The sequence below is a fragment of the Camarhynchus parvulus genome, chromosome 1, assembly GCF_901933205.1.
Source record: "Camarhynchus parvulus chromosome 1, STF_HiC, whole genome shotgun sequence".
NCBI lineage: Eukaryota > Metazoa > Chordata > Aves > Passeriformes > Thraupidae > Camarhynchus > Camarhynchus parvulus.
Window position 1 is genome coordinate 88,811,916 of NC_044571.1, and position 71,142 is coordinate 88,883,057.

The 71,142-nt window shown below is 43.5% G+C and overlaps 3 protein-coding genes across 3 annotated transcripts; 1 reads left to right on the top strand and 2 right to left on the bottom strand.

The window, feature by feature from the left end:
* Positions 1-278: 278 nt before the first annotated feature.
* LOC115907372 (cystatin-A-like) lies at positions 279-8,122 on the top strand. The gene is made up of 3 exons (XM_030955234.1): positions 279-1,084; positions 5,790-5,891; positions 7,922-8,122. Exons 1-3 carry the CDS (start codon positions 1,019-1,021, stop codon positions 8,048-8,050), a joined length of 297 nt encoding a protein of 98 aa, XP_030811094.1. The 5' UTR covers positions 279-1,018; the 3' UTR covers positions 8,051-8,122.
* A 230-nt stretch (positions 8,123-8,352) lies between these two features.
* On the bottom strand, positions 8,353-13,493 carry LOC115907365 (cystatin-B-like). The gene is made up of 3 exons (XM_030955222.1): positions 13,336-13,493; positions 9,541-9,642; positions 8,353-9,196 (listed from the first exon to the last, which is right to left on the bottom strand). The coding sequence occupies exons 1-3, from the start codon at positions 13,399-13,401 to the stop codon at positions 9,068-9,070; spliced, it is 297 nt and encodes a 98-aa protein (XP_030811082.1). The 5' UTR covers positions 13,402-13,493; the 3' UTR covers positions 8,353-9,067.
* Positions 13,494-18,025: 4,532 nt separating this feature from the next.
* On the bottom strand, positions 18,026-56,318 carry CASR (calcium sensing receptor). Its single transcript, XM_030953808.1, has 6 exons — positions 56,134-56,318; positions 47,573-47,879; positions 44,248-45,126; positions 25,921-26,151; positions 22,325-22,448; positions 18,026-19,476 (listed from the first exon to the last, which is right to left on the bottom strand). Exons 1-6 carry the CDS (start codon positions 56,316-56,318, stop codon positions 18,026-18,028), a joined length of 3,177 nt encoding a protein of 1,058 aa, XP_030809668.1.
* Between the last annotated feature and the right edge of the window lie 14,824 nt (positions 56,319-71,142).

Here is a 71,142-nt window from a genome sequence, read left to right on the forward strand (position 1 = left end):
TGCTGGAGAGGGGGATGGCAGAAATACTGACAGGGACTAATATTTTTCTGTGGTCTTGAAGTGTTAGTTCTCCCTCACCAGGGAGGCTGCTAGCAGTTACTAGCCTTCCCCCAGTAGGATTTGAGCTTTGTACACTCACATTTGTGACTGTGCCATGTGACTGTAACTGCAGAATCAATACTTCTGACTATATGTTCTCATATGATCTGTTTCTCCAGCGTACATTGAAAATGGGACAGCTTTTGTGTTTTTTCATTGTACTTTGTCTTCCAGGAAATTGGCACTGGAGCTAAAAAGTGGATTTTATTGCACATTCAGTTGCTGTTATGATTGCCTGAATGCATCTCTTGGTTTGATGGGAAAGAAGCAGAAATGCCTTATTTGCAGTACTTACCTGAATCTGAAATTGAATTATTTTCTACTTCTGATGCTGGTGTTTACCTTGGCACCTTTCTGGTCAGGCAGAGGAAAGTCAAGTCACTGAGTATAAGATGCCATCTGCTCTGGTTTCCCCACTTAGAAGGATAGTGAGAGAATAAAATTTCAAGTTAAACGGGACCTACGCTAAGGAAAGTGCTGCATCCTTTCTACTGATCAGTAAAGATGTTGAGAAATACTGGGTGTGTCTTCGATCTGTTTCCCAAGAGCTCAGCCTAGTCATCTGCACATGGGTGGGGAGGCAGGAGGTTCCAGCTGCAGCCCAAACTAACTCTCTTTAAGATGAGGGTGATTGGAGGCTGGTGTTTGCTTTTCTTTTGGATGCGAAGACCATAAACACTACTTTAAGTGTTTTTTACATTTATTAATAATATTGCCAGTGCTTTACATTGCTTTTTCCCCCCTTTTCCCCGTTTGTCTCCTCCAGTTCAGTAATGGTAGGCTCCATGTGTTGCAGGTCACATGGTTCCATGACACATGTGTGTGTGTGTATAGGTGAGATGCCTGGGGACTCTGCTCAGACTGTGCTGAACTTCCCTCTTCAGAGCCACTCATCATTTGAGAGAAGTCACCTGCCACCATGATGGCTGGGGGCTTATCTGACACCAAGTCAGCTACTCCAGAAGTTCAGCAGCTTGTTAACCAGGTGAGTTGCACCCTCTCTCTAGATTAAGTTTCTTATGTGCAAAGAGGCCATTCCTGAAGCTTGTGTAAAGCCTGGGAGACTGAGCCAGGTTTTAAACTGAAGACGCTGATGCTGAAAGTGGGAATCCCCTTGACTGGCAGTGTTTTCTCAGCATTTTATGTAGGAAGTGCCTTGGTAAGACTGAAAAAGCCACTTCTGTGTCTCTTTGTCCATGGCCAGGCATGGAACTGGCTCCCTTCAGTTAATGTCTGTGTGAAGTTCCAAGCCCAGCTCTGCTATGCCAGCAGTGAGGTCACTTGTTTGAAATGAGAGGTGGCATATTGGAAGGGAAGAGGTTGTACCTGGTAGAGTTCATTCCTCAGTGAAGGACTGCACAGGACAAACCACATGCTAGTATGCAGAAAAGAATTATATACTGAGGACAAAGCTTTTAAATTGTGTGTTCCCTGCTGGCATTAGGTGTTTTCTGGAGTCACAGCTGTGATACAGGGGCTGTTGGTGGGGCAAGATGAGCTTGGCACAAGGCAGGCCACTAAGTGAGCCCAGTTGCCAGGTGGTTGGCTACAGGCAGTGGTCCTGAACTGGAGCAGCTGTGTGAGCAGCGCCTCTGCAGATCCTCTAATGCCCTGCAGTGCAGCAGCTCTTTTTAAAGAAAGTATAAAATGCATCCTGAGGAATGAAAGGGGTTCCCACCCATCCAATCATCTCCACACTTCTGCCTCTGAAAGACGAGCTCTTGTCCCTTTGGCAATTGCACTCAGGCACTCTTTGAGGAAGCAAAACTAGGAAGTAGCAGGGCTGAATGCATTGGCCAATACTGCAGCACGCTTGCTATACCTGATGTGCAGGGTATCACCTTTGCTGTGCCACCGAGGACAGTTTGCACCTCCATCTTTCCACATCTTCTGCGATCTTGCAACTGAGACCAGGCAGCCCAGTACTCTGAGAGGGCTCTTTTCTATAGTCCACAGGTGGAGGGGATTACTTTAATACTCCGTTTACTGATTAGAAGACACTCCATGTTACAGGAGGTGCCTGATTTAGCAGAGTGATACAAATATGTTGGTAACTTGATACAGGTCTAAGTTACTCTTAGCAAAATGTAGCGACTGCAATCCCGGTTCTCTGAGGATGCCAGGGTGTTCTGCACTCCTGGTGTACAACACCCTCTGTGTCACCACACTGGGCATTCTCAGTGACTAGGAAGGGGGTGTGGGTTGAAGTCACCTCTAGCCAGCAGTTTTCTTCAAAATTCTTTTGTCCAACCATTTAGTTTTTATAATCAGGGTTGGGCAGAGCCATGTGCTTACTCCCCCTGTGCTGGTCTGGCTAACTCAGAGGTGTGTCGCTTTCTCTTACTGAACTCGGGGAGTTACACCACCACATGACCCCTTCCACTGACAGAGTATTTATCAAAAACGCCCTGTGGGTCAGCCTTTGTGTTGAGATAGGTAGCTTATTTGCAAAGGCTGTGATCAGTCACACCCTGCATTATTCTCTGAGTTTCATGGGTGGAACGTCACACTCTGCAGCTCCTCTGAGCCTTCTTCCATGATAGGGCTTTATTGGTCAGTCACAGCTGGGGTCACCAGAGCTGGGGACATGTACATGAGGGAGGGCTGGAGTTTGGGGTAACAGGTTAGTCAGAGATGATTTACTGCAGAGCAGAAAGAGAAATGGATGATTTACAGTTGTTTGGGGGGCACTGAATTACTTGGAAGCAGTAGCACTGTTCCTTCTATTTTGGCAGGAATGTTTGAAGGAGCAGCACTTGCAGAGATCAGAAATTCCTTTTTGGCTGTGGAGGGGAGACCTTAGTAAGGGACTTGTAGCACCTTTGTGTATTTGCCATTTTTGCTTCCTCATGTTTAAGATGGGGCCAGCTGAGGGCTGTGAAATTTAATTAATGAGTCTGTGAAATGCTTTGAGCACCATACCAGATACTGAGCTTCATTTTCAGTGCTGGGCTGTGTTATTTATGGGTCGCCAGAAGTCTTGCAGTGTGTATTGGAGGTGAAACCACAGCACTTGAGTGTCTGTGAGTGAACAGGCACTTGAAAATGTGAATGCTGGTTTCAGGCAGTGCTAATGCTCCCAGAGTACAGGGCGCATACAGAATCTGAAATGTGGATAGTTCAAAGTTTCTGTTTGATCCCAGAAAAGGACTGATTCTAGTTTTAGTTCTTTTGTTCTCAGTAGTTTCAGGAAAATGAAAATAGATTGTTCTTTGCTCTTTATTTTCTGCAAGGTGAAGTTTCTGCTCTGTGCTGAGAGCAGGAGAGAGAACGTTTCCTGATCCTTTCCCCCTTTGCAGAGAGTTTGGTATAGCTCTCTAAGGAAAATATTCTTATGGAAATCTTATGTTGGGGAAATCCTGCTATCCTTCCAGCGTAAGTGTCACCCTTTCATGAAGCAATTCTGGGGGCTTGAATGCTCTGGTGAGCAGAGAAGCAATTCCTGTGATTTCAGTGAAGCTGTGAAGAGTGTTTGCAGAACTTGGGATGCTCAAGGTCTGTCTGCTCATGGGATTACATAATTATTTACTTATACCTGTGCCTTGACTCTAGCCATCATTAGTGAGCTAAGCAATGTTAATTATTTGGTCTCCCTGTTTTACAGCTGTTGCCCAAAATTGAGGAATGTTTTGGGTTTAGGATGCTGTTAGATAACAGCTTAGGAATGTTAATTTTTTCACCCAAGGATTAAGGAGCTGTTTGCCTTCTTGATTTTACTGAAGGTTCAGTCTGTAAATAACAAATGGGGAGTATAGTGGCCAGAGGAGAGAGAGCAAAACTGGAGAGAAGGAGCTTTGTTTTGTTTTGTTCCAAGGGAGGAATATCATGCACCAAAAGTTGCCACTTAAGAGCAGTCTAGGAGGCGCCTGGCCCAGTCAGCTGGAAGGTTGTTGGGAATTAAAATTTCCCTGGTTTGCCAGAGTTAGCAGCTCCTCAGCTGAAAGTATAGTTGTCTGTTCCTGGGGATAGAAACCCCGTGGAAGGTACTCAGCAGAAGAGCAGGGTCAGAGATCATCAGGAAGCTGAACAGGATGATAATTTCTGGCTCTTTGGAAACGATCTGGATGTTCCTTGGATACTTTCTGTGACCTTCCTGCTAGGAAGGAATGTCATGGGAGTGGCAGCTAGCTGTAGATGCTTATACTGGGAAAGTTAATTAATTCAGTGGGTTCCTGTGAAACAGGTGGGTGGTGAGAAGTGCTGAGGTGCTGCTGGCCCGGCCCAGGGCAGCCTGAGCAGGCTGGCACTGACACTGACACTGCTCCTCTGCCCAAACTCAGTAATGCATTCGGTCATCAGCGTGGCTGTCATGTGCAGAGGGGCACTGTGTCACCCAGCCTTTGAGAGATTGTTTCTGATTTCTGTGTGGTGGTCATGCAGCCATCATGAAATAGGAGAGTTTTTATTACTTGGAGAAGTGAGGAAGGGCAACAGCAAAACCACTGCCTTGTACTTCTGGAGGGAAGACTTTGGCCTGTCTGGCAGACTGGTTGAAAGAGTCCCTTGGGAGGCAGTCCTGAAGGGCAGAGAGATCCAGGAAGGCTGGGCATTCTTCAAGAAAGAAATCCTAAAGGTGCAAGAGCAGGGTGTCCCCATGTGCCAAAAGACAAGCTGGTGGGGAAGAAGACTGGCTGAAAAGAGGGTTTTGGCTGGAATCCAGGGTAAAAAATAGAGTTTATAAGCTTTGGGGAGAAGATGGGGCAGGCAATTCAGGAGGATTACAAAGGTCTTGTGAGGTTATGCAGAAAGTCAGAAGCCCTGTTAGAACTTAACTCTGGTCACTGCCAAAGGCAATGCCAAAAAGTGTTCTTATGAATAGATAAGCAACAGAAAGAGGGCTAAGGAAGAGAATCTCCATAATTTGCTGGATGTTGAGGAAATCACTGCCACCAAAAAATACAGAAAAGGATGAGGTACTTAAAGCCATTTTAATCTCAATCATTAACAGTCAGACCAGTTTTCCTACCAGCTCCCTGAGCTGTAAGACAGAGACAAGGAACACACTGAAGCTCCCACAATCCAGCAGGAAACAGTGACCTGCTTCTCCACTTAAATATGTGTAAATCTATGGGGCTGGATGGAATCCACTGGAGGGTACAGAGGGAGCTCATGGAAGAGCTCTCCAAGCCACTGTCCATGATTTACCAGTGGTCCTGGTGAACCTGGGAGGTCTCACACAACTGGAGTTTGGCTAATTTGATGCCCCTCTAAAAGAACATCTACAAGAATGGTAGGAAAGAGGATCCAGGGAACTACACACCTGTCAGGCTGACTCAGTGCTAGGGAAGGTCAAGGAACAGCTCATCGTGAGTGCCATCACACATCATGTGCAGGACAACCAGGGATTCAAGCCCAGCCAGGATGGGTTCATGCAAGGCAGGTTTTGCTTGACCAACCTGATCTCTTTCCATGACTTGCCTAGTGGATGAGGGAAAGGCTGTGGATGTTGTCTCCCTGGACCTCAGCAAAGCCTCTGACTCCAGTTCCTGCAGGATTCTACTGAAGAAGCCTGGACAGGCGCTGATTAATATCTTTACTGATGATTTGGATGAGGGGCTTGAGGGCACCCTCAGTCACTTTGTGGAGTTTCATTAAGGGAGTATGTGTGGAAGGATGAAAATTGGAGTGGTATATGTGAAAGAAATCTCTAAGTATCAACCTGCCAATCATTTTTCCCTTTCTTTTTACAGGTGAAGCCACAGTTTGAAAGCCGGGCAGGCATGAACTGTGATGTCTTTAGAGCCACAGCATATAAGACTCAAGTGGTTGCTGGGACAATCTACTTTATTAAGGTTTGTATATATTGTAGGAGGGAGTGTTTTGGAATTAAATTATACAGGTGACTTGCAGAGTGGCTTACAGCTAGAAAGAGAGGCAAACATCATAGAGAACTCTCTGATGTGAGCAACAGAAGTGGGGACTACCTCCAAATGCTTATAAAATTCCTCTGTTTGGCACTACTGTAAGCAGAAATATAAATATTATAAAACATGCCCTATGCTTATTCAGATGTGACTGGTAAGCTTCTTGGGATCATCCCCCTCAAGGACTATAGATTGCCTTCCCAATTCAAATTATTTCAACAAGTCATAACTGGTCTCCTGTTTCCTTTCAAGGCAACATAGTATCTGATCCTTCATTTGTGTTTGCTGGGATAAAATTGAAGTCAGCTTGAGGAACCGATGGAGAGATAGAGTAAATTTTGTAATGCACACATGTCTGCTGACTAGTTTTGCATGCAGGCAGGTGTGTTGATGTTTTGGGTTTTGATGTGTCAAGTGCTGCAGAGGTACACAGCCCGCCTGCTGGTTCTTTCTGTATTTTCAAAACCACCCCTGCTGCTGCAGAGGAAAAATGGGTAATGCTTAATTTGGAGCCCTGTGATAGCACCATTCCTCCACTACTGGAAGCCCTGCCCGATGGATGTGAGCAGATTTCTGTGAAGTAGCACAGCAGAAATGTCTGGGTGTATTTTTCATCTGAAGGCCAGCAAGCACTGCTGAGCAGTAGGCTGGCCTTGTGAAGCAGAGCTGGCATGGCCTGGGACTGCTGAAACCCCACGTGTGTGTGGGCAAGTACCTGATAGGGTATACCAGTATTCCAAGGGAACTGGAATAATTCTTTTATTAGAGGAATTGGCCTGTAATGTGTTTGGGAGAGAGTAATTCTGCAGAGAGATACTTTGAGCATTAGCTCCACACTTCTCATAGTTAGCTGATCCCAGGAAGGACAGATGCTGCCAAACCTTCTTTCCCAGGTGCTTCCTTAAATGAACTCTTAACTCAGAAACAAAGATTGATGTATTACTGAACTTGGAAGAAATCCATTTGTAACACTGGACATGGATGATTTGTCTCTTCTTTCCCAATTTTACCAGGGATGGAAAACATCACAGATGGAATACATCCTCATTTTGGCATTAACTGGAACAAATTCTGTCACAAAATTAATTCTTTTATATTTCTGAATCTTCCACCTCACTGACATTTTACCAGCAGACTTACATCTGAGATGCAATCCAGACCAAGCATAGTGCCCCACTGCAGCCACCAGAAAGCATGTAAAAACCTCTTGGAGCCTAAGGCATTAAAGTTTCCATCTCCCTCACCAAGGGAGAGGTTAGCACCTGTTGTGCTTGGCCCTTTAAGAATGAAATTTTACAGCTTCCTGCCAAGTCTTTGTTTGAGGACTTTCTAGGGGGGAAGGTGAATTTCTCTGGAAGAGTATTTATTCCAGGCATTCCCATGCGCTCCCAAAAGCACCAGGATATGTCAGGTTCCCTGTTCAGGCACTGATGTGGTTGGAGTAGCTCTGCAGACCAGGGATCCTGGCTTTCAGGTTGTCATTGCTTCTCAGGACCACGTGCTGGTCTTCCTGTATTAGATCCTTCTGTACCCTTTGGGACCTGACATGGTGTCTGCACTGTGTCCCACCCCCAAGTCATGGAGGTTTACTCATTGTCTCTTGTCTCCTACAAGTGTGTCAGGAAGCTGTGAGCAAATGTGCTGGCATCCTGGTGATTGAAACACTATCAAAACCTTTCTCCTGTTGCATCTTCTGGTGCTTCCACACCCAAGCAGTTTTGCTCATTTTCCCTTCACCTGAGGTTGAGGGTTTTAAATGTAGTGTTCTACAGGTGTAGACAGTTTCTGCCACCACTTACTACCCAGACTTGGATAAGAGCTGTTGAAGTAAAAATGAAGGTACATCTAAAATTAGGATCCTGAGCAAAGATGTTCTTTCAAGAATGTAAAGAACAGCCTTTTGTTTGAATACGCTTTAAGCCCATGATCCTCACTTCCCCGCTCTTTTTGGTTGCCAGGTCCAAGTTTCCGATGCCGAATATGTCCACTTAAAGGTGTTTCAGAGTCTTCCTTATGAGAACCTAGGTCCCAGCCTTGTCAGTTTTCAGACCGGCAAAACCAGAGATGACCCTCTGACCTACTTCTAAGACTTGATGTGCTGCAGTGCCTCACCTCTGCAAATCCTATGGGGATTCTGCCTGTGACAGTAAATAAAATAAGTTTGGAAAGCTATTGTCTATACTTTCCTTTTGCTGCTGATATACCTGCAGAGGTCTTTCTTGTTATCTTTCATATCTGTCACAAGACTAAAATAAAGTATTTTTAATTAAGATATAAAATAAACATAAGGTTATCTGGAATATAAAAACCAGTTAAGGAAAAAAAGCTGAACAAGATAATAATCAATAGTGAAAACCAGTGAAGAAAACACTAACGCACCAGTCAAATATGCCATCTCAAGTCAAAAGAAATGTTTATTGTTATAAATGCAGAAATGCTTGTCGAGCTCAAGTTCCTTTCCATAGGACCTCAAGGACTTTTCCATAGGACCGAGAACACAAGCAAGCTGGTTTGGTATTTTAAACTCACACACCCTCTACGGGACATTACATGCTACTGCTGCAAGAGGATGAGCATAATTACCAAGGGAATGTTTGTTTCAAACTACTGTAAGCCTCTTTCTCTTCCTTGCAAAATTGCTTCAGCTCAAGTCACTCATAAGGTCATTGCCCATAAAATACAAAGTACAATTTAAATCTCCACATATATTCACAGTTGCAAAACAGCACAGAAAAGACTGAGGCTTTCCTCTTGTTCCTTGCTGCAAATATATGAGTGCTGGGGTCATTCCCCTTCTGATTTCCAGACCAAGGAAGTTGACAAACAGGACTTAGCCACAGTATTCTTGTTAAGTTGCACTAAAGCCTAAGTTAAGTTGCAATAAAAGTAGGGTTTACATTAGTGCAGGTAATAGGAGAGCTCTGTGCCTCTCAGGTTTGGAGATTGCACAGGAAGGGAATGGCATAAAAAAAATTGATTTTTTTACACCATGATGTTAAAAAAAAGCCACTTTTTTCTGCCTTTGTTGGTGCAGGAATCAACATTTTGCAGCCTGTAGAAAATGCACATAAGAACCAGCCAGGGAAACATGGCAGAAAAGGTTGCTAGAAATAAGCCAGTTCATCGTGCTTTGTCTTGCTGCCCTGGTAACTGTGGAGGCTCAGCTGCTCATTCTCGTGGGGGAGGCTCTTGAACACCCTCAGGTGCATGAACTCCTCATTCCCAACATGGACCTGCAAAGCACGAAACCCGGTGAGATCCCCGCAGGGGGAGCCTGCAGCAGGAGGGGTGGCAGAGGCTGGGCTGATTTGAGGATGGAGCAGAGACAGGCAGTAAGAAAAACCATTGGTTTGTTTTAAACTAGACTAGGAGCCGTGACTTTCCAGAAATACCACGTAATTTCCCATGAAAATGAAGATAGGGAGAGGGCTAGGAGGTGGATATTTGTTTTTTTTTAATGCACAATTCTTATTAAGGTCAAATTGTAAGCATTCTCCTCTAGTTAAGAAAGGAAAAAACCCCACCATTCCAAAGATTATACACATTAATATAAAATAAACAACCCAGTGTCCTCTACCTTGATGAAGTAGTTTGTTCCAGCAACCAGCTGAGTTTTAAACTCCACTGCAGTGAAGACATCAAAGGTTTTCCCTTCTTTTTCTTCTATCTGAGCTTTTACCTTAAGGAAACAATAGGTTCTTTAGGAATGATGCAAGATTCAAGTATTTAGGACTTCAGGCTCACAGTTCACTGCTGCTGAATTCCCCAACACAGAGTTCCTGCTTTTCCAATACATTAAAAGATCAAAATGAATCATGTTAAGTTTTGTGTGAGAGCAGGACCAGGAATCTAGGGATGTGGCAAAGCTGAGTTGGAGGTGGGAGTCAGTCACTACAGGCTGACACCAAGTCTGGAAAACACTTGGCAGTTCTTTCAGGATGTCTGCTGGAATCTGTGTTTTCAAACTGCAAAACAGTGCTCAAGAAGTCAAAATAACCTGTCCAGTACCCAAGAGGGAGCCATGAGCTCCTGAGATGCAGCTCTTCTCTCCTGCACTGGGCACTGTAGCACATTGTGGCTGTATGGAAACTTCTTGGTCAGGAAAGCAGAAAATTTTAGCCTTTGTTTTGCAGTACAAGATGAGTTAGTCTTGGAGTTCTTGCTTGCAAAGTCCTTGCCTGCTCCAGGCTGCACCTCCTGCACTGCATCATTGCAAAGGCCTCCCTTCACTCCCGAGGCAGTAGTACCAGCAATGAGTAGATCCTCCAGCTATATGGTGTACTTCTCCTTCTTCCTAAATTCAAGGAAAATAGATAACATCTGCACTCCTGCCTAAATCCCATAGGCTTCCTTGGGGAAAAACAAATGCCAACTTGCCACTGGTCAGGTGCTGTAGGTGAAGCAGGAATAGAACCATTCCTGCAACAGGGTGTGTTATCCCACCTCTCCAACTCCCAGAACTCTGGTGCCTTTTCAGTGACCATTCTGTCCCTGCGAGCTGTGTCCATGCTTTTTACCGTCTCTCAGAGGCCATACCTCTACGCTTCCTCCAGGTTATGATCAGTATGTCACAAGCAAGATAATGATGTTTGGACACTCTCCTGTTTGTTTTTTGCCATATGGAAATCCAAGCTGCATTCTGAGATGCACTGAAGGGCACAGCCCCAGAAAACATCATGATTCAGTCCTGCCTCCTCCCCTTCTCCTGAGCCAGAGGTTGGAACAAGTGGCTTCAGTTTTCACCACACTTTTACAAATTTTAAGCAGCAGGGCAGACATAAGTCTCCCCCTGACCCTGTCCTGTGCTCTTTTAGCAATCCTAGGCACTGGGCAGCTTTGGTTTCTGAGCTCACTGAATCACCCCAGCTCAGCACATTTTGTATTTCCACCAGTGAGCTGAACACTGGGCTCTGGGTGCAGAAAGCTCAGAGTCCTGCATCTGCAAGCCTGTCAGGGTGTTTGTGGCAGTGAGTCACCACAGCATGTGACAAACCAGCACCCTGAGTCAGTGCGGAGAGGGAGATCCCAGACAGAAATACTCTCCCAAAGACCTGGTTCTTGATCTCAGTCTGGATTTGGGAGTCCTGGAGGACAGGAGCCAGCACTGTGTCCTGCTGGTACCAAAGTTAATGGCATACTGGGCTGCATCAGCAGGAGCCTAGCCAGAAGACAGGAGAGTGATTATTGCCCTTTACTTGGCCTTTTTTAGAAAATGTGGAATCCTGTGCCCAGTTCTGGGCGCCCAGTGCAAGCCAGACACCAATAAACTGTAGTGAGCCCAGTGAAAGGCGACCAGGGCACTCCTTGAGCACACCAGGATGGCTGGACCACTTGTGCTGTGAGGAGAGGAAGAAAATGAGCTTGCTCAGCCCAGAGAAGAGAAGAAGGCTTTGAAGAAAGCTTTCCAGTACCTACAGGAAGCCAGGGTCTTTCCAGGGATGAAACTTTCCAGATGCCAGAAGAATGAGACACAATGGTCATAAACTGAAACTGGAGGCTCAGACTGGATATAAAGAGAAACATTTCCCCTGAGGACATTCCTGCAGTACAGCAGGAGTGTTCAGAGAAGCTGTGCAGTTTCCATCCTTGGAAGTTTTCAAGACCTGACAGAAAAAATCTCTGAGCAGCCTGAGGATGGTGACCCTGTGGCTCAGGCAGGAGGTGCAGTCCCTTCCCACCCAAACCATCCATAATTCACTCACAGGGCTGGAAATGATCATGCTCTGAAGGCTCTCCACTGCCCTGCGAGGCCTGTTTGCCCTGCACTCCCAGAGCAGTTAACTAAAAAGCCAATGGTTCAGAATCACCCTGGATAAGCTCTGCCACAGTTACCAGTGAGGAGCCAAAGCTGAACAGGCCTAGGTGGAAATCTTTGCCGTGAGGAGGCTGTTCCTATGGGATTCCTAAGCCAGACACTGCCAAAGGAAGCCTTCCTGCCCCGTGTGACACTACACCTGCTGTGGGTCACAAAAGTGAACAACATTCGGCCATCACAAGGATTCTTACGAAACCGCAAAATGAAGGCAAGAACTGGAATAGCAGGAACAGCGAATATGTTTATGGCAAGCAAACTGGCAGGCTGTAATAAATCTCCACAAAGATCTGACTTTAAGCAAACAAAACTATTTGAGAAGGCTACCTTGATTTAACGAAACTAATGTTTTCTCCAGTAGTGTCCACATGAGTGCATGAGCAAGTTTCAAGTTTTGGTTTTCCCACCTGTATTTAATTTAAGGAAGTAATTTAAACTGGCAGTCAAAACTCTAAAGTATTTAGGTGATTTAAATGAAAACATGAGATTTTTGGTTAAATCTGGTCACTTATGAATCCAGCAGGGTTTTGGTTTTGGATTACCAAACCACTGCAGTGTGCCACAGAACAGAAAGTCAGGATTTCAAACCTAGTTTTAAGCCATGTTAATTGTATATCTGCATTATCTTTAACATGACATGGCCTTTTCAGGTCAAAGCAATAATTATAACTCTCAGCAATTCTCAGTCATGTGCTCATTACTGCAAACTCAGGCCGGTGCTTAGGAGATGTACATCTCTCCCTTTTCCTAAAACACAGAACCCTCAGACTGTACGAGCTAAATGTTAATTTCAGTGGCTGCTGTGCTTTTGGGTGCTCTGTATGTGTTTGGGAACTCCTCCCGCCTGGGGAAGAGGCCCAGGCAATGACAAAGAGTGTCAGATGCTGGAGCGCATCTTTCATCTTTGCTCTCCAGCCTACCACATCCTAGCCGACAAAGCCAAAAAGCAGAAGGAAATTGAGTTTCCATGAAAAAAAGAAGAACATGTGCTTTGGAAGAACTTAGTTGCACAACAGCATTTTTAGAGTAAAAGCATGTGCTCCAACAACATGAGCAGTAATTTAAGATACTGTAAGTAGCATCAGGATTTGGAGCTAGTTGTGGTTGGAGCTGAATTCTGTGTTGGGGAAAAGCAGAAGCCTTCTTGCTTATTCCACGTTTCACCCCCTCAAAAAAACAAACACCCCCCCCCCCCCTTCCCAGGCAAACAACAAAGAACCAAAACCCCACACGTATGCACAAGATTCAGATTCTGTAAGAAGCACGGGAATTCGTTCCCCGAGCTCAAGGCAATGTCTCTCTCGGGTTTCCCCGCGCACCCAGCGCTGCCCACGATCCCTCTGGAGTCAACAGGGCCACGCCAGGCGGGCACAGGGAAGGAGAGCTCCAGGAGCCGGCGACTGCTCCATGCATTCCCCATTCCTCCCACCTTTTACACCGGGGGCGGGGTCTCGGCTCAGCCCCGCAGAGCCACGGCCGAGCCCCCGCTGGGCTCCGCACAGGCCCCGCACTGGCCCTTCCCCGCCGGCGGGACCCTCCCGGGCGCGCCCGGCCCCTCACCTGCTCCGCGATCCGCTGCGTCTCCTCGGTGGCGGCCCGGGCCGCCGTCGCACCCCCGCACAACATGGCGGCACCGCTCCGCTCCGGGCCGCTCCTGCCCGCGGCACGGCCGGGGCGGTGTCGAGGGCGGCGCCGGGCCCGGGGCTGGAGCCCGCGGGCGGGGGCTCGGCGGCCGAGGCGGCTGCGGCGGGCGGGAGCGGCCGGGCCTGGCTCCGGCTCCGCCCAGCCGGGGGTGCGGTCAGCGCGGCCCAGCGGGACCAGCGAGGGCATCGCGGCCCGATTGAAGACCGAACCAGCCCGAAGCGACCTTTGCAGTGAAAGCTGCGGGGAGAATTTATTCTGCGCCCTGGACAGAAGGGCTGCGGCCCGGCCGCTCCTCAGCTCCGCAGGAGGACAGGGCTGCCCTCAGCCGCTGTTTTCCCTTCCCCTGTGCCACCTCTCCCAGCAGTGGCGTGTTCCCTCAGCCTCAGGATAAGGTCCATCTCCAGGCTCCTGTCGGAACGCAGGAATTTCCTCTGGCTGCCCTGGAGTACTCGAGCCCCTGCCCAGGGGGCTCAGAGACCTTGGCACAGAGCCCAAAACCCCTGTGCCTTTGATTTAGCCCTTGAAAAAAACAATTACCAACCTTATATGTAGAATTACAAGCCACGAAAGTTTAAGTAGAATGACAGTGAATTTATCACAGGGTGAAAAATAGATTTTTGGAGTTTTTAGAATGGGGGTTCAGGGGGTAAGATGGAGGAATCTGGGCGTGTCCAGCCTTTCTCCTTCTTCTTGGCCTCCATCTTCTGCTGTGATGTTGGCACTTTTAGATTGATTTAGAGTAGAAGCTCACTGTCTAACATAGGTGATAGGTATTGGAAAGTTATTGTAAATAGTGTACACGTAGTTTTTAGTATAAAAAGATAACACCACCTCTGAGGTGGGTAAAGTGCCTCTGACTGTCTTGCTGAGCGGACCTTGGCAGGTCAGGAGAAAGAATTTTATAGATAAGATACAATAAACAACCTTGAGACCGAGAAATGAAGAGCTCCAACTCCTTCTTCAACTGCTGGGCTGGGAAAAGAGACTTTCTCATGTATCTCGGGGTCACTCTGACCAGCTAGAATCCCAAGAGGCTCCCTCATTCACCACGTTCACCATTCCCTCTCCCAGGCTGATTTTGCCGCTCCTCAGCCAGCAAACTGAGGGTGGTGGTGAATTATCCAGGCTCTGGGAAATCCCTGCGAAGACTTCAGTCTGAATGTTCAGGTCTCTACCTAAATTTCCCCACAATTTAAACATCCAGACTCTTGCAAAACCAACAACAAACACCTACCTTCCTCCTCCCGCTTTGCAGGACCCATTGGTAAAGTTGGTCGATATAAACCTAAATTTAACCACAGCAGGTATTGCAAACTGAATAGAGCTCATGGACTGACAAGGAGGACACGGTGACCAGCATGAAATATAATGGGGGAATTTTCTTTCCTCTGGTATCATCTATAAATAAATTCTTTCCTGGGGCTTTGGGTAGGCAGAGTCCTGCCAGGTTTGTCAGGAGACTGGGGATGAAGAGTTGGGCTCTTCACTGGGCTGCTTCCCAAGTTTTCCAGTGGAAATCCCACCAGAGAGCTGACACGCTGTTATTGCTTCACTACTGGACAGTTCAGGAAACCCCACACAGAGGCAAGCTTTCCAGTGGATTTTTGAGTCATGGTGGGTGGGATGAGGCATTCACAGGGGCATCTTCTGGTAGGAAATGTCAGTGGAGGTTCTCAGGCTCGTGCTTTCGACAGAAGAATGTTCCCCAGTGTGGCTTCATCAGTGTTGTCATCTGTGATACACTGACAGGCTTTTGCACAGGTGCCTGACCAAGCCTTCTCCTCTCTTGGACTTGATAGAATGAGAACGTATCCCCCTCTCCATGCATGGGAAAAGGGGTTTGGTTACAAAGCACCTTCCCAAATGGGTCTTTTTTTAGTAAATTTCCCTTGTGTCCAGTGTGTGTCACTGCTGGAGCTGGAGGCTTAGGGCTCCATGTATGAGAGCAGGGAGGGTGGAAGGGGCTTCCCCAGCAAATGCAGCACAGTTGGCCATGCTAAAAAATTATTACAGCTCTTCGAGACTTATTGTGTGCCAGGGTATAAATTACTTTTAAGTAAATGTAAAGAATGGAAAACACCCAAGGAATGAAAAGCACCCAAATGTCAATATCATCTACTGTATACATAGCTAGTAAATATTGCTCTCCAGACAAGGCAGCTGATGGTGACTTTCTGTTTCTTATATTGCCTGTGTTCTTACACAGTCTTTGGTTTGTAAATTGTGTTGTTTTCATTTCACACATTGAACTCTTACACGTTCCAGTGCTGTCAGCTTCACTTCAGGGGCTGCTGAGCTGGGTTTGCTCCAGTAGGAAGGATTCACTTAGCACTAAAACCACTCAGCTATTGGAATTTTTGGAAGTGTAGCCCATAACCAAAATGCCTTTTTTAGGCCTCTCTGCCATCCTTGTCCGTGCAGTGAGACTCAGGAGCCCCCGGGGCTCAATTCCGTACCCTTAACTGAGCCCACAGGCCACAGTCAGCAGCCTGGGGAAGGGACCTAGGTTTCAGGAGCAGTGAGCAGCTCTTGGCTGGGTCCAGGGGTAGAATGTGGCTTCCAAAATTTGGGCTAGAAGGATTTGTGTTTTCAAACTCACTTTTTTTTTTCCCTCCCCCAATCATCTGAGCCAGAATTGTAATCAAATATTGTCATTTGCAAGCCTTACAGTTATAGTTGGGTTGGTTCTTATGTGGTGTAGTTAAAATTTGAGCCCACTCCAAGGGGGATGCAACAGATCAACAAAAGGGTTAAAACAACTTGTCTGAATAGCCTTCTTCTTAGAGTTCTGGACTTCCACTTTGCTCCTGAAAGTCAAAACTCCTCTTCCTTGTCAACAAGTGGAGGTGGCAAAACAAAGGTTTTATACAGTAATGTCACCTGTAAGTTTTATTTGCCTGCCCTGGCAGAAGAACAACCAAGCAAAAACAGTAACAAGAGAATTATGGTGTTTCCCCCAATGCATTCGAACACAGTCCTTTTGTCTCTGCTCACATTGAGCTGCAGGCCCAACCGACCTTTCTAGAAGAGGTCTAGACTACCTTCATGCCTAATGAGAGAGGGCACTGACATCTTCCTGACAGATGCCTGTTCTTCCATGGGGAATCTGGGAAGAGGGAATTAAATTATGCAATGTAACCCTTGCTCTTCCTGCCAGGCTGTCCAGGGGTGTTTTTTCTCTCATCAGGCTGCAACAAATCTCTCTGCTAATGACTCTTTTCAACTTTTCCAGCATGAATCCAAAAGAACGAGGCATGCCTTGAAAAATGAGGGGCACTTATGTCTGCTTTAGGAAGAGTGGGACAATACTAATCAAATTCTGCTATGCTCTCTGCTGACATCCTTAGTGTTTTTCTTTAGGTACAGTCCATTCTTGTGGTAGGTGCCCTCTCTTCAAAATGGGAAATGAGCTAGTAGGTGGCTTTTAGGAGCAAAACTGTATCCAGTTCACCCATTTGTCCCTGTATGTGTCCAAGAACCTAGGCCTGAATGTCTTTCTCACCCAGACATCTACCAGCACACACACGTTAGATATACACCTGCTTGGGTGATCCTATTACCGCAGCTGGGGGCTCCCCCTCCATCCCTAACTCCTCCATTTCTCCTTGTTCCATCTGCTGTGTCAGGCCCACCAGTACCGCCAGGACTGTCGCAATGCTCCGTGTAGGTGTGAGGCAGGTTAATACGGCAAAGCACAACGCTGACTATGGTGTGAAGGGTTAGCCATGTATGCCTTGTGGGATAGTACAGCAGCAACACTTGGTTAAGCATACAACTACTAGCGACATAATCAATCAGGGATACATCTCATTGTGCTTTTGCAGCGTTCTCTGCGAGGGATTTACAAGCTGTTCTCCCCCTCCACCAAAGCAGGCAGGCTGGAGGTAAAGCTATTCCAGCTGGAGGAAACCAGTAGGAACCTAAGTAGCTTGGTCTAGTGCAATGGAGTCTACGGAGAGTATTGTCCAGTATTTCCTGTTGGGCAGAAAGGAGAGACTGGGACATTACTAAATATAAATTAGCAGGGCGCTCTGTCACATTAAATACTTTACATGTTCACACCCTTGGCTGTACACAGTATGCAGGATGTTGGGGGCTTTTTTATTTCCCCATGACTGTGCTTTCCTGAAGTGAAACCGTGTACCTTGCTTTTGTAGAGCTGAGAGTCCTGATGCACATGGTTACAGATCACATATACTGGATAAAGAGGGAATATCATACATAGTGGGAAAGAGGAATATTATACATAAATGTAAAAGCAGGGTATAGTGGAATTGCCTAGTGCCTCCCATAGTCAGCTGAGTTGCAGTCTGGCAGGAAAAGCTTATGGAGGCAAGGCAGCATGCAGACTTCTGCTTAAGCCCCACCAGAGGCGATCTTCACTTGTCCTTCTGAGATGTCCTGGTTTCAATAAAGCAAATGCAAATTCAATCCCAGGCTCCCCAGACACAGTCCTTCCTCTGGAGGCACATGTGCTACCCTGCTGATGCATTAAGGTGTGGTGGGGCGTGTCACAGCAGTGTGTCTTTGTTGCCTTTCCCGTTTAGAAGCAAGAGGTGAGCAAGTTCCTCTTGGGGGCTGGTGTACTTTTCGCAATCTTCTTTCGTTAGGAATGTACCGTGTTCTCTGTGACAGAGCCACCTCCAGTGCCTATAAAATTTCGGGAGTTAACCGATGGCAGGGAAGGCTCCACTTCAGGGCTTGGTCCCTCTTCTTTGTTGTCTCCCACCACCGACTCCTGCGAGCTGGTCTCCGGGCTGGAAGCTGCCTGGAAGCCGGGCTCAGCCCCGAGGGGCTCATTGATCTGCAGGGGAAGCAGGGCCCGGTGCCGCATCAGGCTGTCGTCGCTGTTCTGGGCCTCCAGCGAGTTCCGGCGCTTGGCATTCCTGTTGGCCATGGCGTTCTTCTGCGGCTCCTCGAAGCTCAGCGACAGCGTCACCGTTCCGCTCCCAAAACTGACTTTCTGCTTGCACCCGCGCTGCTGCTGGCGCTGCCGCTCGGCACAGGCCGGCAGAGGAAAAGGGTCCTCGTGGTTGCTCTTGCTGCTGATGGAGGAGGAAGGGGTGGAGCCGGTGGAGCCCCCCAGGCTGTTGGAGCGCTTGCGGGATACGTTGCTCCGTCTCAGTGTGGCCCTGGCAGCCACTTTGAAAGCGTGGGCAGCTGTGCTGCAGCGCACCTCCTCAATTGTGTTGCGGGAGGGCTTGAAGAGGATGATGTAGACTTTATTGAAGAAGATGCAGGCCAGAAGCCCAAAGCTGGCAGCCAGTATTGCAATCACCTCCACAGCAGACACGAACTTGCCGTACGTGCTGGCGTAAGCAGGGATGAAGGAGATCCACACGATGAAGAATATCAGCATGCTGAAGGTGATGAACTTGGCTTCATTAAAATTCTCAGGCAGCTTTCGAGACTTGAAGGCGAAGAAGAAACAGATGGCTGCCAGTAGGCAGGTGTAGCCAATGAGGAAGCCGAGGGCCATCAGGGAGCCTTCGTGGCAGGTGATGAAAATGATCTCATCCTCCAGTTCATGGTTTCGGTAACTGGATGGCGGGGCCGTGTAGAGCCAAATCACACAGATGACAATCTGCACAAATGTGCACAAGAAGACCAGGAGGAACTGAAGGTTGAGGCCCCACCACTTTCGGTGGAGACTCGTGGGGATCTTTGCCTCGAAGACAAGAAGGACACGGTTGGTTTTCACCAGGATGCAGGAGATGCAGAGGACAAAGCTGATGCCAAAAGCTGGCTGCCGCAGACGGCAAGTCCAATTCTGGGGCTCACCAATGAAGAACAATGAGCTGGAGAAGCAGCATAGCAAGGAAAAGAGGAGGAGGTAGGATAGCTCCCGGTTTGTGGCCTTGACGATGGGTGTGTTGCGAAATTTGGTGAAGACTCCCAGAACAAAAGAAGTCAGGAAAATTCCAAGCACAGCAAAGAGAGTCAGAGCAATCCCAAAGGGCTCAGTCCAGGCCAGAAACTCTATCTGCTTGGGGATGCATGATGTGTGGTTCTCGTTGGACCAGTAATCCTCAGGGCACTTGTCACAGGCACTTGCATCTGAAAAAGAAGTGATAAGGAGAGGGAAGGCTTGTCAGAATGAGAGGCTGAAGTGTGGAATGACATATATGGCAGCTACACATCAGCCTTGATCTTAAACACACGGAGTGTTCCGCTCCTGTAAGCAGATCCCCAGAGTCATATATTGATGTCTCGGAGTTTCTTACTCTGAAGCAACCAGCCTCCCAGGGGCTATATAGGAAAGCACAAAGCATGCTTGGTTCTGGCTTAAAAGAAGTCCTGCCTCTGCATTCATTTTTTTTGTAATACATTTCTTGGCAAAACTTTGCAAACTTCGATTGCTATCAGCTTTTACACAGGCTCTGGTTTTCCTTCTTCCTTGTTCCTTCACTTTTATCTTCTACTTCTGTCTTCATACCTCTCACACTTTTATCATCATTTGAATATCCTGCCTTTTTCTATTACAGAGAAAATTAAAAACGTGCTTGCCTCCTTAAATGCTTTGAGAGCCTATTTCATATTCCATGGAGGCAAGTCTTACTGTCTAAATTGCTCTTCCCTGAAGGCAGACAATGCCCTTGACTTGCAGCACATTCTCATTTCACGTTGGAATGCCAGGGAAAGATGTGTCTTAATAGTATCACTCTCCCTACACCCAGCAAATGTCCCACTAATACTTGCAAAGGGAAAATTGGTGCCTCCATCTCCTTCATGAAAGTAGTTGGGCCTGCTGTGATAGCAGGGCCATGCCAATGGCTTGCACGATCAAAAAGCAAGGACCTGTTGTTTCTGCTCTTCTTCTTTGACTCAAATAGGTCTCGTGCTCTAGCAGGGAGGGTCACAACTCTTTTGATGGCAGTAGAAAGGGGTTGCAAGCAGAGAGCTGGAGATCTCAACTTACCTCTGCTTTTGGGATCCCAGCAGGATAGCAAGGGGCTGCAGAGAGTCCACAAACTCCTTTAACAGCAAGCACCCTCTGAGTTTTGCACCTGAGCACACAGACTCTGACCACAGCTTCCAGAGCAGATATTGATGTTAATGAGAAAGTCAGGAATGCCCAGCTAATGAGGCCAAAAGTTTTCAAGCTCTCTTGTTCTCGAGTTGTGGTTGGAGAGACCATCCATGACCTCATATGACACTGCTTTCCTAAGGACTTTTGCCTCACCTAAGGTGTTTATTTGAAAATCTGGCACTAGATGCAAAAGCTCAGTCAGAAGCTGTCATCACCATGTCATTTCATTAACATCCATTCAGCCAATAATTCTAATTTTTCTTGTGCCTTTTACCTGGAAGTTCATTACAAGCTGCAAACTGCAGACAAAGCAAAGTTAATTTTGTGTAGCAGGGAATCCAGCAGCCTCTGCTAGAGACAACTATTTAGCATTGCACCCTAAAGACACGTTTTCACTGATGTCTTGTGGTGACTTAGAGACCATGCTGCCACTGAAGGGAGTCAACCAAGTCTCCCTCCTCCTGCAAGGCTGCTCATTATTCCCCCCCCCCCACTCCTTTGTGTTGTTAACGCTTGAGGGCATGAAGCTTCTCATTCTAGTTGGAAACTCAACCTCCCAAGAGCTTGTTTTCAGGAAGACCAAAGACCTGATCCAATTCGCTCCATGGTTGCCCAAGTGCCAGCACTGCTCCCAAACAAAGTGGGAGAGCAAACAGCTGGGAAAGGACAGATTGTTTCCTCTGGTAGCATCATTGTCTCAGCTGGATGGAACTGGTTGTAAAGCTGCTCTCTATGCCTATAAAACTGGCAAGCACAGGAAATAAAGACTGTTACTGTGAGCTGAAATTGCAGCAGGAAACTGTAGAGTAAGAAGACAATTGCCACCTCAGCCCCATAAATTCCACTTCCACACCAGAGCTAGCTCCCAAAATTATGTGAAAAACACCAGAAGATCCCTATTACACATGACCAGAATTGCTGTTATTCAATCTGAAAATCCTGCTTCCAAGCATCCTGTAGTACTGTATTGTCATGCTAAAAAAGTATCATTCCTGTCTGATAGGACACAAATTAGATTCTCCCAAAGAACACTTGTTCAGTTTTGCAAGGAGTTTACTGAATTGTTCCTCTCTTGTGAGGTCTGCAGTGTTTGCTGGGACAAGTGCACCAGAGAGGGTGTGAGGAGGTCCCAAGTGCCTGACAGTGTAGAGAGGAGTGATATCCTGAAATAATTTACTTGCCTTCATTACCCTGGGGATGCCTAAAACTGAGGGAGCACTAGTGGTGTTGGAAATTCAAAATTTTTCAACCATTTCTAGACCTGAGTTTACCTTTTCTGTCTCTTCCAGAACCTGAGTAGCTTAATCCAAGCTCCCAATGAAGCAAAAACATGTCCATGGGTGCTCAGTAGGATCCACAGATTCTGATCTTTTGTAGTGCCAGTGATCAAGAGAACCTGTAGCTTGTGAGTCCATTAAGGGAAATATTTCTCTCTGCTTGTGAAATCTGGGATGTAATGGATTTTATTTCTTTGTAAAGTATGAAATAAAACCCTGACAGTTTGAGAAAAACATGGGAGCAGACAGATAACTACAAAATTAGGATGGGGAATCTCTCCTTCCTCCAGGTTTTTGGAGGAAGAAAAGTTACAGTGCAATAGAGTTTGTTTGTGGCTGCCTGAGAGGCTTTCTATATGTCAGTTGTTTTTCAGGTCTCTGCCTTAATTTTCCTGATGCAGAGCAGAAGGGACAAGCAGGCTTAGCAGTAGACAGGACCTGAGTACCAGAGGACTCAACTCCTGTAAGCTTTTCAGAAGTCTCTCAGACTTTCTGTGAGGCCCCCTGGCAAGGCAGGCAGCAGCCCAGCCCTGCAGGGAAGTGATTTCAGAACAACTGTGGGTGATGATCAGGCCCGGAGCAGCTGTGTGGGCGTTACCTGTCTCGTCACTGTACTCCCCGTCGGGGCAGTCCACGCACTCGAAGCAGCAGGTGGGCTCTCCCTCAATGATGCCCTTCCTTGTGCCCGGCAGGCAGTCCCTGCTGCAGTTGGAGAAAGGCACCTGCAAGAAAAGAGGCCAAGCAGGTTAGTGGTGTCAGTGCCTTACTGTGGTGAGACCTTGGCTTCCACCAAGGGAATTATTGCTTGGTTGGCATGCTGGATGAAGAGCCTCAAATGCTCACCTCTTCCGCCCACAGAACAGACACATTTTGCACAATAGTCCTTCCCTAACCCAGTGCAGTGACATTTCTCTGAAGGAACACATCAAGGGATAGTAAGGAAGATCAGCAGATCTTTGCAATCTCTACCATATTGTGGGCATTGCAAACTGGAATGTGACCATGACACACATACCCCAAAACAGTCATTAGATGGTTAGAAGAAAAGACAATCAATCCCTACTGGCAGAAATTTGAGTCAGCCTTGGAGATGATGGGCCTTGACATCTGATCCCCAATCCAATATATTGCATAATGTCTGCTAAAAATATGTGGGAATTATTTAAAAAAAAACTTTTCTGAAACTCACTTCTTCTTTAAGAACACTGAATATCTAACGATGCAAATCAGTAGTGCTTTACAGATCCAAAGGTTTCCAGACCTCTGCTGCTGTAAATGATGTCACCCGCTGGCTGTGCCTTTCTGCTGTGCCTGAGCCCACCTGAGCATTGTTGTGTCCCAGCAGCAAGTGGTTGCATGGACACATTCAGTACATGCACTGCATGCCTGAAGTACACTGACACAAAGACTTCAGCATGATGAATGGAAGCCTGGGCCTTTGTCTCACAGTCATGACCTGAGGCTGAGCTCACCTCTTTCCAACTAAATTAAAGAAAGAGAGTTGACATAGAACATGACTTTCTCAGCTCAGGAGAGTTAAACCTACAATTTCCACTGCTAGCAAAGTACCATGATCTTTACACAGTCAATGGCTGTTCTGTTTGGAAGCCTCCATTCACCTTTTGGGAAGTTTGGTGCTAGTTTACCCTAATGCTGCCAACCTGCTGATCTCCAGGAACCTCCTGCATTGATGCATTTGTGCAATGAGTCCTAGCTATGGTTTGGAAGTTGCCTATGTGCAGGTATCAACCTTAGCCACAGGGGAAGCAAAGCCCTCAGTAATGACAACTGCTATGCAGAGATGACCACTCTGTGGCTCAGGTGAGGGCAGTCTCTGTTGCCTATTACTGCTTCCTGAAGTGCAGCTGCAGCACAGTTTGGGAATGCAGTTCCTAAGCTGTTCATCAGGATTATATCATTGATGGGACAGACACATGCACAGGGCAACTCCCTGCAGCTCCCAGCTTGAAGCACTCTGCTGTTAGTGCCTACTGCTATAAACACAGTGCTCCTATTCCTTGAGACAGTCTTTGGGCAGGCAGTGCATCCATCAAGAGAACTTCATCAGTCTAGGCTGTCTTTCCCTAGGCTGCCACCAGTAATTTTGAACAGGGCTGAATCAAAGGCCTGGCTGAAGTTACACGCTGCTTCCCCATTATCTACAAAGTTGATTGAGCTTCCAAGGAGAAAAATTAAATTGCTTTGGCATGATTTTATCTTGACAAATACATGTTGGCTTGTTCTTATCAGTTTATTATCCTTTAAGTGTTTATAAACGGTTTAATTTTTTTTATCAAGTCTTTTAGGTTACTGAAGCTCAACTCAATTGTGTATAATTCCCTTGGTTATCTTATAACTGCTTTAAAACCAGGTATTGAGATTGCTCTCTGATCCTTTGAGACATCATGCATCCTCCACATTTCTGGAAGATGAATTGCTAGTACTTTTGTGATTGCTTTGGCTGAATTCTTAAGTATTCTGTGGGGAATTTCATCAGGTTCTGCCAAAATGAATCTATCTATCTTACCTACTCTTTAACTCATTCTTTTGCAAGTTTGTCCAATGCTCAAGTTCCTGAATGTTAAAATTACCTACATTTAAACTTTTGTTGGGGATAACAAGAGGCACAGTGAGTGAAGTACTGGCTACTCTTTTTGAACAGAGCCTTTTATCTGAAAGAAATTGGAAGTATATAAACTGAAAAAAAAAGAAAGGCTGCAGCAGACACAGAGATTGCAAACCCCTCCACTGCACAAAATTTACATACCCTGGCACCACCACACTCACCAACATCCTGTCACATTTTTAACAGTTTAGGACAGAGAATGAAGTAAAACATTGCACTGCCAGAGAAATTTAGACCAAGAGAACACAATCACTCAGTTTAAGTAAAAACCAATAAATCCTAACTGTTGGAAAAAGTGCAAGATGCATTTGCAACAATCTGAAGGAGGGATTATAATATCAGGGTTTTAAAAGTTCCACTTGTAGTTTGTGCTTAGACACTCCAGGAGGATTTAGAAAAGCTCTGAGGCCAGTATTTCTGTGGTAGTATGCTCTGTTCAATTCATGCCTCTTTCAGAGTGCTCTGGACTTGAACCAGAAGTGCAGCTGGAGTAAAGGAAAGGCTGAACTCATGCTGTAACTGTTCTGGGCAAGTAGCTAAGGCAGGAGCATTTCCTGATCTGCCAGCCAATGTGAATAATCACCTGGAAGTGAATTCCCTCTTTCATTAATCAGGTGCTGGCTTAACACATTGAAACATCCCAGCAGGGCCTGGCAGTGACATTTCTGAGCTAATACTCTACTCCCTGTGTCAATTCCCAGACCACAAACCATATGCCCACTCAGTATTCCCTCGGAGTCAGAGTTTCTGCCTAGCTGGCTGCTGCCAGCTATGCCAGCAGTTCATTTGGCTCTGGTCTGGAGATGTCTGCACCATGTTCCCATCATGTGGGTCGGACACAGCCTGGCTGCTAGTGACAATAATTATGCTGAAAATATTAAACATATGCAAGACAATGGAGAGGGACTTAGGCCTGACAGAAGTCAATTGATACCTCTTGAGATCACTACTTTTGAGGCTGCAGAACATCCTCAAGAAGAATACAAATAAAAGGCAGCAGGTGCTGGCATCTTCCACTATTTGAGCACCATGTCCAAGTTAACCCAGGCAGATTGACAGGGCTTTTTCTGTTGGTTTGCAAGGCAAGGATGTGAGGAAGGCTCTGGTACATGGTGGGTGAAGCCAGCAGAAAGAGTTGTAAATATAACTAAGCAAGAAGAGGCACTTCTTGATACAGTGATAATGGGAGTGAAAGAGATGGCTCTTTTCAGCAATGAAACTACTGAGGTCAGGAAATATTGATTCAGTCAACAACCAGACTTGGGTAATGAATTTTTCATTCCTTCGAAACACCGCTATAAAATTCTACTCTATCTGCTTGGGCCAGGAAAAAAGGATATAATTTAAAACACTACTACCCAGGGTAAACAAATGTACAGAAGGGGAGGAGACATTGTCTGTTATTTCAGTGTATAAGAAGGGTAAGAAAGACTATGGCAGAGACTGTGTATACAGTAAAAGGTGAATGGATCCATATCATGGAGCCATAATAGGAGGAGTGTGCAGGGCTAGTCCAAATTTCAGCTTGTGGATCTGGAAAACATTGCTGTGAGGATTTAAGCACTTACCTCCTTAGAGAATCCACCCCACAGGATCTTGTTTTCATTGATAAAAAGCCTCTCCCCTTTCTTGGCATAAACGTTGTAGTGCCCAACCTCTTCAAAGACGACAGAGCCATCCTCCGGAGAGAGATGCCAATTGATTATTGAGTAATTTCCTACCAGGTCCCCAAACTCATCAAAATCCACCTGCTCCCCCATGTTATTGGTGAAATTTAAGTGTCGTAGATGCTTGAGAACCTAGAGAGAGACAGAGAGACACTGTGAATGCCTGTGTGTTACAACGCTACAACAGCACACATCTGCTACAGGGACAGACCTGGGAAGAATCACTTTACTACAAACCTTAATCTCTTCAAATCTTTTAGTTGCAGCAGTAGGAGGTTTTCTATCTCATGAACACACAGAGCCTGTACAAACCGTGTAGACAACACAAGGTATCGTGGCCCTCTGGGTGGTTGGCAACCCATCTGTAACACTTACTGATACCCCATCATCCATTTAGCATTCCTCTTTGGTCCTCTGAGTCACCTCTGCAAGCCCAGAGCTCTTTGTTAGGGCCAGGGAAGTGGCAGCAGCCTCTCATGTGTTTCAGTCACCCATGCATTGCTCTCACCCTGCTCTTGCAACCACTGCAAGAATGCTCTCAGTTGGTATCTCTAGTCTCTGAATGATCGATCTCTCAGAAACAAGAGTGCTTGAGAAACAACTCAGACTTGACTCTGGATTGAAAAACCCAAGCCCAATGCACTTTGGTAAGAAAACACCAACAGATCAAGCTTATTTGCTGTATGACAGACCTGGAGAATTCCTATAACTTTTTTTGGCTGGCTTCTGTCTCATAGTCACATAATTGAAAGTAATCACATTCTGCCTGTTCCCAGGAGTTCTTCACTGTAATTTTCACCTCATGCCTTTAAGTGTTATATAGAATCATAAAATCATAAAGGCTGAAAATACCTCCAAGATCATCAAGTCCAACTATTAATCCAGCACTGCTCAATTCACCACCAAACCATGTCCCCAGGTGCCATCTCCACACATTTTTTGAACCTTTCCAAGGATGGTGATTTCCCCACTTTCCTTGACAGCCTATTCCAATGCCTGACCACCCTTTCAGTGAAGAAATTTTTCCTAATGTTCAATCTAAGCCTTCACGGGCACAACTTAAGGCCATTTCCTCTCATCATGTCACTTGTTACCTGTGAGAAAAGACCAACCTCCTCCTTGCCACAACCACCTTTTAGGGAGTTACAGAGAGTCCTAAGGTCCCCCTAAGCCTTCTTTTCTCCAGCTAAACAGGCCCTTCCTTCCCTCAGCTGTTCCTCATCAGACTTGTTTTCCAGACCCTTCACCTGCTCTGCTACCCTTCTGTGGATGCGCTCCAGCACCTCAATGTCTGTCTTGTAGGGAAGGGCCCAGAACTGGACACAGCACTGGAGGTGTGGCCTCACCAGAGCTGTATATGGGAGACAATCCCTGCCCTGGTCCTGCTGGCCACATCATTGCTGATAGTGCCAGGATGCCACTGGCCTTCTTGAACACCTGGACACAGCTGGCTCCTGTTCAGCTGGCTCTCAACCACTGTGCTGCATGTCCCTAATCCCAGGGACAACTGTAGTTGTAAAGTTCATGATCTAGACAGCCTGACAAGTAGACCTAAGAAACTGCAGCCTGAAAGAAATGAAAGAATGAAAGAAAGCCTGTCCTGTGATACAGGACTGTGATACAATTCAGCCATATCATATTTCTGTTCAAAAAATAATTGCTGGTTTAGGCACTTCTCAGATTTCTCCCCAAGCTCATCTATAGAAAGATAAGGTGACTCTGAGGGTTCCTGGCTGTCAGCTGCCCCTAGACCCCAGCAGCACAGTTGCTGCTGTGCCTCTATTTCCTGTGACAGCTTGTAAGCCCGGTCTCTCTCCCTCTCTCTCCCCCTAACCCCCGTGAGTGCCCAAACATACAAATCTGGATGGCAAAATGTAAGAGAAGCCAAAACTAAATCAATTTGTCTGGGCAGGCAGAGTCCTCTTCACCCCACAGACAGAACAGACAATATTGTTTTGATGAATCCTTCTCACCTGGAAACACAGGGACAGGGGAACAGAATCACTTCATTAATACCTGTCAGTTGTGCTAAATTGTCTCATTTTTTGCTGTTTCCTTTTGGGATCCTCCTAGCTCAAGCTAAAATCCCCAGAGCCACAGATACCCTCCTCCCACTGCCTGTTTCAATGCCAGCCTGAGAGAGTCTGGAAAAATCACTGTAGTACTACAAAGGATGTGACCAACAATACCTTCTCAGCTTGTGTGGTGTTGATGGAAGGATATCAAAATATTGCCACAGTATTCAGTCTTTGAGTAATGGGTGAGACAGAGCAGGCAGGATTTTTTCTGTCTTTCTCATCCCTGTTGCCCCTCCTCTGGAGACCAGCTCACCCATAAGGTATGAAGCTGGAATTATCTCACCAAAGAACCAGGACCTGTCCCTGGAAGATCTCACCCTCTGATGGACACAGCAACAGAAGGTGCTCTGTGCTGGCACTTTGCTGTGGAGAGCTGGGTATTGCCTGCTGGGTAAGGAAATAGGAGCCTGCTCCCCTCTCATTCCCCTCATTCCTGAGGGGTACCCAGGAGCGTGCTACGTGCCCAGCTCCATTGGGGGACAGTGAGGACAGAGCAGAAGCAGCTCTGAGGTCAGACAGGGTCTGCAGATCCCCAGTGATCTGTTGTACTGCCTCACCTCACTCTGGCCTCATCTGCACAGGGGCTTCAGTCTTGGTCTGGTTGGTACCAGAAACTCTGTCTGTCAGCAGTGCAGGTTCTCAGCAGGCAGCTCACATTCCTCTGCAGGCTCTGGCACCTACCACAGGGTGACAGCTGCAGCTTTGATGTCCAGATCAGGTTTGCCCTTATGCTGAGCCTAATGCCGTGTTTCTCCTCACTCCAACTCAGTATGACACTCCTGCAGCACTACTGCATCCTTCTGAAGGACACCAGGATATCCTGAGTATCACTGCTGGCTTGACTGTTACCTGCACAGACAGGAGACCTTGCCCTTGCTTTGACTGCAGTTGCTATACACACTAGGAGACAATCTTGCAAGAGCCATATTGAAGATTCTTCAGTTCAAGTCCTGCCTCTCCTGGTCAGCTGCAGCAGCAGGAGGCTCACTGGCCTTAGGTTCAGCAAGATGAATGGTGGAGAAACTTCTGGATTCCCTGAATGCAGTTTTTTGTTTGGTTAATTTCATAACATTCATATCAATTAGTCTGTCCCTTGGCCTTCCCTCCTGTCATTAGGTTTCTTAAAAATAATACATACCCCTGGCTTTTAGTGGGGTTTTGTAGGATTAGTTTGATAGGATCTTTCCCTTGGTCACACACACCACACCTGAGGATTCAGGTTAAAAATGATTTCATGTATGACTTGATATGTCTGTCTGACTGTTAATTCATATAGAAGTGCTGATCTGCAAATTATGTTGTCTTTCCCCAGGCAGATTGTACCAGCTTCAGCTCTGCAAGTGTAGCTAGTGGGTACAAATATGTATGAGTTCATGCACTAAAGGCACATGACCTGATTAAAATTCCAAATGCAAAGGCAACAGGAACCACAGAAATAACAAAGCCTGAGCTTTTTTTTTTCCAGAAAACAACAAAGCTTTTCTTCAAATCTAAATTTCTGAGGGGCAGCTTGTAAAATGAACCAGCAGAACATGTTCCTTTTTTAGAGAGCAAGAAAGTCCCAGGATCATATCTCTGTATCTCACAAGTTCTGCTCTCTACAGGGTGAAAATACAGTTTAAACAGACAAGGAATATATAAGCACTAACCTCTGAAAGAGGAAGTTGTAGACTCTGAATAACCCCAGAACTATTATATATTCACCAGTCTATCAACAATTAGCTAAAGGTTTTACAGTTAAAAATGTGTCACTGTGTTTTGTAACTAAAGATAGAAACATACATAACCAGGACTGAATCCATAAAGACCTAAAAGACCCTGCTTCAGCCAGGCCAACAGCATGTGTCAGGGTTAGGTGTACCATATCCTGGAACCAAGAGTTTATGAAAGAAGTGTTGACCTTGTGGCTTGGATACACTGTCAGCAGCTGGTGGAAGCCTGTGGGGAGAGCATTGTGCAAACTGCTATCTTCAGATATTTCTTTCTGTAATTTTCCCTTCTTTTATTTTCTCTCTGTCACAGATTTCACGTTGAATTGCAGTGCCTTTTAATTAAAACACCTATTATCGGAAAGGACTTGCAAGCTGCCCTCTAGTTCACCCTGCCATTATTCCTGGTAAGGCCATTCTCAGCCATGCAGCATCCCATACTTTATCCAGCCTAGATATTCTGGGTCACGTGGTTTCCACCTTAATGGGAGGATCATAGAGCTGTAACATAAATACAGTTGTTATTAGACCAGGCTGGCAGCTCACCTGCCCAGGACCTGTTTCGGACTGTGGCCAAGAGCAAATACCCACAACAGGAGCACAGGGGCTGTGGCACTTCCCCTGAACACTCTCACCCATTTTGCAGCTCAGTGACTTCCTGGGCCAGAGGTTTTGTACCTGATAACCTTTGGGTGGATTTTTCTTCCACGATGTTGCACGTTTGTGTTTTGCACCTGTGTGATCTTTTCACACCCACAGCCTCCTACAGCACAGAGACCTAGATTTTGTGAGACAAGCACATCTTCATCCCTTTTTGGAACAGAGCAGCTACAAATCTCTTTTGATTTTTATGCTTAAATTGGTAAATAACTGATTTGCTGGCCATCTTTTCCATGCCTCTCAGGACTTTACAATCAGGACTTTACAATCACTTCTCTTCAGACACCTCTTTCTCAGGCTGCTGAGCCCTACATGGTGTTGCTACATCTTGTACAGAAGCTGTTTCACTGACCCTTCTCCAAGCATTCCCAGTCTTCTTCGTCAGTTCTGAGTCCTGCACATGATACTGCAGAGAGAGGCACCAAAGGGTTGAGGAAGTGGCCCCAGGACACCCTGTTACCTCTGTGTCCCTTTTCCAGTGCGACTTCCAGTTCTTAAACGCGGATTTGCTTTTTTGACTCCTATTCAGATAAACCTAAGGAGTCCACCATAGACTTGATCAACTTCATTTGTGATGTCAGGTCTCATAATTGATTTTTATTCTCTGCTGACTATCTTTCAACCAACACACACATAAGTTCTGAAATTGCTGACAGACTACCAGAAGATGCCTTCAAGAAGCCTGAGCATGCATACACTATGAATAGAAGTTCCCTTATCCATACACATCCCACCCAAAGCCTTCAAAGCACTTCAGGATGTTTGTGAGGTAGGGCTTCTCTTTAGAGAAGTCATGGTCACTCTTCCTCAGTGTATTCTGTTTTTCCTTCCTAAATTTTTGAACCCCAATTTCTAATAATGGGCTCAAGCAGGCTCTGCTAGTTCCTTGGATCTCCACCAGAACCCTTTCAGAAAATTAATATCTCATCTGTCAGCTTTCTAGACCTCAAGGCCTAGGATTTTTCAAGTGAGGAGATGGGTACTGCAGCCAGCTCTTCTGCTGCTTCATCTGTGAGCTCTGGCATATCCCTTGGGTGAATATTGTTCACTTGCCCTGAAGTATCAAGGTTCATTTTGCTCTTGTGTTCCATAGTTTCTTCTATAGTCAGTTCAATTAGACAGATCCTCTAAAAGTCCTCATAAATAACTAAACCTTCTTAAGTTTGTCCATGAGAAGCACACTTTTCTTCTGTCATGGCCTTACCTTGTCTTTTGCAGTGATAATCTATGGCTCAACAAACAATCCTACTTCTGAAATGTTTAAAGTATGATTTATGAGCTTTTACCCCATTTCAGGATATTGCTTATTCATTTTTCTGGCCTGCCTTATTTTATTTGTACATTTAATCTGCCAGAGTTTATGAATCCTCCTATTTTACTCACTGAACATAACTCAGTTATTTGAAGGATGCTGTCTCACTTTTAACAAACACCACCACCTAACACCTTTGTTTTGCTTTGCCAGCTTCCTTTCTCCCCCTTTTCTTGATCTGCAGAATACACTCACTTTCTGTCACTAGTACTGAGGCTGGTGCCAGGCAAAAACATCCATTCTAAATTTTGGATGCTGTCAAATAGCAGAGAATCTTGTGTGTGCATGCATGTCCAAAGCTGAAATTTGAGCTGTCCTCTGAAGCACAAGCCACAGACTAGTTGAACATTTTGATAGCAGCTGGACTAAACAATAGTGGCATGTCCTAAACACACCAATTAGTAACAAGATAGGAGACAGATCCACCAGTTAGGAAGTTGATTGCAACAAAAACCTGGGCCTCAGGGCTAGAAACAAGAAAGTGAAGATCATATTTGGATGAAAAGCACTGGATGTAGGGCAAGATCCTGCAGATGAAGGATATGTGTGGAAACAAATGTTAGGGGATGCTCAGTTACCTTGGCCAGTAATGCTTGAGAAAGGTAACTGAGAGGAGCTGCACAGCATAAAGTGAGAATTTCCACCTTGACAGACCTCCACCATGTCTCTGCTAGGAAGGGAAGGTGAGACCAGGTGATGTAACACTGTGGGGAAAGCAAGAGTGTGTGAGATATCAAGCAGTTAGAAGTTGTAGTCTTGTTAATTTTTAAATAAATATAAATAAACATGAGTATTCAGGTGTGCTATCAGCTGTCTTTTACTCTGTCTCAACTGTGACAGGTCCTTAACTAGTCTCCATGTACTGTCAAAGGTTTAATATCCTTGGCTTCTTTCTGCAGTTTCTTTCTGATTGTTTCCTCCCTAGGTCAAGTGGTCCTGCAACGGAAGAGAACCTGGGCACACTGTAGGTCTGTCCCCATATAAAAGACAGACAATTACCCCTCCTAACACACGGTTGGAAGCAGTCCTGTCTTGACAATTAACCTACATTTTCCCATACTTAAATTTTAATTTCTGTCTACATATCTCTCTTCAGGCCTATAAAACAGTTCTGGACTGATAAGTACCAAATGTTTTTCTCTTTTGTTTGGTAGAGTGCCCGTGCTGAGGGCAGCCAACAATACCACATCATGGCTCAGTGTGAATGAAGATGAAAAGTTGGCAACTGTCCTCAAGATGGCGAGCCCTGACTTTCCCTTTGCATTGCAGAAGGCCCAATCTCCTTTCTTGTTTCGGATCTCTCATCAATTACATGGAAAAGATGCCTTCAAAATGCTGTAACAGGTGTAAGGCCTTGGGAGATCAGCTGTTGCATTAGGCCATGGGTAATGGGACACAGGACCTGGGTTTTGCCAGTGGTCAAGTATCATGAGGAAATATGCCCAGGCCAGTTCTGAAAGAGCCACTCATAAAATACTTTAAGAGAAATGTTGTTTGAAGCAATAGTTTTTTGGTGTTTTTTTTCTTTCTTCCTTTCACTTTCAACTACCTATGTGTCAATCTTCATTTACAGGCTAGCAAAACTCAAGTTTTTCTTTCTGTATCAAATCCTTAATTCCTGCTGCATTCTCTAATTTGGAATATGTTGTTATGCCCTTTTTTCAGGTAGGGCCAACCCCTGGGCTCTCTGAAAGGCAGTGCTGTCATCACAAAATCAACAAGTTCTGACACACAGGAAGCGAGCAGGCAGGAAGGAGCTGGTCCTGGCCCCCTGTGTCAGTAATACCTGTTTCCAGAAGCCTGAGGCAGGGCAAGATGAATTTCACCCTTCTGTCCAAAGCATTCTTCTTGTCAGCAGGAGCTGAACTTTGCTTCCCCTCTATAACCTCTCCTCCCTCTCTGCTGCCCTTTGTACACCAAGAGGGACAGCATCAGTAGTAGTGCTGATGTTGTTTTTCAGACCAAGATTTGGTATTTACTGGTGGCTGTAGATGCCTCGATTCCATTGCAAACCTGAGTCTGAAATGCTCCTGAAAGACTTGTCTGATGATTCACAGAGGTTCCCAAAGGAATCAAGAAATGATCTTGGAACATTTTGGCATTGCATGGTTGCTTTTCCAGACTGATTTAATCATCAGTTAGGAGACTGTAGGACACAGTAAGGATGGGACCAGGATATTTTGTTCCCCCAAGGTCCTCCCCAAGGGCCAACTCCCTATGCACACTTACAGTTCTAAATGCAATTGTCCATAGAACACAAGTCCTGAACCTATACTGTGTAATGCTTAGCTGATAGTAAACAGCACCTCACACAGGTGTGCTCTGGTAAAGAATAATGATTTCACCCAGTGTGACTAAAGATTTACACAGGGAAACGTGAAATCCTGTCAAATGAAATTCAGTACAAACATAATTTTTAAAGTCAAACTCAAAAGTGTGACCTTCAAGTGACAGTTCTTTTTTTAACTGTAATTAAATTTTTTTTAGTGAGAAAAAGGGGAAACAATTAATTTTGAGTCTGTCAAAATGCTGGTTTGGATAGTGATGTTTCCATTAACTGCAATTAGTGAATTTGACTAGCTTGAGAGTAGAAAAGGGATGACAAAATACTTTTTTACCTCTAACATTTTCCCTTTTTCTGTTTCAAATTAAGATCTAGCTGTATGATGGTACTCCAACATATTTGTACGGCTCAAAGCATGAAAGTGCAGTATTACTTCCCTAAATTCAAAAAAATCCTTCCTACAAGCGCCTTCAGGAGTTAGGGCATCTGGAGTAGCCTCAATCCCAGTTCAGTGCCATCCCAAACAGACTTAATCTGATCTACTGACTGCAGGAGGTTTCTTCTGGGGAAGAAATGGCTGAAGTAACAGAACCTCTCCCCTCCTTAATTTCTGTGAGCATTAAGTCTTTTCCTAGGAATCAGGACAAAAATTATGGCAGCAAAATCAAAAAGAATGTCTGTGGAAAACCCCTAAATGCAGGATATAATGCTATATAAAATCAAGGAGACTTCTGACTAGTGTTTACTCTGGTGTTGTACAAGCATAGGACAGTGATGATGGAACTCCACAGAATGGAAAAAATCCATGGACAAGCTAGAGGAAAGGAGTGCCTGACTGTACCCTATGCATGGTAAACCCACTTTCAGTTCAAAATTTTGCCTGTGTTCATTAAAATAAAAGCTCATTAATTAGAGAGTGATGATATGTTGCCATCCTCATCATACAAAGAGAGCTCAAACAGCAGTATTTATTATGGTGGCTCTAAAAGCACTAATCCAACATGGAACATCCAAATAAGGCTGAAAAAGACAGGTGTTGTAAGAAAAGAACAGAAAGCAGAACATAAAAAATCCTGGAGAACAAGGAAGAAAAAAAATCACCAGGAAATGTATAAGAAGTTCCTTGAACATATTAAAATTGAAAGGTGTTGTGTATGCCAGATCCTCATGACATAAAGTAAGCTGTAAGAGACAGTAAAGAGGATGGAATGCTAAAGAGAGAGCTGAGGAGGGGCAGGAAAGCTAAATGAATGATGTGTTAGTACCCTTGCTATCAGAAAAAATCACAGACATTCTTATCTCAAGGGCACTTGTTTTGGAGGCATAATGTGACATTAACTGAGGTAGAAAGTCCTTAAAGAGAGATTAGAGGGCAGCCTGAGCAATTTAAATTGGATTTAAAAGGCTGACAGAACCAGGCAGTTCATCACAGCAGTCCACGAGCAATAAAGAGAGCACTAATACAGTAGGTTTATGATACACACATAAAAATGCCACTGGCCTTGAATGACAAAGTCAATATGCTATCTAATGTTATTCCACAGCAACCCCAATCCACCTGCAAGTGTAATGCATTCCCAGCACTGTGCCCAAAGTTCTGCTCAGTGTCAGCCTCTGGTGGGCTGCAACGCTTGCCAAGAAATGACAACTCTGTAAAAGGCAGAGGGAGGTCCTCTGAAGCCAAAGGCTGTTTAGCCTGACATGAATCACAGGAAAAACAATGGAAAACAAGAGTTTAGGGTTGAGGAACAATTAATACAAAACTGTAGGAATGAAACATAATTGCTGCCACCTAGTAACATTTGAAGAATACAGATCTTCCTAAATTCAAGTTGGATTGACAGACATACCCCTTCAGAAGTGAAATAACTGAGCTTTATACTTCATGTAACATGGATCAGGAATTGCCCAACAGATATCAACAGAGGCAGATCATCAGTTCGTGGGGAATTCCTCCAGCCTCAGTAAACCGATTTTGGATCAGTACCATATTTTCAAGGATGTCCAGAGAGAAATCAAAAGCCCAAGCCTAGTAGATTTTATAACAGAGGTGAAGCATAGAGTTTCCTAAGACAAGGACCAGTTTTAGTGCCTGTAACTGGGCTTGATGGGTCAGCTTATGTGGTGTTCTCACCAGCAATCAAGTGACATACACATACAAAAGTGTAGCTCACTATTTCCCAATATGCTCATCAGTACCCTGGCAGCAGCTACAAACCACTGCTGGCAAAATTTGCTGAAAATTCATGGATTAATGTAATGGTAAATAATATTAAAGAAAAAACATTTCCCCTCAGATTGCTTTCAAATATCTGTGTTTAATACAGGGAAATTCAGGCTTGTGCATCAAGGCATGAGGAATTGACACCAGGCACAGAAAGGGTACCACCTGCTGCAAAGGATTATCGGCAACTAAATGTGACCTTTCCATTGTGTCATGGAAGGCTCAGGTACCTTGTGCTCCTACAAATGAGGAGTATGCAAATGTGGGTTTTTTTCACTGTCTGGCTGTGCTGAGTCTGTTGAAGGAATACTGAATACATGCCAAAAAGAGGGATGAGTGAATGGACAAGGTACAGAACTAAAGCAGAAAACACACCTTATGACTAAAAGATCACTCTGTTTAAATTATCAGGGTAAGACTGAGGAATAATTTGATCAATGTGCATAAATATTATACGGAGAAAAATGATGCATACTTTATCTGGACTTTTAAATCTAATAAAGCAAGCCCAAGTAAGGACCAATGAAACTAAAGGTCAGTAAATCCCAACAGGAAATCAGAGATGATCTGTGACAAGAGACGTGGCCTGCCATGGATCATACTAATTAAAAAAAAGGTCTAGCAGTCAGCATGTCTTTGGGGAAAATAAATCTTGTTAAACACAAGTTTGGCTGTCAAACACAGCCTTTCAGAAATGAAATACCTAGGTTTTACATTTGATGTGAAGCAGCCTTTTTCTGGATCAAGATTACTTACTTTCCTGAACATGTCATAAATTTACATAATTAATTATACAAAGGATTTCAAACTGCATGATCATTTGGAAAGTGACTCCGTTTAAACATGTTTTAGGTTTCTGATGAGGTTTTGTGGAGAGAGATGGTCTCTGGACAAAAAAAGGCAATTGTACAGCTACAATTGAAATCTAATAATCAGTGCTGCTAGATGGCATTTTGTGCTATGTGCTTCTGTCCTTAACAGCCATGGCATAAAAAAAAATCAGAGCCACTTAGTCTAGACTTGATGCCACTATTGCTTTGGTTTTCACTTGCAGTAAATACAATATAGAGAAATCTATCTGGTACAATAGCCCAGGTTGCTGTGTACTAAGGGTGAAATATCTATTGGCAGGAGTCCTGACTGAGTAAAGGATGCTTTAATGCTCCTGGAACATCACCATACTGCACAATAACTGTTATGGTGAAGTACCTAACAGATTAAGATAGGGCTCTTTTTATTAATTTAGGTTTAATATTAAATAATATGTAAAAAATTGTCCTATTATTAAAGCTACTCATAGACCCAAAGGCTCAAGTGCTCAGTGTTTTCAAGTAGTATAATTCGTATATGTTGACTTGTGTAAACAAAGTCTGATTGAAATGTGTTTTTCTGGGAGGTGTTTAATGCCATCCCTGCCCAGCTGTGCAGAGAACAACTGTGTAGATGTGTCCCTTTACAGCCCTTTGCTGCCACTTTCTTCAAACAGCCCTTTATGGATCAGTCTCTTCAAAGCCCCAGTGAGGTCTGAAACTGCATCCTGCACAAAGCATTGCTCATACTGCTCTGAAGAACTGTGCTGCTCCCTAGGCCAGGAGAAAGTCATAGCTTTCAACTGTAAATCCTTTCCTGTTTGGATCTATAGGACGAATTCTTTCAATGCTTGGGTAAGCTCTTTGTTAGAATGAGAACCAACAGATTCTGCACTCTAGGTGTCATTTCTTTTAACAGAACCATGGTAATTAATGAAACCTGAGTTCAATGCTTATTTATAATCTATTCAAGAAGAACTATCCATGGAGATAAAAAAAAAAAGATCCCCAAAGTTTCCTATAGACACAGTGAGTTAACTGAACTCATGGAAGTGTTTCAGACATTCAGAGTGGGCAAGCACAGTCATGCGTCCCATCAATGGTCAGCTAGTGTTCCAGGGGATTCAGTTACTGTGTCTGGGCACATGTTCCACTTGGCTACTGGCTTAAATGTGTTTTTTCCATTTCCTTTATCAATGTAAGTCTTGGCCAACAAAGAAATCTCATGTCAAGACTTTGATTTCTTCAGTCTTTCATGTCATTCTTACTACAGACACTGGTAAAAGTCCTTTTAGAGAAAAGTATTGCTTCTGATCCTGTTGTAAGATCACTCTTATAATTCTACAAGGCAAAAGGGTCACTATAAAAAGTAATTTGTTCTCATTCCTCCTAATTTCTGTGTGGAGCAACACCAGTCCTTCATAGTGCATAAAAGTTCACTTTGGGGATAACTAACTGTGACTGGTTAGTAAAGCATTTGTGAAGATAGCTGACTACCCAGAAATAAATGAAATAATAACCTATGCTATGGTTATAATGACTTTGAAGTTAGCTTCAACCCCATCTTGAGGTAAATGGAGATTTTTTATATATCCACCTGTTTCCTCATCCCACTTTGTGAGTGCCTTTAGGAAGCTCTCAAGGTGCTCTTTGTCACCAGCTCCATTTGTGAGTAGTATCAGGAAAGGTCAGTCTTGGAAGAAATTTTACATCCTTTTGTGCAACAAAGACATGCTGTGTCTTTGTAACAGATACTGGTGTCTGAGGTCTTGGTAATTCAAGGGATAATTGTTATCTGAAGCTGTTACAGAGAGACATTGTATGAGCATTTCATGGAGCCTTCCCTAAAATTCCCACCATACACTGAAAAACTGACATTTCTCCAACTGACAGAAGTACTTATTAAATGAGCTTCATAAATATAAAGAAGTTCTTTTCAAATACAGCTTTTGTTGTAAAGCAGCACATAAATGACTGTATTAAAGGTGACTTTTATGAAAAATTCAATATGCTTGGGAGCAGACAAGAATAATGTGGGTTTGGTTATCAGGCAGTGCGTACTACCCCAATTTGGAAGAATCTTAGCCATTCTTTACTTAGTAATTAACAACCATAACTCCTTTGTTGTATTTGCTGCATCCAGTTCATTCACCCTTCTTCTAGCAGCCTTGTCAGGGCAGTCATTTCCCAGCACATTTTCTACTGGCAAGTCCAGTAAAGTCTTTCTCCTTTTAGCTGTAGAGACATCTAAATAATACTCCATCTGTTGTCTGCTTAGTTGATGCTCTCAGCTGATGGGAAGTTGTTATCTTCAAACTGATGAATAAGCAATTGTCTGTTATTGGCCTGGTGGGGAAATAGCTGTGTTTGCTCTGTTGACCCCCATATTTCTGTGTGTGGCTCAAGTAGTGTCCCTCTCAATCCTGCCTCCCACAACAAAGGCACACCTCTTGCCTTCTGTTCACAACAAATAAATCTCCAGTGCATTTGTAATGCAGAGTAGGCAAGGTTTTGCAGTTGCCTCACATTCAACAGCTTCCTCTGTTTTCTTTGTGATTCCCCCCAAATGACTAATTTTCCCACCAGCCATAGCTAATAGCTGTTCTGATACTGTTTAATTCTGTATACCACAAAGCAGCTGGTTTTGAATTGTTCAGATGGGCCTCTAGTTTAATAGACACAAAAATTGATTAGATAAGCCATTAGGCTCAAAGGTCTATGTCATCTAAGGCATTATTTACTTCTTTAAAGCCTTCCACAATCAATTTCCAGCCAGGAAGACACACCTAAATGTAAAGCTGGAGAAGGTGCCAGTCCATTTTTACCTCTTCACAATGAGCATCACCAGCAGTGAAGAAGGAACCCTTGGCTGGGAGGTGCACAAGTGTAACAAAAGAATTTAGATGTTGCTAGGTGAAGCCAATTTGTATTTATTTTGTGGAACAGCATATGGCAACTTTTCACTGAGTCTGAGGTCAGTCAGATTTCCAGGCATAGAATAATACACACAAGCATGTCTCTAACCTGTGAATCATTAGCACAAAACATTTTTCATCCCTTGCACTGTGCTTTGCCTTGGTGCCTAAGAGAGCTCTTGCTTTTCACTCATGCCAAAGTTCAAAGCCTCCAGTGTAACAGCAACCTGCAAATTGTCTGGGAGTTAACCCAAAGAAGCTCTGCTCAGTGACCCTGTGGCTGCACATCTTTGCCTTCTCACATCCTTGGGAGCCTGTCTTCCCCATTTAATCACAATGCTTTTACTGCAAGACAAAGAGAGATCGAGCAGCTGCTCATCAAGAATCCAAATGACTGGGCCGAAACTGAGTGACCTCAGTCCAAAGAAAAGATAGGTCTTTAATCTTCTCACACAAAAATAATATGAAGCAGGAAATATTTGCTCTGATGGACAGATTCCTCATTAGTTTTCTTCCTAATTTTTTGCAGGACCACAGGGTGCTTGTAGCGAGAGAGAGAGACACCAGAGAGGCTCCTGTAAATGCTCAGAGAGGAACTGAAAAAAGAACAGATGGACTTTTTCCTAGAAGTGACGGCAGAAATAGCCTCATGAGCTATTTGACTAAGAAAATGAAGGAACTTGAGGGACTTGAGAAATCTTATCAGGGAAGACACTAAGAAAAAAGGGCTTCAAAACCAGATCATTAAAGCAGTTATGGAGAAACAGGCCAAAAAAGCAGGTAATTTTGACAAAGAAGCAGCATCAGTACAGCAGTTCTCAGTCTGTATCCCACCCCCTGCCATAACTTCCCACTTCCATTCTGTAGCTTATGGGAGAGCCTGTTTTTGGGGTAGGCAAGTCCACAAACCAGAGCAACACACAGAATTAGCTCTACTTGATAGCTCTCATAAAAAGTCACAACCTCCCCAGCAGAAGAGAGTGGTCTTCTGGCAGCCAGAGGTATTGGAAACCTTTATGAGGATTTTTTCTGTTCTACTATTTGCACTTAGTGCTTTTCACAAAATTTTACCTTGCCCTGAAGTGACAGAATTTATACATTTTGTTGAGGATTGCCCTGCACCTTTTTGTTACTTGAACAAAACAGTACCAAAACAAGTAATTGATCTGGTCTTGTTCAATATTGTGCAGGACACAACAATGGCACATGCAGACAATACTGTCTGCCCTTTGCAGCAGGTATCTTGCAAAGGTGCGCACCTCGATTATCTTCTGCCTTACAGCAGTGTAGATTCTTAAAACAAGACAGCTCAGATTGCTCAGAATAAGGGCAGCAGAGGCATCCTAATAAAATCTGTGATTTTCTGCAGAGTTCTGAAGTGCCAGCTGCCCCATTTTCAGATACAGGATTCTGAATTCCCTGGCCAGCTCTGCATGTGGAGTGAGCGGCACGGTTTCATCTGGGCACAGCCTGGAAGCTGTCCTGCCTGCTCACCAGCTCTGCCTGCATCTCTGCATCTCTGCACATGCTGGACAGCCAGACAGCTTGGGCTGGCCAGTCCCATCTCCACTGGGAATGCCCATAGCCAGCTGCAGAGGCACTGGTAAAACAAAAGGAAGAAACACTGGGTTTATGGACAGGATCTGTCACAGATCACTGACCCAGGTGGAGAAAATGAGCAAACGGTTTCTTAAACAAGTAGCTATAAATAAGTAAACGTGAAAGTTGATAGTATTTGATATTTCACCTTAGGACACAAAAATCCTGCTCTCCCCATGCTGAAACACACCTAGACGCTTCTTAAACTGCAGATGGTAAATTCTTAATAGGAGAACCTCACACAGTTTAACCAGCTCACAGTGATTTGTGCTAGGCTGTCCATTTCAAATGAACTGATCACTGAGGTAAAAATCTTGGGTTTATATATGGACCCACACAAACACCCTCCACAAATGATACAGAACACATCCCCCAGAAGATTTGTGTTATAAGTACATAAAATTTGCAATTAGCAAACAACAGTAAAAACTCATATGTGTTAAAAGGATAACGCCATTGAAAGGCAACAAAATTAAATGGTTCATAATTAAATTGTAAAATGTATCATTTTTGCTCCCCAGCCACCAACCCTGCTGGCAAGGGCTGCTCTGGACAGGAGCTCAGGCTAATGGAGGCACAGGTTCCGCAGGTTCACCTTATCTGTACCACACAGCACCTGGCCAGTAATTGCACACACCGTGGGCAGCTGCCCTCCAGTCACAGGTATGGGGGCCTCCGAACAGTGTCCTTGCCCTCTTGGGTCACTTCCCATCAAGAAAAGCCTGACCTGATGGTGAGAAAGGGAGCAGGCAGTGAACACTGGCAGAAGTACCACTGCAAATGAGATTGACTTTAGTAGAAAGATTTTTTTTCTGTGTGGTTCTCAGAAAATTACTCTGGAAATGCTGGAGGCTGCATGTTTGTGAGGTGAACTCATTACTCCCAGGGCTGAGGAAAGCTTCCTGAAGGTAATGAGCTGCAATGCCTGGTATGAAGTAGGTATGCACACAAATTTGGCATTTACCTGCTATTCATGTGATTTTGAAACAAAGTGAAAAAAATGCACAAGTAGGCTTCATATGATGGTGGTGGTTATAAGTGTAGCCCGTTCCTTTGTAGTGCTCCCTGCTCCTGCCCACTGGGGTTATTCTCTACATACTCCTAGCTGATTCCCTCTTCTCAGGCAGGTATGTACACCCAGATGCCTAGATCAGCAGGATGCTTTACATTTTGATGTGTATATCCTTCAGCACCCACCCTTCAGCAACACAGAAGTGAGAGTTCATTCTTCTCAAGCATGGAATCTTCAACAAACACATTCTTTTACTTAGCAATGGCATGAATATCCAGCTTTACTTTCCAAGCTGACAAGGCATAAAGGAATGAATTAAACTACATTTATTCTGGATCATTTTTACTGACAACAGTGAAAGCTACATCTGTCTGCGACTTGCCCATTTCTGCCAGTATTTTCCTAAAAAGCAGAATAGCTTTGAAAGACAGAAACTTTAGAGACAGCCATCAATTGCAGGATTCCTCTAAATCAGGGTCAAACCTTGCACTCATCAGCTCTGAGTAAAGTGGTTTGATAAACCTGTTCAGGCACCTAGAGCAGTGCAAGTTTCCCATAAATGCCAAGACAAAGCCTTTTACTTTGATCTGACCAATGGTTTTGAGTTAACAGAGACTAGACAGGAACCAAACTGCAGTTCCCATATGTGAGTGTGACCTGATATCTGCAATTTGTGGCAAGGGCAGCCTTTGTTTTCGTTAGACTGTCGCAAAGAGAGGAAAACACCAATGAAAATGGGGAGGTGATCCTCCATTTATTCACCTGTGCTGTTCTGATTTCAGGCATGTTTGGGCTCAAGTGTTTTGTGACAATCAGAATGAAGCAGACAGAATTTGCTATATATTTGACATATCATCATCAGTCCATGCTAATTGTGTTAAGAATGCAGTAGATATTAAAACCACAAAGTGATTACCACATTGGGTACCATGATCAAACACATAGTAAGGTAGAGAGTATTCATAAAGGATCAGAAGACAAAATGCAATCCATGTGCCAGTGGGCAGAATGCATTGAATGAATGGGTAAATGGGACTAAGTTATTAATATAATTTCATCAGTTCACAAATACCACGGCCAAATCAAAGCAGCTATCTATTTTCTGCCCAAGAGCCACTCATTATTTTCCTTCATTACTCAATCTTCTTTGGTTTGATCCTATATAAGCTGAAAACTGTGAGGAAAAAAATCCAGCCTGTATGGAAAATTGCTGTGGGATTGCAAAAGATTTAAAGCTTGCCAAAGAAAATGAACTCTAAAAACTGTTTTCCTTGTTTATGTGTTCTCCCCAGGCCCTCTTGTTTATGTAAGGCTCAATATATGATCAAGTTACCTTGCGTCAGCCAGGCTGTGGTAATTGTCTGTGTGTGCACTTTTGGCCCGCAGCAAATGCAAGAAAATGTAACCTCGTTTAAGCCCCTTTCACTGCAGGCCTAGCCCAACTTACCTTACATTCCCTGTGGGTGGGAGCATGCACCTACCTCAGACACAGTCACACACTGCATCCCTGGAGCCTTATGCTCTGTCTGAGACCCAGGATTAGGAGAGGCACCCTAAAGGGCATTTGGGACAGCTTGTCTTTCCTTCTGCAGGTATATTGCACAGGCACACGAACAAAGGGCTTACCTGCCATGCCTCCACCTTCTTTATGTCTGCACAGGACCCGTTGGTGAAGAGTCCCTTCCCAGGGGTACAGGTATAAATATCCTGCAAGGCATGGGCGATGGAATACACTGCCAAGTACACGTTATAGGATATCCGCAAATGTGTGTAGTCCATGTATGGTGTCTCTACGCTGGTGATGTTCTCATCCCCTGTGCACGGAGGTCGGAATGCAGATGTTCCATTTCCAGCTCCCAGACCCTCTTCGTGGCCCTTGTGGAAGGAAGTTGAAGCAGGAGAAGTTTTGGATCCATCAGGGAGATAGCAGTTAAATGTCTCCTCCCAAAACTCCTTGGCAAAGCCGTTGTTGGTGGACTTGGGATGCACCTTCTGCAGGAACTCACGAAAGCCTGGGATCTGTCCTGCCTTCAGCGCAAACCCGATGGTGCTGCCGATGACACGGAAGAACTCCGGCATGGCTATTAGGGAAGAGCTGGCCCAGGCCTCGCTTGCCAGCCAGATCTTGCCAGTGATGTTTCTCCTGACAATCTCTTTGATGAGAGGCTCCAGATCTGGGCCACTGGAAAAAACAACAATCACTCTTGCTGTGGAGTTCTGGATGACCTCTACCACCTGCTGGATCTCCTCTTCATCTGAGTACTGGGATATGAGCTCGCTAAAATCAATGCAGATATCTCTCTCCTCCGCCTCTTCCCGAAACTTTTCAATCCCTGGCCGGCCATAGTCATCATCAGCTGCGATTGTTCCCACCCAGTTCCAGCGAAAGTACTCAATGATGTCTGCCATGGCTGTGGCCTGGTGCTCATCATTGGGGATTGTGCGCAGGAAGGACTTGAACTGGTTCTTATTGCTCAGGAGACGACTGGATGAGGCATAGCTGACCTGTCAGAGCACAGCAAACAAGCAAAACGCACCATAAAGTGAAATGCCTGAAATAAACTGCCTCCATTTGCCTAGCATCACTGTCAGCCTGGGAAGCACATTTTCTTAGCCTGTGTTTGCAGATGATCCTCTCTGAGGGCTCTTCTAGCTGTGCCTGTCCTACAGAGGCACTCATACAGGAGCAGCTGCTCAGACCTGAGAGGCTGGAGCCAGCTTGTGCCCACCTGCAAGGTCAACGATCTGAGGGAGAGAGAATTGGACACTAGACTGGAGGAGTAGCAAAGATTTCTGTCAAATCCAGAAATAAAAAGAATGTGCCATCTAGATAAACGAGGGCAATGCACTGAATTAAGACAAAACACAGGATTTCTCTGTCCTGAACCAGGCATGAGGCAGAAGGATGGTATTGCCATTCCAAAGCTACTCTGTCTTTCTCTCCTTGCCTTTGACATCCATCCCCATCCTTAAATGGGCTCCTTTTGCCTTTTATACACAATCCCTGTCAGCTGACATAAGAAGAATGTGATGTATATAAGCTTCCTTGATCATGCAAAGTGTTATGGTAATGCTACTTTAGCAGTGTTTCCTGATTGCTGGCCAGAATCAGCAAAGAAGCCAGTCCATGTTTCATAAGCCACCATGTTTTATGGTTAAAACTGGATTTTATTTCCTCTTCTAAAGCTATCAAGAAATACTTTATTTTCCTAATCAGAACAAGTGCCACATGCTCTTAAGATAGAATTTGAATTATCTGCAAGTAGGAAGAAAACCTTAAACCCCAGATTATAACTGTTTAAAGATCTGGAGAACTTCTAAAACACATTTTAAGATTGGTATCTGAATTCTTTGGGACTGACTCTCATTTGAAAAAGTCTTCTATAAACAGTTCATTTTGTACAAAGTGGAAATTTACAGAAAACCTTATCTTCTCCTTAAAGTCTGTTATTTAATGTTTCTGCAAGAAGAAAGAAAAGGAGGTTTCACAGTGCAGTTTCAAAGGCTACAGAAGTAAATCCTCCTTTCACAGAACAGAACTCTCCCCTGGACAGGCTCTTGCCCAGGGCTACTCTCACCCTCATCAACCTTTTTTCCAGGAGGTACAGGCAATGTGTCCCACTGCCACGTGTGCTGTAAGGGGACACTGACCTGAGGTACTGAGAAACAGAACAGAACTTGTAACATTTTCAGTGTCTACGTCAACAGAATGAGTAATGAGCCATATATTAATTGTAAAACACACCTCCAACTCTACTGAAATGCAGGGCCTAATAAGCCTGGATTTGCTAATGGCCTTGCTATAAATGGCTGTGACAATTCTACCCAACATCTGCCAGTCTAAAAGCCTGCTTTCAGCTGTCATGCTTCAACCACCCGGCTGAGACTTCGTTCCAGAACTGAACCTCCTGACATCTACCCTTTTCTGCAGCCTCTAGATAAGGGTACTACCTCATGGGACAAATGTCATTCTCTGTTTACAGAGAAAGTCTGAGAACTGCAAACATCTCTTATGTTCAGTTGAACTCACCAACCCTTCTCAGCTGCCCCTGTTCACCTGGTTATGGGATGTGTAAATCAACAATGCCCCATAAGATGTCATCAGGGTGTTTATTACACACCAACTTCCAATGCCACTCTGGGCAATACCCAGATAGCACAGCTTAAACCATTCCTGCCCTGCTCAGAGACCAAACGTCCAGTTTTTCAGACTCCTGCAAAGGAGTCAGACTGATAAGACTCAACAGACAAAATATATTACTGTGCACAGGGCAATCAAGAATCCTTCCTTCTTCATTCGTGGTGCAGATGGGAATTGCAGCCCTGGCTGAAGCAAAGATACATTTCTCAGGACAGACTGAGAGCACATTCTGACACAATCTTGTTATAAAGGCTCTTGTGAGCTATGGCGCCTCTATTAATTTTGGAAGAGGGATTGCAAGTGTTAGGCTATACAAGGTAACAAGTAAATGGATGAGGCCAAGCACTTTTTCCAAAGCTGACTTTAGTGTAGAAAAGTAAAATCAAGAGCAACAATATTAAGCCAGCCCTGTACTTTACTTAACATCTTGGCAGAGCAACAAGCCTCTTAAACAAAAGGCTGGGGCCATGGATGCTGGCAGTGGCTCCAGAAGAGTCAGAATGCTTACAGTTACTGTTGCATTCACAAACTAAACTGCTCTGAAGGACTCCAGTCCTCCTAAGCTAGGCTGGTGTTGGCCAAATGTTGGTATGGCTGCTCAGTAGCCTTTATATTTGGGGACTGCAAAGTGCTAGCAAGACACATTTCTATCATAACAATGACACCCACCCTCCTCCCGCCCCCCATTTTATTGTTTTTCTCCTATAAATTCTATTGAAAATGGCAAAGATTAAGCAATCTCTGCTTAACCTCTGCAGAGTAGAGGAGCAGGCCACTTCTGTAACCTAAGCAAGAGAGGTGGAAACATACCTGAGGTATGTAAAAGAGTCCCAGCAGATTGGCCACAGCAGTGGAGATGCCAGAGCCAGTTGCTCCCACGACTGCAATGGTGGAAGGGATATGTTCTGAGCAGTTACAGAATTCATCCAGGTTCAAGGAGTCTATCTTGTTCTGGGCCACAAAACTCAGTGTGGCCTCCAGGGCTTTCGAGACTGTATTGCAAGTGTCAAATATCCTGTATCCCAGGGTCATGTTGGGAAGGAGAGTTGGGCTACTGTTTATTTCTTCTATGGCAAAGATCATAGCCTGGAGCCAGCGGAAGCCTCGGAAATTATACCTGGGGGAGCAAAAATAAAAACAAAATAGAGTGAGAAGGAGGAAAAAAGAGCAGAGGCGACCAGGAATGAGGCAAAGACAGAGAAAAATTCCAGATACAAAAAGCAAAAGCAACTTATGTGATTTCTTGCACTCTACTAAATTTGGAAAGTTTTGCTTTTGTATCTACTACAGAAGAGGTGTGGTTTTGCTACAAGGTTTAGTTCTGGCTCTCAACTTTTCAGTTTGGAAGCTCACTCCAGAGGTAAACTTTTCTAAGTTCCCTAAAACCTGGGAAAGTTAAAAGACAGCATGTGTGGAGTGATGACTCTGGCCTGTCCCTTGTGCTCAGGACCCTCAACCTGATCTCACGACCCCTGAGGAAATGGATGTTGCGATCCTCTGACTGAAAGCTACACCTACCAGGTTTGCTTCCAGGCTCCTCTGACATGTTTCTGAATGCAGATGGCAGTGTCTGCTAAGCCTGTACTGATGCTGCCTGGGACTTAGGCTCGGGGATACTCCCGGAGTGTGTCAGCTCCTCCTGGCTTTGGGCAGGCAGAGCAGGCTGAGCCACAGCACTGGCATGCTGCTGGATGCAGAGGTGTCTGGGAGCTCTGCTCAGGGAAACTTGGCCTCACATGGCACCCTTCAGTTTGTCAGAGAGAGCACGTCAGACTGTTCGTACCAGAGATCAGAGACAGGCTATAAATATAGGTCCTAGTGCAAACTGTTAACTTGTTAATTAGATACTTCAGTGCCTTTGCTCAAGGAGTAACTTTTCTCATTATTATGGCTCTCTCACACAATTTGCTTTAGACACAATCTCAGAAGATGCCCTCAGAGCTGGTCTGAGAATCTGAAACTGTTTTTTGAAGCCTCCTCTCTTCTCTAAGATGGAGAAGCTGAGTTTTCTGATTATCTTGCATGTAGCTAAGTCAGAGCTGCAGATTGGTGGCAACTGTCCTGCGAGAGCTGGGAGTCCCTGTTTATGGCATCAGTAGCCTGGCAGTGGAAGAAGCTGAAACACAATGATTGCTTATGCACGAAGGAGAGAAACTTCTTGCGTGGAAAGCAGCAGCAAGAAAGTACCTTTGATACATATTATTCTGAAGTTTTACTGTGTTTGCCCTGTAAAGTTGCCCTGGCTACCAGCTGTGTGCCTGTGAGGCTGTTTTAGGGCAATGCAGCTGGAATGGCAGAATCTTTCATCAGCTGACGCCTGCCCTTCCTGGGAGTGCCCTGTGAGTCAGGATAGCAGCTAGTTTGCAGTTTTGTGCTAAGGTGCAGGTGAAAACAGGGAAGAGTCAATGCTGTTATGCTTGAGATACACCGGAAAAGTGACGGGCCCCAGAACTGGAAAAGCCTGGGGAACAGCCTGGCCAAGAATAGATCCTATATGAAATGGTAAATTGTAGGTTTCACATGAGTTATATTTTGAAGTACTTAGACAAATGTTTCTATTACTAAGGTAAAGATTCCTAAAAATAAGCTTAATGAAATCACAACCTTTCAATCTCTGAGGTATATGACCTAAACATTTTTAATGGCTGGATTAAATTAATTGCTTCCAAAGTTGATGTTAGCTATGTCTGACTTTTTCAAAGCTGAATGAACAAAGCCACATTACTTCCATTCCAGGAGTTTTATCTGATTCATCTGGGGTCAGAATTTCTAATGATATCACATCTAAGGTTTATCTTTAAGTCTTAAAAACTTCATTTATTCAACTTGACTTCACCTCTCCAGACATCTTTGGCCAAATTCCAAATGAGGTTCAGCTCTGAGGTTATGCCTCAAAGCCCAGACAGCAGAATTTCAGTACAGATCTCTTCAGGTCAAAAAGTTTGAGTCCTAGTTATAACTTATTACCAAAGGGACAGTTAGCTTTATTAAGATTAGTCTTTAGAAGCATGGGAGTGTGGGTTACTGATAGAAGTAATTTGGTCATTTAGAATATTTTTTGCTCTAGTTCCAAGCCATTAAGGAATGAGATGCAACAAGAGAGCTCTGGAATAAAAGGGCAAGGCTCAGAGGGATTGAGCCAGTGAGTGCTGTGTACAGGAAGAGACGTGTTGGGCACACCATGTTGCTTCACGTGGTCAGTAATGCACACTGGGATAAATGGAAACAAGCAAAGGTTTTGTGACACCTCTTTTTCAAAAGCTGCATGTGTTTACAGATATTTTTAATATGTGTAGGATTTGAAGCAAGGAGCCGTATTCAGGCTCCTCATGTAAAAGAGAAAAATCGGATCGCATCTTCTATATTTAAAGAGAAGGCTACTGAGAACCTGGGAAGTTCAAAGTACCACTACACTACTGGGAAAAGCTTCACACATTTGAGTGAAGCAAAATTAAATAGCAAATTTAAAGCCTGCTCGCTTTAAATTATACAGGCGAAGTATGACAGAAAATTATTTTACTTGCTTGAAGGAATTTGGCTTTATTTTTTAAAATGCCACAAGGTGGTATCTTCTGATGGTATCTTTGAAAGCAGTGAACTGGATCATCTTACCCTTCACTTCAAAGAAATATTTGGCATTTAATTCAGTAAATACAGACTAAGGCCCACGATACACAGTTGATTTTATTTTCCTTTTTGACATATGCTCCTGATTAGTGTATATTTACAGTATAAGGCCTCTAGTTCAGGTACTTGCATTTGGAATGACTTTATTTTTGGAGGGAAATGAGAGTAGGGCTGTTTTCTGGAAGCTAGAATCCAAAATATCTTTGAAATACTTTCAATAATTTATCTTAAACTAACCTAGGCAAGAGACCTGCTGTTCTCTTCACTTGCACCTCTGCTGACAGCAGCATCAGCAGCTCAGGAGGAGAGGATCAGATGGGATGAAGACAGCACTCTTCAGTCTGTCTTCTCTAACACCTGATAGATCTTCAGACAAGCTGTCATTTTGTCACCTGAGACAGCGTTGTATTGGTGCCATAACACAGATATGGTCAGACAAAGGCAGCGCTGCCAAACTGCTCTAAATAAAGCAAGATCCTTCCAATTTCTGTGAATGGATATTTTGTAGACAATTTCTCTCCCACTGCACTGTAAGATCCCAGCAAGGGGCTGCAGATAGGTTCCTCTTTGCTTGGTGTGTACATGAGGGATTGCTAAGAGCAGCCTTTGAACCCGGCAGTAGGTCCCACTGATGCAGCTGACCTCCTGTGCCGTGCCGCTGCTGTGATTAATATCATCAGTCACTGGAATGCTCTGCCAACCATGCAGCAATTTGACTGGTAATTTCCATGAAGAAACTGTGCAGTATTTACTATCAAAAGCAAGGTTTAATTAGATTTCCAGAATATCTAAATAGCTGCTGGTATTTTCTTGATGGAAAAGAAGCAGCCTCCAAAGCTCATTTTCTGCCATATCACTTTACAGGTATGTTCACATAGTATTGCATTTTGTGAGATGTGGTGCTATGAAAAGTGGCCATTAAGCTCTAAATGAGAATTTAATGTAAATAATTCAGAGCTCACAGGTGTAGAGGGGGATTTTTATTTACACTCCATCCTCATATTTTCCCCTCTGATACTTGTTCTCCCACCTCTCACAGTATTCAACCCACTGATCTTTCACTTCCCAAGGAGAACCACAAACTGGGAGAGAGAAATTGGAAAAAATACCTTGCTGTGACTGTCACCTCTGCAGAGGACAGCTGTGCAGCAGACCAGTTTGCTAGAAACTAAACACATCTGTCAAATGGTGCTCAGGGTGGCTTAGATGTCCCAGCCAACCTTTCCAAGCAAGGCAATGCAAATGAAGGGGCACAAGCTGTCTGCATGGTTTAAGCTCCCCATAGCTCCATCCCCTGTTTGTTTGTGTGGTTTGGTTTTAACAGCTCTTACTGTCTGGATCCAGCAGGGAATTGGTCCTGATCCTTGCTAGTCTCCATAAAGAAATAATTCACAGCCTCATGTGTATTCATGACCTTCATTTATCACACTTGCAAGGTACTAAGCAATGGAATATGAAGCAAAAAAAGGAGAAAGTGATGTGAAAGCTCTGAATAAAGCTTTCACTTACCCCCCCATAACTGACAGGTACTTATACTCAGAAATGGTGGCAAAGCCTGCACATACCTTTCGATCACACTAGCACTCCTCTCTCTTTAGTGGTTGCATGCACATACTAATTTCTCTGTCCTCTCTAGATTTCCAGTACATTAATTACATGTTATTGCTGCTACTGTTATTTCTAAGCTATGAAAGGGGGAGACCTCCAGCCATTTGTTCCTGCAGTCATAGGTATAATGAGTTGCTTACCACTCTTACAATCAAGGACTGTGGGTGAGGGGAATTATGCAGAACAAAGAAAATCAGAAATTAAAAAATTACAATTCAGAAGGTGAATGGAAGAGAGAGCAAGTGATATAATTACATCTTAGGGAAGAGAAATTCCAAATATCTTGTTGTACATTCAGGTCTGCAATGGGATTAGCAAATACGTCTGCAAGGGCTAGAATTAAAATTCTGTTCTCTCAGATGGACAGAGAAGCTCAGTGAGCCACAGAGTCCTGGAGCCATGCTCTGTGAAGTCCTGCACTATGACGTGGGGACAATGTCTCGCCACAGTTTCACAGCTTGAAATCTTTGTGTCACAGTGTGGGACCTTAGCCAGACTGATGATCAGAATACAAGAAAACTGCTAATCTCCCTGAAATCAAGAAGGGGCAGAAAAATCAGGTTATGAATAGGCCTATGGGGGTGCTGACAGCAAATGGAATGGGGGTCAGGGCTTGCTGGTGCTGCGCTCTGTCTCTGCCTCCCCTGCACACATCAGATATGCATCAGCAAATGTTATAAGGCAAGTTGCTGCAGCAGCACCTGAGGCATACAAAGACAGGAGGTGTATTCATATCAAATGCAGGATCCTTGTCTGCTGAAACAACAAACAGGAAACAAAACTGCTCTTGCTTTGTGTATTCCTATCTGACATTTAATGCGGCACAATCATGGGTATGTTTTCACTTTGGACTCTACAGTTCAGTGTTTAGAGCACAAGGATGCCTTTTCAGTAGCAACGGCACAAAAAGAATGGGGAACCGATTGTTACTGTTCCCTTTTCCTTTTACTGCTGAGTTATGTACACAGTTTCTAAATAATGAGCCAGCTATGCACAGTAGGTTCAGGCCAGTATGTTTGCTGAGCTGGAGAGAAAGATGCTGAGTCACAAGAGCATGCAGAACATAAAACTGAGAAAGTGGAGAGAAAACTGTCCTATCCTTTTTGAGAAGCCCCAGTTGTCCTATCCATTGGGAAGCCCAGTTTGGGAGCATGGGTATGGGCACTCAACACAGCTAAATGTCCAAACAGCAGCAATCAGCTTGAACAGTCCTCAGAATAGAGGAAAACCACATTATCTAAAGTTGTTTGATTCTGAACTCTAAAATAGACGACCCAAAGGTTTCAGTGGGACCCTTAGGTCTTGTTGTGGAGCTTTTCACATGGTCTGATGACTTGCTGAGAGCATGAGGAGAGACAGAGGATGCTCATTATCCTGGAGTGACCTGGGTCTAATTTTCTTATGTGATATGAGACACATTTTTCTACATAAAAGATTAAAAACTGTATGCAGCCATCTGAAAAGGGGGCACATTTTTCTACATAAAAGATTAAAAACTGTATGCAGGCATCTGAAAAGTTTTATATTATTATATAATATTATAATATAATATTATATTATAATAATATAATATAATATTATATTATTATGTTATATAATAATATAAAACTTATTAACCTCAGCTTTGAAACAATACACCAGTGCTGGAGAAGGCTCAGAGAAGGGCAACAAGGAGAGGTAAAGGTATGGGACAGATTCAGCACCTTTGGTTTGACCATGTACAGTCACCTTTGTGCTTCCCTATGGATTTCTATCTAATTTGCTAATCTGCGGATTTCCCACCCTACAGAAGTTTTTGACGCTACAAGATCGGGGGGACTTACTTTGTGAAGAAACTAGAACCTGTATTTTTTTTTCCTGCCCCCAAAAATACAAGTTTGATAATTCCAGACCAGTCAGTTGCCTGGGACCTAGGAAACTCACATGTGATAATGTAAGATTTTAGCAAAACACTTGAGGAACGTATTGAACTCCTAGAGTCAGCATGCACAATCCTGCCACAGGCTAATGCCTGATCACAGGGTCCAAAACAAAAAATGGCTACCATGGTTGTGTTGAGAGATTTCTGTACAACTTGAGCAGGAAGGATTTTCTGACTTCAGTACTGCTTAAAATAGAAAATCCTTTCAGAAAAAATATCTGCTCTCAATTTTACGTGTACCAATAACAAGGAATACACACAAACATTCCCATGTATTTATTACTTCCATCATTAAAACCCAATAACCAATCTCAAAAAGTCTTATTAATCCAACCTCTTTTGAATTCAGCATTTCCTGCAAATGGACATTTTCTGGTAAAGATGTATGCAATAAAGCAACTTCCAGTTATTTCTGGTCCAATCATCCCCTTGTTCCTTTTGTGGTTTCGACTACCTCTGCAGCTAATCTCTGACCTTCATTCTTTCTCCAACTGCATTATACTATCAACTCACAATTTATCCAACTCCCTGAAGGATATGTGCCACAAATGCCTGCCTCTGCAGACATCTTTTTTTTCTCTTTTGCACCTACATCTTCTTGGTGCAAGGGTAAAAAGAACAGGATTTTATCCAGGCAAATTTCAGCTGGAGGATACCTTTTAGCAGATTGAAAGCCACCCAGAAGGATCTCCCATTGTGTCCTTAAAACAGCTAGTCTGGCTTTTCAGGATTTGCCTGTTGTTGGCAGTGCTACCTCATTAACATGCCTTTTGGCAACCACACACTTGTAGTACTTGTGGCAGAACATTTTCCAGACATCTCTTCCAATAATGTGACCATGTCAAGACAGCCACTGAGGCTGACCCAGAGTCGATAGAAGTGAAAGCTGTTTAGTTTGCAAATACGTGCATTGTCCTGCCTGCCAGCTGGAGCAGGAGAAGAAGAAAATAGAGCTGAAAACATCCATTGCTTTCCAGCATTCCATTTTTAATATAATGCATTTGAGAGAGGAAAAAAATGCTGAAAAGCTGGCAGAGATTCTTGCTCCATGAAATAGACATTGCACATACATTTAGTTCACGACTTTCCTGTGCACACACAGAAGAAGCCAAAATAATCCCTGATTATTGACACCTGTGTGTGCTCCTTGTGACAGGTTCTGGGGATGATCTCATAACCTAGATGGATGTATCTTGCTCAGGGTCCCAGTGGGAAACCACACCTGAAATCTGTGAGTGTAACAGGAATGCTCTTGGCCATCCCTCATTGCCATTTGCAACAAAACTGTACTAGATCCTCAGCCTAGGATGAGAGGTCCAAATAATTCCAGATACACAGTTGTCCACACATGGTAAGAGAAGTCCCATAACAATGAAATGTTTTGTCATGCATTGTCATGACAGAAATCCACATGAATTTCTAATATTTTGTTTATATGATGTTCCAGTTGCAATCAGTTTCTGTCACACTTTCCACTTGTTCTGTGTATTATATGCAGGCTTGTAATGTTAAAAATTCCTCACATTTCATCATGCCTACACTTCCATAGTAAGAGAAATTGTTTTCACGTGCATTTCTCACTCCAAGGTTAACTCCCAAACACTTAAGACAAAACATAGATGTGTTGTTTACACAAAAGAGAAGAACTCTGGGTGAGGGAGGCCTGCTCTAAAGTTTAGGACTTTTACAAAGTCCTGAACTTTTACAAAATCCTAAAGAGACATTTATGTGTCATTCACTGGGATTTTTCAAAAGCCCTGACCTATCTCACTTTAGCATTTTCACTTGTTTAGGCAACTTAACAGTTTTTAAAGTCTTAGAAAATGACAGGCAGAACTGGACAAAAAATTGATTTCTAAACTATTTGGCCATGAATTACTTTCATCAAATGAACTAAACAGCACTATTGGTAATTTTCTGTCCTGCTAGGGAAGCTAATTTTCAGATGCTATTCAAATGTTCCCTGTGAATGGCCAGATAGATCAGTCTATTAATGTTTTGGCAGCTTCAGGTAGTACAAAGATTGCCCTCTTTCAGTGTCCAAATAGTATTTATGTTACTGTTTAAAATACACACTTGTTTTTTCCATTATTTACATCATACCTTCCAATTGCAAGCATCAGATTACAGACCATATTTACACAATATAAAGTCAAGAAATGTGAAGACTTTTTTTCCCCACCAAAACTATTTATTTTCCTTTTTACCAGCTTACCTTATACACTCCACTGATTCTGGCCTTGATTTTAGATCTTGGTCTTTAGCAGCCACTCCAAAATGAATGGGGAACAATCCTCCAAGAATAATGTCTCCCTTCTTCTGTGCCCGTTGGTTTGGCCCATAGGCAGCAGTGCTCCAGGTAAACAGCAAAAGAATCAAGCAGCAGCTATATGAAGTCATTGTTCCTCTTTTCACCAGGGGGTTATCGGGTGCAAAATTGGAAAAGATGATGTAAGAAAGCAGATGTCAAAGCTTTTCCTTTCCTTAACACAGCACAGAGAGGATTTGGGACACATGTTGGCAGGGAGATAAGCAACAAGGTGGGAGCCACAGTGCTGGTGTTTCTCCCTCTGTCTTCTCCATTGCAAAAAACCAATTCAGCTTCCCTTCTTCCTTCATACCTGAAGCATTATGGAGAGCCCATCTCTGAGAACTGTAAGAGAAAGATTTGAAAAGTGATTCCAGCTATACACCAGGACCCCTCATGGCCATGATGCTTCTGCTTTGTCAAGCCAAGCCCTCAATACGCCCCTGAAGCTGCCCCCCACTCAACAACCCACCTGGGACCCATCATAACCTTGGCAAAGTCATCCAGGCACCCTGGTGACACAGCCACACCTCCTCAAACAATGTCAGATGCCTGATTCTCTGCTACATACCTAAGGTGGGTGGCTTAATCTTACTATGGTTCTGTGTGGCTCTGGTCATAGCAGATGCTGTAAAACCTGTGATCTGATTGGTGTCTGTGAACAGAGCTCATTGTGAAACCTGGGTGGGCAAGTGGGGAATAAGGAAGCATCAAACACTGTAAGAATCAAGCCTTTCTCTTAAGCAAATGACCATAATGATCTTTTGGTGTTGGTCCATCATTCTCCTCATCTCCTATCCATTGATCATTCTTAACCCTCTGTCTTTGAACTTATCCTTGATAAAAATAAAACAAGCTCTTTCAGGCTCAGAAGGAGTTCTTTAGCATTGAAAGAGAGAACTCCAGGGAAGCATTTGAAACCAAGATACTTCTCCATAATGAGTCATGAAGGCTTGAAAGGTTCGGCCATTGAAAGCTTAGCTATAGCAGCCTTTGAAGCCTGTTTCCTGGGGATGAAAAATTCTGCAGCTTCTCCATGCTCAATACATTTTCCCTGCAGCATGTCTACAGGCTTCCCAAATGAAGAACTAACTTAATTATGGCATATGAAAATGGCTATGGCTACAGGAGAGGAGATAGCCCAGAAAATTCACAATGAACAGCTCTTCAGCCTATTTGAAACAGGTCTAAAAGCTGGTAGTAAGAATCTGAAATTAGTGAAATTTAGAGTAGAAGGAAGGCATACATTGCTAATCCTGAAGACAATTAATTTCTGAAGCAAGTCATCAAGAGTTTTTAAGTGCTGAGAACCTTTTTATGAGGCTGACTTATTATCACTAAATGCAGCTATATGGATTTGATCTTCACCTAGGTCAAATAAAGAGCTATGCAGGGAAAAATTGTGATCCTGAGGCTTCTTCTGGCAGCCAGTCTGGATGATCCTGCATGCTGTATGACCACCAAGCATGTGGAATTATTTCATACATTTTCATTACAATGAAGGTTTGGATGCAGCAGTCAATGAGAGAGGAGAGACAAAGCTCCTGCTGTTCTCGTGCCTCTGTGGTCACTGCACTTAGCTGGGCAGACACTACAATTCTCTGTGGCAGGTCCACTCTAAACTGTTCTTTGGCCCTGGCTTGAACAAGTGCATTTTTATTGGCAAGGGCAATCAAATCTTTGGCTAGATATCAAGATATGTCTAGGTATTGGCAAGTGGCCCTTTGACAGCTGGATGATAGAATTTTAACCAGAACCAGGATTAGGAAGGGACAGAGCAATGCAACGAGTGAGTGTCATGAAGTGTTTGGGTTTTGATCTTTTCTCGCAGATGGATGGTGTTTTGTCTTCTTCAGTGCCCAACAGAATAAAGAACAAAACGCTTTTCCATAATTCAGTTAGAGAAATGTCATTTTCCTCCCATCACCTGTGGTTTTGGGAAAGATACAAACACTGGTGAAGTGCTGATACGGTGCCCTGAGGTGAGGACCAGCACAGGCAGGGCCAGCACTTAGAGGTGAGAGGTTTGAAACAGGGCAAGCAATTTCTGAAGGGACACTGCAAAGACATGGGATGGTCTGACTAATGCTCTTTAGCTCAGCTCATTCCCTCCCCCAGCTGCCTGTGGGATGGCAGGGAGCTGGGGGACTGCATGCTCTGACAGCTGCAGGGATGGCATCCCTGGTGTCTGGGCAAGGAACCATGTGTGGGACTCAGCCAAGGTGGGATGAGGTCAGTGACTTCTCCATCTGCACTGGGAACACCACAGCCTGCTGATTTACTACTCAGTTTTTCTGCTTTTACTTTAATAAGGCTTTCTTTTGCCTTTGGGGTTATTGGCTTATGAAAAAGGAAATTGTTTCCATCAGCAGCAGACAGACAATATAATTTTGTTTGCTGGGCTGCTGTGTTTGGGGGGGTCTTGGGCTGATGCTACTGAATATTTAAGAACTCTTCACCACAAGACAGTACATGGCTGAAGTATGAAATGTAGAAAAAGTAAATTCACATTCTTATTTCTCTTTTCTCACAGTAGACAAAGTCAAAGCATCCAAACTGGCAAAATACAGCAAATTTTAAAACAGCATTTACAGCAGTTAGTAGTCCCAGTTGTCATTCAAGAGCATGACAATGGAATAGACAATGAAAACAAAATCATTCATTCATGGTATAGGGCATTAGTTGGTATCTCTCTGAGTAATTTGGAACTAGCAGTTCTCAGAGACAGGACACAGAACTGAAGTAACATCAGAGGTGATGTCTGGGAACAAGATGGGCTGTGTATACATGAAGCACACCCCTGAGGCAGAAAACTGAAGGATAAATGTCCAAAGATGCACTGGCACAGAAAAAGAAAACAAAGTGTATGCTCAGCTCCTCATAAATCTCAGTGTCCAAATTTACAATTCTCCATACCAAAATTTCAGCTATAGCTGGAAACCCAAACTCATTTAATGGGAGACAGAGGACTCACAGCTGCTTTCAAGTGCCCTGCACACCTGAAGATGAGAATATTTGAAGGTACCGATTTCCCGATGAACGGCTGTGATCTTGTTGCCAGTGCCCCAGATAATATCCTCAAGTATCAGCTTCTGTTGTGGCAAATTTTCCTTCAGTTCTCTTTTCTTTTATTAGATTAAGATTATGAGACTCTTCCTTATTAAAGAAGGCATTACACAGCTAATGATTGAATTACCTGCTGATGTATGTTTCCAGACATAAAACTCAGCATACTACAAGTGGAAATTGTACTACTAATAGAACAAATTACTGTGGTCCTGTAGTTTCAGCTAATAAATAAAAAAAAGATTAAATTAACAAGCAACTGAATTAAGATGGAATCCATTGATATTTTTTTCCTTTGCAAATGTTTTTACATGCAGAGCATTATATGAGCTCTTCAATGCAGAACACCTTTTCTCTGTACATATATTCAGCCAATAAAATTCCATAAGACTACTTTTGCAAGAAAATATAAAAACTAAATAGTAATTTTATCTTTTTTCCTTTTTTTTTTTTTTTTGACATGGCCTGATTTTTAATCCCCCTTCTCTTTTAAAAATAATCCTTAATAGTTTTTTCACTCTGTGTCATTAACTATCAGACATTTTGATTCTGAACTGTCTTGGAAGAGAGTTTCTAAGCTTCCATGGAGGAATTTGAACTGGTTCCAGGGACAGGATGAGCTACCAGGCAACTATTGCCATGGCAGGAGCAGTAGCTGAGGTTGGGAGGGAAGGTAGCCAGGTACAGCTGTGGGTACTTGGAAAGCTTGCAGCAATCAGTACCATTTTTCCAGTTAAATGAAAGTTTTAGTTGTCAGACTAAATCAGACAGAAAAGCCAGAAATCAAATCTTTGGTTTTTTTGGGTGAAAGGAAGCTGAATGGCACACTCATGGCATGCATTACTGATGAAGAAATTATTAATCAAACAGTAACTAACCACAACTCTCAACAGCAGCTGCTCAGGTACATCGAAGAGCTCGCATGGGAAGGATCTCAAGGGACCTCCATGAAGCTGCCCCTTAGCCCAAGAAGGGCTCAGCAGTAGTAGTGCAGTTCCTGGCATATTTTCTCTAAGACCTTGTCAGGAAGAAAACCAATCAGACACTCACGGCAGCCTACTTCAACGCTTCTCTGCTGTTACCAAAGAAAATGTTTTCTCACATCTAATTTCAGTGGTTTTTGTTACAACTTATGCCTGTCTTCTTCTCCCATCTACCACATGAAGGCCAGTGCCTCCCTGCCCATAATCACTTTATTTGGGATTTGATTCACCTCCCCTTTTACTCTTTTTCTTAGACCAAGCAAATTAAATTAACTTTTTTTTCTTTTTTTTTTTTCCCATAAAGATGCTTTCCTGAGCTCAGATTATTCTTATTTCATTCCTCTGGCCTCTCTCCAGCATTCTCCACATTTGGTGCAGACCAGTGCCCAGAAATGGACACAGTGTCCTTGTTTGGCCCTTACAAGCACTGAGCAAAGTAGTAGAATTACTTTGTGTGTCTTGCAGGCTACAGCCCTGTTTGTACATCTCAGCACAGCATTTATCTTTTTTTGGAACAGCATGATATTGTTAACTAATGGTAACTTATCAGCTAAACACAAAGCAAAGTTCACCATGTTTATATTCACAAGGCTATGAAACCTCACAAGAAATTATCATTTTCCAAAAACTTTTCCCTCACATTCAGTTCAAAGGTAGAACCTGCTAAATTTCACATGATCATCCCAGACACCAACAAGGAACCAGCATGGACAAGCTCAGCTGAGTCTCCTGGGCTTTCAGGACCTTTTCACAGCAGAGAGCTGGGGAAGATTCCTGCTTACAGCTGAGGAAAAAGGGCTGTCCCAGACCCTAGAGGAGCCTGGCCTCACACACAGCAGGTTTGCTCTGCTTCTGGGAGGCCTGGATGCCCCCAAGGAGCTAAAGAATGACATTTCAGTGGACAATGGACACAGAATATAAGTTGTCATACTTCTAAGACCAGACCTAGTGGTGAGGTACCATGACAATATGAGAAAAAGTAAATTGTTCACATTTGTCATCAGAGCAAGCATTAGCTCAACCTTCCTGCATCTCTTTCATCAAAATGAGGGACAAGTGCATCAAAGATGCAATCAGAACCAGAGTGCTGGGGTGCTCAAATGGAGCAGCTGTGTTTGCATTTTGTGGAACTAAACTGCTCCATCTTTAAACATTGCAAGTGTTAACTGAAAATTTTCTGCAAAAACTTTTTGCCTATGCGGAAAAAGACAAATCTTACACAACATACTGCCTAAGATAAACAGATTTTTATCTGGACAAATAGCATGTTTGAGAGATGGAATGTCAGCCTTGGAAAAATTTGGAGAATTCAGATGAGTGTAGAGAAAAATTCAGATCTAGAGCAATGATTCTGTTCTAAAAACACTCCTCTTCTAAAAACACACTTGGTTTTGAACTAAATACAAAATGTGAATTCAAGAGCTTTAACCAATAAAAAGATTTTTAAAATCGTCAAGACCATCAGGATCACCAGGACAGCATTTCCCTGCCCTGCTATTAGCTTAAGGGCATGTTACCTGTTATAGATCCTATTTTTCTGGCAGAAGTCAAGAAGGCAATATACTATTACACTACAGCAAATGTATGTTAAAAATGATATATTACAGTCTCACCTGGCATTATAAAAGCCAAGAGGAGGCCAAAACCACAGCTCGCAAATCAGCCACAGCGCTGAAGAAGCTGCTGAAGCTCATACATAACAAGACTTGGCTAAATGAAGAAAGCCATATATACTTCGCACTGGGAGGAAGAGACTGCAGGAGGAAATGTGGGTCTAAGAACCTAGGCTGGTCATGAAAAATCTGACCACTTGTTCTGGAGTAACATTCTCAATTCTCCAGGATAAACTAAATATTGAAAACAGTACAGTAAAACAGGCAATTGTAACATTCAATCCTTCTATGTCTGACATACCCAACATTGTCAAGTTTGCCTGAGAGTTACCCTTTAGTTTTCCGGAGTTTTCATATCTAAATCATTTTTTTAATGTAGCAGCCAGATCTTTAGCTTTCCTTTACTCCTAAGGTTATATACTGGTGTCCATATAATACAGAATCTACTAAGAAAGTATATCAGGAGTCCCACCCTGATCTGCTTAGCACTACAAAATACCAGAGTGACAGAAACATGCCTAGAATATCATTGCTGATACTCTGCTCAACACAGAAACTTGAGATCAAGGAAGCGTAAAATGCTAGAGGCTGGTGTCCCAGACTCTTGGGAACTGCAGGTATGGATGGAAAATGGAACCAGGAATAAGCAGAACACTTTTTTCACAGAGTTTCAAACAAATCTGGTTGTAGCAACAGGTTCACAAAGTGCACACAATCCCATGCCAAGCCGCGTAGCTGTGATTGCAGAGCTTTGCAGCAACCACCTTTCCATTAGGACTGTACCTGGCTTTGGGATTCACTGAACATTGCATCAGTATCATGTTCAATACCCCCGATCAGTGTGATCTGGGATGTGATATCCCTTTGTGGAAATAATTCTGTTTGCTGATGGCAGGAAGCAAAAAACCAGAAGTGGCAATAGAAAATACCTTAGAGACTCATTGGATGCACTCAGCGAATACCATTAGCAAACACAGAGCTGTAAGTGGTTTTTGAGTGGAAATCTGTGTGGAGGGTGACTTATGTCTTTGGAGTCATTTCTTCACAGGTGTGGCTGTGAGTCAGGCTGAGAAGCAGCTCCAGGGACCTCACAGATGTGACTGTTTTTGCTTCTGTGAAAGCCTTAAGTGTTTTCTGCAATAAGAGCTGAGGCTCATTTCTACAAGCCATATCACAAAGCTCTGAAACAAATACTGGAAGGGAATAAGACAATTCTACAACTCCTCCTCTTTCCACTCCTGTGCCTTCTTCTTTCACAAGTGTGAAAAGTGCACGTGTGCCCACATCCAAGGGCGCACTGGAATGCATGAGTTTATCAAGGCATCTTGGACAAGAAACCTGTGACAAATTCATTAAAACTGCTAAGAAATGCTTCAGAGCTATAGCACCAAAGAGGATCCATGCAGAACAGGTGGGATTGGAGGGATTTCCAAGTCCTAGGGAGTTCCAGAGCCGCAGCAGCCCATCTGCAGCCTTTTGGGAAACTGCCATAAACCCACTGGTTATTGATCACTCTAATTTATGCTGGGAGCTGCAGTGGATCCTTGAGCAATCTCAGATTTAGAGAATTCAGGTACCAGGGAATCCATCTTGCCTGCATCTTAAAGGTGTCCTGTTTTGCCTCTCTGTGTTCCAGATTCTGACCTTCTGTTGCTCTGCCATGGTTTGCTAACTCGGTTGTTTCCTACCTTGCCTCTTAAAAAGCCCATTATTTTATCAATTTACAGTGGATGAAAAGATGCCTTTGATATAATACCGGTCTAAAGGCTTCTTGGTAGTTTGAATGATTTTTGTCTTTATATATATGGAGGAGATCAAGGGAGACCCAGAAGAGCTGCAATAAAATAGGAAGTGAAATGCTTTGCTAAGGTAACATTTTTTATGAAATTGATTTCTCTGACTTCCCCTGCTCCTAAAGAAAGTCTCAACCATGCTAATAACTGTGCATTTCAGTCAGAGGTACTTTACCCCATCCTATATTTTTGGGATGTGACTAGACCCTCCTGAACAGATAGAGAAAGAATGCCTGGGGGATACTCTGAAGAATGAAGACAATCTCCACCCTTGTGGCATGGTGCATCCATATGGCATTGGGCTGTGGTTTGTGAAACTTGAGTTGTTCACATTTTGCCTGCAGGTGAAACAGCCACGCGCTCACGCTGTGTGCCTTTCAGGGCACCTTACATTCCTGCACATCATATGTACATTCCTGCATCTCAAGCAAGTCTTTCCTGGACATCCAGTGCAGTAGCTTTGCCAGCAAGTGTCACCCAACTGAATTACTCTTAGTTCCTGATTTGCAGGATTTATCTTTCCTGTGTGTCTGGCCTTAGGACACACAAGTGTTAACAGGTGCTGTGCTCACAGCCCACCGAAGTGAAACCCACCACTGCGAAATGACCCTGGATATGTAACTGGGAAGTTTCTTCATCTTTCCCAGATTCTAATCTATCTTCCTCTCTTACAAGAAACATCTCTGGGGCTGACAAAAGGACTGAATCCCCCTAGCAAAGTCCTTTTTCCTTGCTCAGCATGCCCATAGAAACAACATGATCGTGTTATGCTCTTTGTACAAACCCAATTTTTTAAAAGATGAGCTTTCCTACAAGAAAATGAAAAGACTCTTCAGCGTAGTTCTTTAATATAAAAAAGCCAGTCAAAGAACACAGTTTATGGAACTGCATTGCTGTGGTCTGTCTGGAAAGAATAAGGAGGAACTGTTGCTGTTATCAACTCCTGGACGCTCTATACCTTACATTTCTCTCTAATTTTTGTCTCTCTTTCTTCTCTTTAGAAAATAATAGGTTAGAAGGACTGGTCACCAGGATAGGGCATCTTGAACTGCTTTTTTTTTTTTTTTTCTGTTCTACATTGTGAGGCAGAAAAGAACAGAGGAGGGGTCAGGGAGATGCCAAAACAGTCAGTCATTTGTGAGTAGTTAGAATTAAAATTACACAATTTAGTGAAGTATTTTTCAAAAGAGATGTCACGCTTTTTGTTTGGCCAACATTAGATCTGCTGGTTAGTAAACCAAAAGGTCAGGGAAGATGAAATAACAGAAAAAGAATTCTCAAATAAGGCAATGCATAATTATCTCTTTGTATTTCTCTCAGTTAATCAACCAATTTTTTATTATTCCTGTACAAAACAGCAAAAGCAAATAAGCTCAGATCATGTAAATAAACATGAAAAGAATCTGATTTGTATCAGCCAAATTCTTATTTACAAAACCTTCTATGATCAATCAGCATTAGGTTCAAGCCCCTAGAAAAGTCAATCTGTCTGTTAAATGCAGCTTTTAACTAAACTGGGATAACATGTTTCTGATTGCAGTTTGGTATGGGTTTGTTGGAATTGGTGCTCTCCCACAGCTGTTTTGGGGAAGGACCCTTGACATGATACCTGTTTCTTTATCCTGCCTAGCTTAGCAGCCATATGTCAATTACTTTGAGACTTTGCTTCCCAACGTGTAATAGTGTCCAGAAATAATTTTAGAAATATATTGCAACTATGCTTCATCTATGTCAACAGATGTCAAACTGAGTATCAGCTGAATCAAGGCTGATTCAGGCTTTTCTCTAGCAAAAAAATAAAATACAGATCTGAGAGCTGAACACTTTTTCAAATCCAGCTTTGTCAAATTGCTTACGGGGGAAAACATATTTTGCTTAGTAATTTATTTTAATTTTACTTAATTTTGTTTTTTAAAACATCTGTGCTTGAAGTAAAATGCTTTATTCACATTTTTTCCCCTGCAGAATCCTCAGTGAACCAAATAATAAGGACAACTGTAATTCTGAGCCAGTTTCAACATAAATCCAATTCAGAAAAAAACACTTAAGTATGTGCTCAACTTTAGTGAGACTTCTCTTTAATGAAATTTAGTAGATTCTAAAAGCTTAGCATGTACTTATTGGTTTGCGGCATCAGAAGCTAAAGTGGCCTCTGGCTGATTGCTCCATCCTCATTTATATTATTAAAAACAAATAAACACTTCCTTTGTGTTGGATAATTTCTTTTTATACTGACTCCAGCATGATTTATTAATAAATTCTTATGGATTTTTGTGGTTTTTTTTAATTCCTAATCCTTTCTTTTATATTTCTAGTCCTCTACTGTCACAGGCTGCCTTTTTCTTTTTCTTTTTCTTTTTTCTTTTTATTTTTTCTTTTTCTACGTTTTCCCATTGCTTATTTTCTCTTCATTATGATTTTCTGAACGGAATAATTATTGTTCCTTCTCCAGTTTTCTTCTCTCTCCTCCTTTCATTCTAATACCAAAACATTCTTGTCTATTTTTGTATTTCTTTTGCCTGTACACGACCTGTAACCTCTCCCTGCTAGAGAAGGCAGGAGTGAATAGGGTCCCCAGGAAAAGAAAACAGATTCAATGTAAAGGAAGTCTTGGAAAGATCATCAGAAATATTGAACTCTAGCAAGGACAGAAGCTCTGCAAAACCCATAAATCATTAAAATAGATCAGTGAAAGGCACAGAAGAAATTTAAGAGTAGAACTGCAAGAGTGACGGGAGGTGAGTTATGGGCACAGACAGGCACATGACCCGTTCTAGTCCTACAGTGAGAGAAGGCAAGTTTTGCTGAGTTTTCTTTGCAGATCTGGCTTGTGCTAGCATGTCCCATGGAATGGGGCACAGGGAGGAATACAATACTGTACACTATACACTGACCCCTGGAATAGGAACAGTGACCCTCATCTGCCTATGCAACATGCTGGAAGATCAATGTGATATGCAAGAGCTTGTTTATCAGTTATGATTATTTACTTTATTCACCCAAGAAATGCTGCCTGGGCCTGTGGGGCTGCACTTTGTGGCTGCAGACATCAGTAAGATGATACCACAGATCCATGACACGCAGCCAGCACTGGCAAGTAGCAACACCAATGCAAACAGCCAGTGTTGCTCTCCCCTATTGCACCCCCTGCCCTCTCCAGGGACACATCATCTTATTTACAAGTTTGTAGGAAGCAAACTTTCCACAATGATTTGTAAAAGATGGAGTGGACAAGTGTAAACACTTTTCTCAGTTTTTTACAGAATTCATATTGAACCCTACAGATGCATGTTATCTGCCCTATAATACAAGAGGATGTTGGAAATTGCCACAAATCACTGTCCATTCAGTATAAGAACCAGCCTCCAGCAGTATACAGTGATGCCTGCTTCAAAAATGTTGTGTTAGAAAATTATAGAGCTAATGTCTAATAAAGGGTATGTCTAGCTCCACTAGCTAGCAGTTGATAAATGTCCTAAGCAAGTACGATGAAGTTTTATGAAAACCAGCCTTAATTTTACAAAAGAAAAGAAAAACAAACCAAAATCAAACACTCCCATGAGCAAGATATTCCCCTATTGAAATTTCCCTGTCACTCTCCTCAGCTGATATAATCACCAAAGATATCACAATGTCACTGTGATTTTTTATTGCATCACTATTGGAGGTCATCAGGAGTCATCAAAATAGATCTTGAACCCTCACCTTTTAGCTTTCTCCTGCAAATTCTGGCAGTTTAAGTTAAACTGCTGTGATGATGCAATTAACCAACTGAGCTGGATTTGGCACTGAGGAAGATCAGGAGCATGGCACTTGCTGGGGAGACTGCCCAGATGATGAGCATGCTCTTTTTAGACTAGCACCTTTAATAACTAAATCCAAAGGAACATGTGTAATAATGCTCAAGTGTGGGCTCCTTTTGACTACAGCTGTCTCAACAGGTCCACTATCATGCTTTTAAATGAGAAAAAGGCTAGGAATTGTATCTTTCTCACTTCTAGATTTGTTTAGTTGGTGAATTTAGTATTACTACTACCACGTTCTTCAGGAATTTTCATGTGATTTAGCTGGTAACTAACATATTGCTCAGTGAGAGTAAAGACAGCAGAACTCAAGTGAAAGTAGGGACAAGCAAAGCTATTTAGCTTCCAAAATAATCTGTATTCACAGCAAAGGACTTCATCCATTATCTCCATTGTACAAAAATAAAATTCATAAGAGTGCATTTGTTATTTTTCTTTCAGCACACGACACCTTGTGTTCTTGAAACAGCATATTATGGAAAATTAGCCTCTTTTCTGGCACAGCTCCTCTTTGAAATAAAGCAGGGGATCCCAGGCTTTAATGAACTGAATTGCTAGGCTTTGTGTTCTCTGCCTTTCTAAATAGGGCCTATTCCCATTATGTTAGATATTACAACATAATTTTTTTTTAGTTCATAATTTAAGCATGATTTGTGAGGAATACCAGAGCTTCAGGGCAGGAGAGACGACCTCCTCCTCTGCATCATTTCCATATCCAACACAGAGTTCCCAGCAGCTTGGGAATAGAATCAAATACAGGGTTTGTGCCATGGAAAGAATCGAAGAGCACCCTGCTTTATTGCACAGATTGGCATGATATGAATGATTGAAGACTCAGCTGGATAGGGAGCCTGGATGCTGGAATACCAGCTGTCTGTCAGGAGAGTGGGATTGCCCACTACAGACCTAAGGGCAGGGAGGGAGTTCTTGACCAGCGTGCAAAAAACTAATACCAGAACTACTGGAAGGTACTTGAAAGCCTTCATGGTCTTCATGGTCTGTTCTGCCACACAGTCCAGAAATCAGAAGACACCGTGAACACTCACTTCCTCTGTGCATCCCTGAGAAACACAGCTGTGTTAATTGACCACAATGTGGCCACTCCTCATTAACACAGCACTTTCAAAAATAATATTATTTTCTGACTTCCCCCTCACTCCTTTTTGAAGGTGATCTTTCTGGAGCAAAAAAACACCTGGGGTCACACTCAGCCACCTTGCCCGCCTGCCTGCCAGCTCTGCAGCTCTACGCGCTTCATCTCCGGGACGACGGTGTGACTTTTGGAGGCTCTATGCCTCATTTAGCCCTGGTAATGGCCTAATTGGGCTGGAAAAATGCAGGAGCAGGAGCATGATAAAGAAACAACTCTGCTGTGCTTATTTCAGCAGGTGGACAAAAAGGAGAAGAGAAGAGAAGAGAAGAGAAGAGAAGAGAAGAGAAGAGAAGAGAAGAGAAGAGAAGAGAAGAGAAGAGAAGAGAAGAGAAGAGAAGAGAAGAGAAGAGAAGAGAAGAGAAGAGAAGAGAAGAGAAGAGAAGAGAAGAGAAGAGAAGAGAAGAGAAGAGAAGAGAAGAGAAGAGGCAAAGGAAAGGCAAACCCACCAAACCCATATTTTCTACCTTGATGAGATGTTTATGTCTGTAGTTTTATTTATGATGGGGCATTACGCTGACTAGTTCTGCGGGTAGCAAGATTAACATGCCAATTGAAGGAGTACCAGAAGAGGGCCAGATTAGGATAAGCATTTCCACTTCCAGGAATTTTCTACAGCAGTCAGCCCCCTACCCATAGGGCTTCATTCCATCTCCACTTAGCTCTTAGTTAAGGGCTGAGAGAATGGGTGCTCTCATTATCTAAGTGGGAGGGGAAAGGTGAGTGGGAGAAAAGGTGAGAGGGAAGGCAGGTGACAAGAGTGACTATTTCAGGAACAGCAAAGGAGGAAGCTGATACAACTAGCCAAATGTCCATTCACCGTTTCTTAGCCATACTTTCTCCTCTCCTGGAAGGAATCTTGCTACCTACTCAAAGAAAACCATCCTATCCTCTTTTGAATTATTCCAGATTTTTTCCCCTGGAATCCCATAAACCACTCAAAGAATGAAACGCTACCCCTTGCCTCAGAAAATCTCAGAAAATCGCAGAAAAAGAGAAAGAAATATAGACCCTTTTGTAAGTTTCAAAAGGTGAGGAACCTCTTCCTATAGGGATCTGTTCTTCACCAACAAGAAGAGTGCAAGACCAGGGAATGAACCAGATTCCCCTTCACCCAAAGTGACAAACCAAAAAATTCATTTCACAGTGGAAACTACAGCCTTCCCTTTGGATGGTCTTTTTTTTTTAACAGCTCCCAACAAGATCCCAGCTATATACCTGACTTTGTTTCCTCCCTTTCCTCTCTGAGTGGGAATCCTGTATCATCTCAGAGTACAGTCTCCTTAAGCTGGAGCCAAAATTGCTCATACAGCATTGGAGTCACAGAAGCACTCCATACTTGCCACCATGTAAAGGACAACCTACATCTAATTTAGTTCTCTGCCTTGGGGACTGTTTCAAAATATCCTCTGTTTTATTCATGTCTCATATTTAAACTTTCAAGAATAGATATTTGGCTGATAAAAGTTCCAGAGGATCCTGCTGTAAATCAGAACACATCCTCACTGGTAACATTTAAAAAATCTAATTGAGTCTTGGTGCTCTTATTTACATCACAGCCCTATAAACATTTCTATCAACACAACAGCAGGGGCAGCAAACAGCATGGAGCAAGAACAAACAGCCAGTGGGAGGAAAAAAAACTCAAGGATTTTCAGGGAACTTCTCATGCTTCCTTTGGGAAACTTACTGGAATTGTTCCTAATAACCATTTATTCTTGTTTCCTGTCTGCTTCTTATTACAATTTCCTCACTAACTTGAAAAAAATGTGTTGAGGAGGAATTGCTGTACCCATCAAGTGGCCAGCAACAAGATGATTTTTAAGTTTCCTGGGGCTCTAGTGGTAACATAAAAATTTCCCTGTGGGAGCTCAATCAGCTCAGCCGCAGAATTGTTTTTGATGGACTAGAAATTTTTAGTGCTTGCCTTCATCTGGTAATTGCCTGGGTACCAATAATGGTGATGTGGTTACAATTACGATATTCAAGCAGAATGTGGCATCAACCAGTAAGGGGGGCTGGTTTGAACCAGGCTTGGAGCTTTAAACAGGACAAACTTTAACAATCATCATTCCCACTGGCTGGTAGTGTAAAATCAAATGGGAAATGTAAATTAAAATGTTAAGCTTATCCAGTCATGGACCAAAAATGCGCTTCCAGGCACAAAAATATTTACACTAAACCAGAAGCTGTCTGAAAAAAAAGTTGGCAATCAAAATACTAAAACCCACTTATTTGTAGTATTGAAGAATGGGGAAAGTAAAAACCATTAATAAATGCTAAGATTCTAAACATGTAGGGAATTTATGAGGGAAGTTTATAAGATCAAGGAAGTACTAAATAGTTAACAGAGGTAAAGAGGCAAAAATTATATTTTTATAAACATAAACGTGCCTGAGACTGGCCATGAGCCCATTGCTTGATGCGGGTGATAAAACTGTAAATGACAATCCAAAAAAGGCGGAAATATCGAATAAACATTTTGTCCTTTGCACATTGTTTTGTCCT

Excerpts from the sequence above, each read along its gene's own strand:
- LOC115907372 (XM_030955234.1), top strand. The coding sequence starts at position 1,019 with ATGATGGCTGGGGGCTTATCTGACACCAAGTCAGCTACTCCAGAAGTT. Across the intron at positions 1,085-5,789 it reads TTCAGCAGCTTGTTAACCAG|GTGAAGCCACAGTTTGAAAG; the intron begins GTGAGTTGCACC and ends TTCTTTTTACAG. Across the intron at positions 5,892-7,921 it reads GGACAATCTACTTTATTAAG|GTCCAAGTTTCCGATGCCGA; the intron begins GTTTGTATATAT and ends TTTGGTTGCCAG.
- CASR (XM_030953808.1), bottom strand. The coding sequence starts at position 56,318 with ATGACTTCATATAGCTGCTGCTTGATTCTTTTGCTGTTTACCTGGAGC. Across the intron at positions 47,880-56,133 it reads GAATCAGTGGAGTGTATAAG|GTATAATTTCCGAGGCTTCC; the intron begins GTAAGCTGGTAA and ends TTGCTCCCCCAG. Across the intron at positions 19,477-22,324 it reads GGAGTACAGTGACGAGACAG|ATGCAAGTGCCTGTGACAAG; the intron begins GTAACGCCCACA and ends CTTCTTTTTCAG.
- LOC115907365 (XM_030955222.1), bottom strand. The coding sequence starts at position 13,401 with ATGTTGTGCGGGGGTGCGACGGCGGCCCGGGCCGCCACCGAGGAGACG. Across the intron at positions 9,643-13,335 it reads CGCAGCGGATCGCGGAGCAG|GTAAAAGCTCAGATAGAAGA; the intron begins GTGAGGGGCCGG and ends TGTTTCCTTAAG. Across the intron at positions 9,197-9,540 it reads GAACAAACTACTTCATCAAG|GTCCATGTTGGGAATGAGGA; the intron begins GTAGAGGACACT and ends CGTGCTTTGCAG.